The following is a 70,570-nucleotide window of genomic DNA, read 5'->3' as shown; positions in this document are numbered from 1 at the left end:
CAATTTTTAGGGATATAGGCTGCGTTTCGTTCAGATTAAAAAGTCCTGTTTTTGTTTTTAGAAAAAACTAAACTGCTTATCTGGTGTTTGGCAAAACTGTTTTTACAAAAAACATCAAAAACGATTTTAGATTTTGTACATGAGATGAAAAAACTAGGATTCTTAGCTTTTAAAAAAGAGATTTGTAAGTATCTAGCCCAAATCATATACCTCTTATAAAATTATAGCCAAACTATTTGTTTATTTAGGAAAATAGCCCAAACCTGAAACTAACATTACAACATTCCAGTTATACCCTTTTATAAAAATATCCTATAACTGATCAGAACCCATTTTTAAAGTTAGAAACGACCACCACCACGGCCAGAGGTACGAGTCGTCGCGGGTCAGCAGCTTGCGGAGGAGAATCGCCGACATCGCACGCGCCTCTGGGTGCGGCGACGCTTGGAGGATGAGGGCCAACTTCAGCGACAGCGAGTCCGAATCGGTCTGCTTGCAAAGAATGAACAGCGACTCGGCCTGAGACCTCTGCTCGTTCGACGACGAGTTCAGGTGAGAAATTAGGGTTTCGAACGCCGTTTGGTCCGGTCCCAACACGGCAACGAGATTCTTCTTGGGCGATTCTCTCGGCGTCAAATAGATCGGAGGCTCTGTTGCTCTCCTCCTTGAACGACCCTAGGGCCTACGGGGCTTTCTTGTTGCCTTTCTCCGTCATAAGCTCTTTCAGCTTCTCGCCCGGTGCCGAATCTTCCTCTGCGTCGGCTTTCTCGACGACTTCCTCCGGAGAAGGTGGAGCCGGAGTTGACTCGGGCTCTGCCGTGGGAGCCTCGGCCAGGGCGGCTGGTTCCGGTGCCGACGGTGGGGGATTGGCTGTAGGAGGAGGAACGGGAATCGGCATAGGCGAGGGTTGATCTTGGTCGGCCATGGCTTCTGAGAGTGTTCGTGAGTGTCGGCTTGTTGTTTGTTTGGCGTATTTGAAGTTCAGTGGACAGAGGAGAAGAGAATAGCAGTTTTAGTAGTAAAAGAAAAGAAGAAGAATAGGAAGCTGAGAGAGATTGAGAGAAAAAAGTACTAGAAGAATCCTATGCTTTCTTCTTTCTTTTTATGTATTTTGTCTATTTCATTACTTACCCTCACATCGAAATGAGTACTAGTTCTAGTTAATAATGAATAATGTCTATTTAATTCGTATAGATTAATAGTCAAGTTCTAGTAAAAAAAAAATATTTACACCCATATAACATTATTCACTACCAAAGTAAATATTATTTACTACCAAAATTTCATTTATTTACTATCAATGTTGTCATAAATTTGTTGGTTAATACTATAAAATTTTTATTTATTACTTGATGGTTGGTTAATTTACTGTTTTTATTACTCACATACGCTTCAGATCTCCGGCGATCATGAGCGGCTCGACACGCTCGTCTCAGTGCTTCACTCGGAATCCGACGCCGAGGTCGAGGAAGAAGCCGACGATCATTCTTGTTATGGTTAATAACATTTACTGTTGTTACGGTAAATAATATTTACTTTTGTTCTTGTTACGATAAATAAGATTTACTTTTGTTTTTGTTATGGTAAATAAGATTTACTTTTGTTTTTGTTACGGTAAATAAGATTTACTTTTGTTCTTGTTACGGTAAATAATATTTACTTTTGTTCTTCTTACAGTAAATAAGATTTACTTTTGTTTTTGTTACGGTAAATAAGATTTACTTTTGTTTTTGTTACGGTAAATAAGATTTACTTTTGTTCTTGTTACGGTAAATACGATTTACTGTTGTTCTTGTTACGGTAAATAAGATTTACTATTTTCTTGTTACGGTAAATAAGTTTTACTATTGTTCTTGTTACGACAAATAAAATTTACTATAGTTTATGTTATTCTTAATTAGATTTACTAATTTTTTTTGTTATGGATGATATTATTTACCTAAGGGTATTATTGGAATATTGGAATGTTGTCATGATAAATTGGCTATTTTCCTAAATATGTTAATAGTTGGGCTATAATTTTAAAGTAGGGGTGTTATTTTGGCTAGTTCTTTAGCTAGCCCTTTAAAAAAAGTGTTTTTAAGTTTGGTATATAAATGACTTTAATATCCTCGTATAAAATATTATTCATATATATGTGTATAAATAAACATATTAATAATTATTATTTAATTATTAAGAACATGTCTATTTTAGTCTTTTTACTATAATATATTTATTTTACCAAACACTAAATCAGTTTTTGTTATCAACAACAATTGTTTTATAAACAGTTTACTAAACACCTTGTCAGTTTTTGAAAAAAACATTTTTTTTTCAGAAGCTGAATCTAAAAGCATTTTTATAAAAACAAAGCTATGTCAAACGGGGCATAATCGCTTATGTGGCAATAATTAAGGTATGATTTATCCTTATTTATTAACAAATTCGTCAATTTCTCTCTCCAATTTTTTTTTCAAATAATATTTTTTGCATCAAAACTTCAAAAATTCGTATATTTCTCATACGAACTCGAAATTGAGTGATTCCAAATCTTACGGATTCGTGACGTCGAGATCTTTAAAAATAAATCTATTGCGTTTGATGAAAAATCATGTTTAATACCATAGATATAGACAAATCACGTTACTATCTTAAATATGAAAATAACTGAAATTTATCAAAAAAATAAATGGAAACGTAAATATGATGCATTAAACATAATTTTTCCATCAAACACAATGTGTCTATTTTTGAAGATATCGACGTTACAAATTTGTAGGATCTGAAATCACTCAATTTCGAGTTCATATGAGAAATATACGAATTTTTAAAGTTTTGATGCAAAAAAAATTATTTGAAAAAAATAAGAGAGAGAAAGTGACGAATTTGTTAATAAATAAAAGCAAATCAGATTTTAATTATTGCCATAAAGAACATTTGACTATATCCCTGTTAGGAATTCTTGCCCACGAGAAGATACTTATGTAAATTCTCGTTGAAATTATTAATAAAATAAAGTTTGACATTTATTATCTATTTGAATTGAAAGCGTTTTTTCTTATTTAATGAGATTTATTAAACATTCATTATTCCATAGCCTCCGTATCTAACTGAGTCACGTGCTGGGCACCTGAGTTCGGGCGGTGTGCTAAAACATGGTCGATGACTGATATACGCCTGGAAAACTATATCTAAAGTCATATATGTGGAACACATAGGTGGAGGCTGATCACTATGTGGGAGCATTCTACACTTGTGGTAAGTGTACGACCTGGACATGTCTTGGTGTAGATGTGTCGTTTAAGGACCGTTACGACACACTAACCGAGGCCACTATGATGGTCACAGTGAGACTTGATCTAAATCCTGAAGTGATCATGGACACTGGGTTATGTTACTGAGCTCTTTGACTCATTCGCTAAAAGGCTATTCATGCTGATCACAGCTTATGTCTTGGGAGTTTTCTCAGAGCATAATTCGAGTGGGAAATGATTTACAGATACGGAATCCAGCCTTCCTGAAAGAAGGTTAATGTTCTCTCACCTAAGGGTTGATTCCAGAACCGATAGATTGCGCGCACTTTCGAAGTAAGTAACGTTCGAAAGAATCTTTCGCTGGGGAAGCAACAATGCTTAGGGCTGATATGTATCAAGAGAAGTATAACGGAAAATTGACTTCTCTTGACACGGGTTGAACCTGTAGGATCTTGATCACGAACTGACTATATCAGTGGACACTCGTCACGATGAGTAAATATAATTATAGTATAAAGGAGAGTTCAGTCTTGGCTTACAAGGTGGAGTATTTGACCAAGATTAGACGAATCGATGGACAAAAGAGAAATGACTATTTCGTCTTTTTCATCGGATTTGTTAAGCTCCTATTACTAGGTCCATAGTCCCCGATTCGGCTCTGATAAAGACGGATAAGAACTTTCGTATAATAATGTTTATCATTATTAATCTCACTTTCTGTAATTGTGATTGACATCATTAATTCTGAAAAACGGGTATTCGCAGAATTAAATAAATATTTATGGTAGAATTGTTTATTTATTGTTTGATCAAGTAAATAAAAAATTATTAATTATTTGTTTATTGTTGGACCAAGTAAATAAATGATTAATTGGGTTTTAAGCAATTGGGCCTTGCACACATGGAAAAATCGAATTGGGAATTTCGGCATAATGACTTGCGCAAATCCCCTTGGTCGTGTGCCTCCAAATCCGATTTTTTCAATATTGGTATTTACCAATATTTTCTCTTTAGTTGTTTAAATAAAGGAGAGAGAGAAATATAAGATATTGTCCTATATTTTCTCCTTATTTAAAGGAAAGTATTTAGGAGAATATTTAGCAGAATAATATATTCTCCTTTATTATCTCACTAAATAAATTATTCTCTATTTAAATAAAAGAATAATATCCCATAAATATTGATCTGATGGATGAGAGAAAAAGTAGGATCCACTAGATGAGATCCAATGGCCTAGATTTATTCCACTAGTGTGAACACAATAAAAGGAAATAAAATATTCTGGAAGATTCTATGAATATCTCATTTTTACTACTATAAATAGGGGTTCATGAGAAGACAAAAATAAGTAATTATTTTAAGCAAATTTTGAGAGAAATTTCGTGCAACCTAGCCTCCTCTTGGCCGTGCACTTCTGCCTCCCCTCCCCTCGGAAATTCGTTTCCATTCTTAGTAAAATAAGAGAGAGATCTCGAAACACCTAGTTTCGTGATCTAGTGAGATAAAGACTGTGCCCACTCATCTTTCGTATTCGTCTCAGAGATTACGTTTCGGAAGACTAATAAGGTGTCATCACATCGAGTCCTTGAAGAAGGAGTTCTTTGTTGGATCGTGTGGAAGCTTGTACGTTCAAGACGAAGACGGATTGTGAAAGCTTTCAGTTCGTGAACCGAAAATCAATGTAAGTACTTGTTTACTCTTATTTCGGTTGCTTGACTTATATGCTCTCTTATATTTTTTTAATTAACGTAAATCTAGATCTTGTCATATAATCATTGAATTAATTAGCTTATGATTAGCGTAATTAATTATTTTTTCCGCATTTATATGGTTATATGGGGAATCATCCCCGACAAGTGGTATCAGAGCTAGTCGATTTACTTAATTAATTGATTCGTTGATGTGATTAAATTTAATATGGTTTGAATGAATTTATATTTTGATATGAAGTTCATGCAATTCAATATATGATTATGTGAATTGTGATTTGTGGTTGATCGTAGATTTTTTGATTATCGCTTTTCTAGATTTTTTTGTACACCCGAAATTCAAAGGGTATATGTTTTTTGTAAATCTTTTGTTATTATTATTATTGTTGTGATCCGACGAGCGACGTTCATGATCACGACGATCGGTGAGAGATGAGACGGACATACAACGAAGAAGCATGACGGACGAAGAAAGCCTTAACGACTACGCCAAAAGAAAACTTGTCACAAAATTTTTGTGACAAGTTTCAGCCATCCTCTTCTTGCAAGGCCGCGTCCTCGTGGCGGCGGCGGTCCGGTGCAGTCTCAAGTCTAAACTTGACCTAGGTCAAGATTAGAGGATTCGTCTGGGCCTCAGCCCGGAAATCCTAGTGGGCCCACGGACCCACTCATAAAAAAAAAACTTAAAAAATTAAATAATTTGATATTGATTTATTTTTCTATATGACATAAGAATGGGCCTAATTGAATCCATGGGTCAATATGATTGGGCTCATCTTGATTTTTTTTAAAGAGTCAATTAGGATACGATCAACACAAATCAAACCATGCTTGCTATGCTTATTTATTTAATTGCTTTGCCATGCTTGTATGCTATAACTTAGATCGTGTATCGTATGTTTATGGTTGTCATGGGCTTTCATTCATTAAAATTGTCTAATTGGATTAGGATAGTTAAATAATGAATGAGTTGAACGGATCGGAGAGCTTTGTCTCCAAGCCGATAAGAGGCTAAGCTGAGAGGTATTTAAGAAGACCTAGTGTCTCACCTTCTCTACTGGGAGCTTTTCCGTGAAGGAATACTATTAGGATAATCAAGACTAGAATGTCACAATTTTCTAATGACTAAGCTATATCGAAACTTATTGTTTTTAAGGGTAGCTTAGAATCAATCGAGCTTTTAATATGATTTAGTAAACACGAGTGTATCACCTAGATTAAAGTTAATGCTAGGAAATTAAAATACTAAAAGTATATTGAGTCTTAGGCCTCCAACATTGACACAACACCATGAGGATGAAAGATCCCCTCATGACCGACGGTTTTCTAAACATATTGGTCAGTTCCATTCGGAAGGGCTTTTCTGATTCCAATACCAAGGTTGTGTCTCTGACGATAGGTGGGAGGGTCGATCCCTGCGTGTACTAGTTACGCTAGTGCGTATGGGCTAGATTTCTTTCACTGAAATGTTGGGTCGACTCATGCATGAACCAACCGGTGGTTGCTCATGTGGCCAACGATTCCTATTAAAATGGTAGTTAGTGAGCATAGTTATGAAGGTACATGTACTGTGATTGTTCACTAATCTGAGATGGTTCTCATTTTCACTAGGTGCACTCCGTTACGTCACCAGAGTGAAACGGACTGTGACTATTAGTCGAATTACCTTGGAATATAAAAAACTGGGTCTTTTAATATCTTTAGTATTTTTCCCCGTGCTTATGCATTATGTTTTTTATTTCCTAAATTTATATGATGAATGTTTTTTCTTTTCATTAGTAATTTATGTACTTGTATTTTATTAATTTCAGCATGACTTCGAATTATGATCTCTTGAAGTATATTATGGATAACAAAATGAAGTCTGGTGAATGCGCATTTCTCTATATGAGAAACATGTCGGATTGGATGAACCTAGCTGCCTTTCGGGGCACAAAGATTGATGAGGCAACTCGGGTTGAAATCATTCTGAATTCACTCGCCGAGGAATACGCCGATTTTGTCATTTACTTTCGTGGTTTTGGCCCGGATTACAAAATGACGAAGTTTCAAAGCGAACTTCTTTCTTGGCGTGATGCTTTGGTAGAGTATGCTTACCATTAGGTGCAACCGAGTTTGGCACCACAGCCTTGTCCACCTTTACCAGAAGATTTACCATTAGAGAATGTTCTCGTAATGGAAAGGCCATCACTTATAGTGATTCCTGATGATGATGACATCAGCCCTGAGTCGTGTGAAGGTAATGTACCGTTCACTCACTTACATGTATTAGAAGCATTATATGCTGGAGATTCTCTCTCGTCCTGGATAATTGATTCGGGGACAACTAATCATGTTTGTACAACCTTACAGCTGTTTGACTCGTGGGAGGAACTGATGGGAGACGAACTACAGCTTAGAGTGGGGAACGGAGAGTCCGTCACGGCTAAAGCTTTAGGAATAGTTCGACTCCGATTTGGAAATAAATATTTGATATTAGATTCAGTTTATTTTATTCCTGGGTTCTGTAGAAACCTAATTTCAGTTTCTGAATTACTTAAACAAAAACTTTCTTTATCTGTGAATGAGAAAACTATGAGTGTTTCTTTAGATGGAAGATTAATATGTGATGCCTTATTATATAATGGTTTATATGTATTAACTCATGAAAATAAATGTTCATTTAATGCTGAAATGTTTAAAGTAGCTAAACCCACATCTAATAAGAAAATTAAACTGTCTAGTGATGAACAAACCTATTTATGGCACTTAAGACTTGGTCATATAAATATAAAGAGGCTAGAGAGGCTTTCAAGGCTTGGGCCGTTGAAACACCTTCAAGTGGGAACTCTGCCTGTTTGTGAATCCTGTATTGAAGGAAAAATGACCAAGCGATCTTTTGCTGGAAAAGGATTAAGAGCCACCGAACCTCTGCAACTTGTTCACTCTGACGTCTGTGGACCAATGAGTGAGGCTGCGAGAGGCGGTTATGAATACTTCGTCACATTTACTGACGACAATTCTAGATATGGTTTCATTTACCTAATGCAACGAAAATCTGAAACTTTTAGTAAGTTCAAAGAATTTCGTGCTTGTGTTGAAAATCAATTGGGTAAGACTATTAAGACCTTTCGATCGGATCGGGGAGGCGAGTTCTTAGACAATGAGTTCACCGATTACTTGCTTGAGCATGGGATTGAGTCGCAATTATCGATTCCTGGTAACCCTCAACAAAATGGGGTTGCTGAAAGGAGAAATAGAACTTTATTAGACATGGTAAGATCCATGATTAGCTACTATTCACATTCAACATCTTTCTGGGGTTATGCATTAAAGACTGCCATGTATATCTTAAATCAAGTTCCTTCAAAATCTGTATCCGAAACACCCAAAGTACTATGGAATGGAGCACCTGAAGGTTTGCGTCACTTCCGTATTTGGGGTTGTCCCGCTCATGTATTGAAAAAGAAATCGAGCAAGCTGGAACCAAGAACAAACGTTTGTTTCTTTGTTGGTTATCCAGAAGAGACAAAATGAGGTATATTTTATGATCCTATTGATAGGAAAACATTCGTTTCAACTCATGCTACTTTTCTTGAAGATGATTATGTTAAAAATCATAAGCCTCGAAGTACAATTATACTCGAGGAAACTCTTAGACCAACCCCGAAGACTAACGTCCAAGGGGATCCATCTCCACCTACAATTGTTGTGAAAGTGGGAGATGAAGAAGAAAACTCAAACGTTGGTCCAAGTGCTACACTGCCTCGTCGTAGTGGGAGGGTCTCTAGAGAGCCCGACCGATATCTTGGTTTTGAAGCAAACGTCGTTGCCTTGGGTGCGAACGACGACGACCCCGTGTCATTTAAAGACACCATGGTCGACTTGGACAAAGAAAAATGGCTAGAAGCCATGAATCTAGAGATAGAGTGTATGCACTCGAACTCAGTCTGGACTCTTGTAGATGCACCCGAACAAATTAGACCGATTGGGTGCAAGTGGATCTATAAGAGGAAGAAATGAGCTGATGGACAAGTTGAAACCTTTAAGGCTAGACTTGTGGCTAAGGGTTTTACCCAAAGAGAAGGAATCGACTACGACGAAACTGTTGGAATTGATCTAGGGTTTAAGAAAAAGATTAAACGCTTCGGGAAGCGGCGGAATTTTAAAAAATTTCTTTTCAAGTAAAAACAGTTTTTACTAACCTAGACAAAGAGCAAGTACATGTAATTAAAAACTATTATAAGCTAAGATGTTTACTAACCTTTCTTGAAGCTTGAACTTTGAAGAAGCTTTTGGAAAGTTTGCAACGCTCGTCTCCCCTCGCATCACGTCTCTCTTTCTTTCCTCGGCACCTCGAGCAACCACGAAAGTTTCTATCACTAAATCACTCGAAATAAAGGAATTAGTGAGTGGGCACTTTTAAACACTACGACTTAAGAACAAGTCTTGAAGTCGCAGAGCTAAACACTAGGTTGAGTGAGGACCTAGGTGCCAAGACAAGAAAAATCGAAAATAAACTAGAGAGAGAGAGAAGAGGGGCGGCAACCACAAGTTCTAGAGAGAGAAGCTCTCAATCTCTAACTTATGTGGAATATGAATAGAATGAGAGGAATGAGGGTCCTATTTATAGGAGAAGGGTTGGCCTTGGAAAAAAGTAGTTTCCTCTTATTTTCCAAGCCTTTATGAGCAATCTTTATTGCCCATTCCTATCCAAGATAGACGCCCACCTCATCCACATCCACAAGGTATTAGTTTCCTCTTTTGTTTCTCTCTTGGTTGCCTTGGCCGAAATTCCCTATACAAGTATGGGAAATTTGTTTCCTCTTTTTCTTTTAGCAAGTATCTTCATACATTAATGCACAAAAGGAACTCTCTTTCTCTTGGGTATTTGGGCGCCCATTTCTTATCTAGAAGGAGCTTCTAGAAGCTTCTTCATTTGTTCATGACAACATAAGAAAAGCCCATTAAGAATTTTCAATAAAATTCTTATGAAATGAAATTAATTCACAAGGCCCAATGATCAAGTCATGGCCGAGTGACATTAGGTCATCAAATGAACTTGTCAAAAAATTTATTGACATCCATTTCATCCTATGTCTCAAAAGACAAAAATACCTTTTTGACAATTTTCGTTCTTGTTTTGACTTAGCTTCCAGTTTAACTATTCCTATCGATGTGATTCGTGACAGTGACCTCATGGACCCAAATGAACAAAGCTTGAGCTAAACACTTGGACTCAAAAGTTCACAAACCTTTTCCAAGTTTAGCTTAATGCCAACTGACTCCACTAAAGAGTTGACACTGAAAATCTCTCGGTTCAAATGAATTTATTTTCTACTCAAGAATTCGACCTAATTATGATGAGCGGATCCACTGAATATTATCTATGTTTACCCTTCATGAATGTCATCAGCTAGTCGGGATTTACTAAATTACCATTTTACCCTTCTAGCTGTTATTTCCTCAACTCCTTTTTCGCTTGTGATGAGGAGCTAACAAGTCACATTGTTTCATCCAAAAGAGTCAGGACTCAATTTGGACACTGGCCAGTTCATTTATTCACACTCCAAGGAACAAAGCATGAGGTGACATACATTGCATTTCAGCAATCTTGTACATGAATTCCATATCTATGAGAACTTCACAAAGTTACTCATGACATACTCACAACTTAGTACTTCACCAATAGGCCCTGTTCGGAATCACATAGTGAGTCCGAACTCTGACTTTATCAAATGAGAATACTAAGGTGTGAAATAGCATGTCTCATTTCAGGATTAAGGTAAGCATGATGCAATTCATACATAGTGACTTCGAGACATAAGAGGTTAAATGGTTTGTTCTTATCTTGTCTCTAGAAGTGCACTGGTCAATTCAGTACCTTCGGAAGATACCTAGAAGAACTATAGAGTCTCCAACTCTCAATGCCTCATAACCAGACATCATAGATTCTTCTAACAATCGTACTGAGGTCAATAGTCCTTTGACCCTAAGATTGCGAATATATCGTTTTAAGCAAACTACGAAGAGTTTGTTCATGCAAATCTACATTTGTCTCTTCGTAAGTTGTTAAGTTTGTTTATGGACTAAAAGACTAAGGTTTTATCATAAAGCTTCAAACAAAGAAAGAATGAATGAACGTTTCAACTTTATATTAATGAATAAGCAATTACAAGCAAGAGTCTTCGTAAGACTATATGACATTAAATGTACATAAATAGACACTACTACTCTTCTTGTGGGCACCATTGACAACAGAAACATTCTCTCCTGTAGCCATGTTTAAATCCATCAGAATTCTTCTGGCCATTGTCGCTCATTACGATTATGAGATTTGGCAAATGGACGTAAAGACGGTATTCTTGAATGGCTATCTGGAAGAAGAAATCTATATGGCTCAACCAGACGGATTCATAGAAAAGGGTCAAGAGCACAAGGTTTGCAAATTATTGAAGTCCATTTATGGACTTAAGTAAGCGTCTAGATCCTTGAACCAAAGGTTTGATGAGGTGATCAAGACCTATGGTTTTGAACAAAACCTTTCTGAGCCTTGTGTTTACAAGTACTCGAAGAAAGTAGTTGTTTTCTTAATCCTTTATGTAGACGATATCCTCCTTATAGGAAGCGATATTAAAGTAATGTTTGATATAAAGGAGTGGCTGCAAAGCAATTCCAAATGAAGGATTTGGGGAGTGCTGCTTTTGTTCTAGGAATCCAAATCATTCATGATAGGAAGAACAAACTACTAGCTCTGTCTCAAGGTACTTATATAGATAAGGTACTTTCTCGCTTCTCGATGCAAAATGCCCATGGGGTGTTGTTGCCAATTCATTCAGGAAAGTTCTTGTCGAAAGAGCAGTGTCCTAAGACACCGCAAGAAGTGGAGGATATGAGTCGAGTTCCATATGCCTCAGCAGTTGGGAGTCTGATGTATGCCATGTTGTGTACTAGACCCGACATATGCTATGCAGTGAGAGTTGTTAGTAGATACCAGTCAAACCCTGGTCAAGAACATTGGATAGCTGTTAAGCATATCCTAAAATATCTTAAGAGAACTAGAGACATGATGCTTGTATACACAAGTAATGACTTAGTGATACAAGGATACACTGACTCTGATTTTCAGGCAGACTGTGACATGTTGAAGTCAACGTCTGGATCAGTGTTCACTCTCAATGGAGGAGCGATTGTCTGGAGAAGCATTAAGCAATCTAGTATCGCATACACTACTATGGAAGCTGAATATATTGCAGCTTCCGAGGCAGCCAAAGAGGCTGTTTGGCTTAAGAATTTCTTAGCCGAACTGGAGGTAGTTCCTAAAATGAACGAGCCTGTGCAACTCCATTGTGATAACACTGGAGCCATCGCAAACTCGAAGGAACCTCGCAGCCATAAGAGAGGAAAGCATATAGAACGAAAATACCACCTTATAAGAGAAATAGTTCGAAGAGGAGACGTGGCAGTCATGAAGATCTCGACGTTGGACAACATTGCGGATCCAATGACAAATGGACTATCTGAACATGTGTTCATGAAACACGTGGAAGGAATGAGCCTTAGATACATGCCATATCTTCTCTAGGTCAAAGTGGGAGATTGTTAGGAATTCTTGCCCACGAGAAGATACTTATGTAAATTCTCGTTGAAATTATTAATAAAATAAAGTTTGACATTTATTATCTATTTGAATTGAAAGCGTTATTTCTTATTTAATGAGATTTATTAAACATTCATTATTCCATAGCCTCCGTATCTAATTGAGTCACGTGCTGGGCACCTGAGTTCGGGCGGTGTGCTAAAACATGGTCGATGACTGATATACGCCTGGAAAACTATATATAAAGTCATATATGTGGAACACATAGGTGAAGGCTGATCACTATGTGGGAGCATTCTACACTTGTGGTAAGTGTACGACCTGGACAGGTCTTGGTGTAGATGTGTCGTTTAAGGACCGTTACGACACACTAACCGAGGCCACTATGATGGTCACAGTGAGACTTGATCTAAATCCTGAAGTGATCATGGACACTGGGTTATGTTACTGAGCTCTTTGACTCATTCGCTAAAAGGCTATTCATGCTGATCACAGCTTATGTCTTGGGAGTTTTCTCAGAGCATAATTCGAGTGGGAAATGATTTACAGATACGGAATCCAGCCTTCCTGAAAGAAGGTTAATGTTCTCTCACCTAAGGGTTGATTCCAGAACCGATAGATTGCGCGCACTTTCGAAGTAAGTAACGTTCGAAAGAATCTTTCGCTGGGGAAGCAACAATGCTTAGGGCTGATATGTATCAAGAGAAGTATAACGGAAAAATTGACTTCTCTTGACACGGGTTGAACCTGTAGGATCTTGATCACGAACTGACTATATCAGTGGACACTCGTCACGATGAGTAAATATAATTATAGTATAAAGGAGAGTTCAGTCTTGGCTTACAAGGTGGAGTATTTGACCAAGATTAGACGAATCGATGGACAAAAGAGAAATGACTATTTCGTCTTTTTCATCGGATTTGTTAAGCTCCTATTACTAGGTCCATAGTCCCCGATTCGGCTCTGATAAAGGCGGATAAGAACTTTCGTATAATAATGTTTATCATTATTAATATCACTTGCTGTAATTGTGATTGACAGCATTAATTCTGAAAAACGGGTATTCGCAGAATTAAATAAATATTTATGGTAGAATTGTTTATTTATTGTTTGATCAAGTAAATAAAAAATTATTAATTATTTGTTTATTGTTGGACCAAGTTAATAAATGATTAATAAATGGGTTTTAAGCAATTGGGCCTTGCACACATGGAAAAATCGAATTGAGAATTTCGGCATAAGGACTTGCGCAAATCCCCTTGGCCGTGTGCCTCCAAATCCGATTTTTTCAATATTGGTATTTACCAATATTTTCTCTTTAGTTGTTTAAATAAAGGAGAGAGAGAAATATAAGATATTGTCATATATTTTCTCCTTATTTAAAGGAAAGTATTTATGAGAATATTTAGGAGAATAATATATTCTCCTTTATTATCTCACTAAATAAATTATTCTCTATTTAAATAAAAGAATAATATCCCATAGATATTGATCTGATGGATGAGAGAAAAAGTAGGATTCACTAGATGAGATCCAATGGCCTAGATTTAATCCACTAGTGTGAACACAATAAAATGAAATAAAATATTCTGGAAGATTCCATGAATATCTCATTTTTACTATTATAAATAGGGGTTCATGAGAAGACAAAAATAATCAATTATTTTAAGCAAATTTTGAGAGAAATTTCGTGCAACCTAGCCTCCTCTTGGCCGTGCACTTCTGCCTCCCCTCCCATCGGAAATTCATTTCCATTCTTAGTAAAATAAGAGAGAGATCTCGAAACACCTAGTTTCGTGATATAGTGAGATAAAGAATGTGCCCACTCATCTTTCTTATTCGTCTCGGAGATTACGTTTTGGAAGACTAAAGTGTCATCACATCGAGTCCTTGAAGAATGAGTTTTTTGTTGGATCGTGTGGAAGCTTGTACGTTCAAGACGAAGACGGATTGTGAAAGCTTTTAGTTCGTGAACCGAAAATCAATGTAAGTACTTGTTTACTATTATTTCGGTTGCTTGACTTATATGCTCTCTTATATTTTTTTAATTAACGTAAATCTAGATCTTGTCATATAATCATTGAATTAATTAGCTTATGATTAGCGTAATTAATTATTTTTTCCGCATTTATATGGTTATATGGGGAATCATCACCGACAATCCCTACAAATTATCAAAAGTAAGATAGATCCAAAATCAGATGTTTAAAGTGACCTAGATACTTATAATTTTTTTTTTCTTCTTAATTCGTTCTTGTTATTATGTATTTGTTCTTGAATTGTAAATATTTTTTCTAATCTTCATTTGATTTGGTCGTAACTGTGATTCTAACGAGCATACTCGTATTTATCGTGCCGTATCCTTGCAAATTATAATCGTGATTCGTTGTAATAATAATTTAAAAATCGTATTAATTGGAGTTTATTCGTAGATAGTATGTAGTATTATTATCGACCAATTATTTAACTTTTATGGCGTTTGACCCAATCAAGTACTAGCCTATTTTTTCTCATATAGCTACCTCTAGGCTCTGGTCAGAGACTTTTGAGTAATAATAAATTTATACAATTATACGTTAAAAAGGGTATAAAATGATAATCTGTTTTAAAAATGAGCGTTAATATTAAAGAAGAAACAAATTGCGTCGTGGCATGATATAATTTGAAGGTGTTCTTCGTTACCGTAGGCGTGCAATGCAGCTGAACTTGTCCTTTTGCCTGCGCAATAATACGTCAACATGCCCACAATTGTAAAGTAGAGAGATGATTCACTACATCCGCTTTCACAGTATCTTAATCTGTACTCAAAACACCATTCGTGTGCTCAGCCACAAGTCAACCAAACAGCCAGTCATATAACGACACATACCAACTCTGCTCGTTCGTCATTTGCACGCAATCATGGCACTTCCGTAAATTCAACCCAACAATCAGGTCAAACCGCTTTCCAGAAATGAGCTAAAAAGCAATGAATGGATTAATGTGTTTATGGTACGTGGGTTCCAACTATCGTCTTATAATTGGGTTTCATGTCTAATCTTATACAAAATTGTGTGACTAATAATTTGGTAACACTTACTTCGCCATAAAGCCTTTTTTCTGGTAATATCAGAATTTATTTTAACAATAGATGATTACTAGAACTGTGATTATCGAAAATAAAACGATTAAATATATATATTGGATAATATTTTTTTCTTCCATTTATAACAAAAACTGTTTATAGAAGAGAGCATTGTGTGCATAACGTACTTTCTTAGTGTCAACGGACTTTAAAAGATATTCCAATACAGTCCAATTTCTGATTTTAGATAGAGAACATATAATGTTTTTTTTTTTTTGTGTATTTTTAATTTATAGTTATTTTGGGTTGAAGAGCTTGCTTATTGTTAAGTTTGAGAGAGAGTTCATTGAAAGTGTCTTCTTGTAAAACATAAACATTATAAAATATTATTCTTCTTGTGTTAAGTTTAGTTGTTCCATTGAAGTACTCCTTTCTCTCACCTCCAATCATTTTCCTCTGATTTTTTTCATTCTCTCTCGCTCACTGAAAATATTTTAATTTAAAATAAAATAGATTCTTAAGTTTCTCTCTCTTTCCAGTCTGGTTTACCGGCGAGAGAGGAGGAAGTAGAAGAGTGGAAGAAAGAAATTCCTCTGCTTCTACGAAACTCTTTCTTCCTTCCATAATAATACTAATAATAAATAAATTAATTATAAAAACTGCTTGATCAATAGCATAACGCTGTTTGATTGCCAGCTCTTATAAAGAAAACCCATTTGGGCTAATGAACTCTCTTTAATTCCTCTCTCATCTAAACTCCACAAGGTACTCTCTTTTCTCTTTTCTCCTTTTAAATTAGTTGAGGTCAATTCAAACAAAGTTATTTATTAGTTTATTGGTGATTATTGTTTCTTCTTCTTGTTGTATTTCTGTTCTGTTTTGTATGCATGTATATGATGGTTCTGCATGTGGGCTTTTTCGTATCTTTTGGGTTTATGTTTATCTTATTTTATTTAATTTCTTGGTTACTGTTCCTGGGTATGATCAAAGTCTTTTCCTTTGCTTTTGGTAGCAATTTGGTTGTGCTTTGACAGTAAAGGTCTGGTCTTTTCTTTCCATGTTGCATTTGGGTTCATATGGATGACTTTTAGTCAAACTATAATCAGCTCATCAATGGAATTTTGAAGCCCCTTTTGTTCACACCTGTAATTACATGATGCTTTTATTTTTAATGAGGTTCAATGGTGGTGGTCACAGATTGATTTCACCGACATAAATACAATTATCTTGTGCATTAAAAGAGATAAATTGCAATGCATTTCTCTCATTCATTATTATGATAACACAGTCATGAAGCAATTTTTGTTGTTGTTTCTCTTTGGCAGCAAAGTAGGGTCAAGATGGAGAAGCTTCCCATAGATTCTATGCCTACTCGCCTTGCAGGTGAAATTTTCTTTTCTTTTTTTTATCTTATGATTATAATATTCTTAGTCATCGAACCGGGCTTTTTTCGCGTAGGTCCTTTCGACATCCCGTCGGTCAACAATTTCCCCAGAAGACCCTCGTGCGATTCATGGGGGATTCTCCGTGAAAACGACGCGAGCTTGTTCTCGAGCTCGTTGCCGGTCCTTCCACACGAGAAATGTACACTCGCTTTTTTTTCTTTTTCTTTTTCTTCATAGGATTCCGTATTCGTGATCGTGTCGTGTTGCAGTGAATTTCAACGATTCTTCGAGCAAAGACCCCCTCGACGAGGACGACAGCGAAGCGCTCGGGAACAATCTTCCCGGGGACGAGGACGACCTTCTGGCGGGGTTGACCGACGACTTTGACCTGAGCGGGTTGCCGAGCCAGCTCGAGGAAATGGAGGACTATGACCTGTTTGGGATGGAAATGGAGTCGGAGAGCCAAGAGAGCCTCCTCGGAATGAGCATGTCGAACATGAGCCTCGGCGGAGACTCGGCTCCGTATCCGCTCCCGAACGGAACCGCGGCGGCCACGGTGGTCGGAGAACACCCTTTCGGAGAGCATCCCTCGAGAACGCTTTTCGTCCGCAACATCAATAGCAACGTCGAAGATTCCGAGCTGAAATTGCTCTTTGAGGTATCGCTTGAAAAGAAAAAGAAAAAAAAAAAAAACAGAAATAAACTAATCCATTTTATTTATAGGCTGACTTTAACTTCTATGTATGCTATTATAACTAACCCCTTGCTTATCTGCTTATTACGATGATTCTCTTGTATCCGAAGTCCTAACATTTTCCTAAATATTTCTTCAGTTTTAATTGGAAAAAATTCAAGTCCTGTTGATAAGCCAAAATCCTATATCAAAAAGTCATTTAAGGCCAGTTTCTCTGATTAAAAGTAGTTTCTCTTGGAATTACAAAACACCAATGTGGATATTCCGAGTATATGACATGTTCGAATGTTTCTGTTAAATTGAATGACTCGGCCAAACAAGGACATAAATTAAGTATTGCTTACTGATTATGAAAAATCCCGATCCTTTCTTGATAGCAATACGGAGATATCAGGACTCTATATACTGCGTGCAAGCATAGAGGCTTTGTGATGATATCTTACTACGATATCCGAGCTGCTCGTTCTGCTATGCGCTCCTTACAGAATAAGCCATTGCGAAGAAGAAAACTCGATATCCACTTTTCGATTCCCAAGGTTCACACACACACATCACTTATTTGGTCTTTTAGGAATAACATTGTTTGATAATGTCGTAAATCAACTCAAGCTTCATTGATTACAGGACAACCCGTCAGAGAAAGACGTTAATCAAGGAACTCTTGTCGTGTTCAATTTGGATGCCTCCGTATCTAACGACGACCTCCGTCAAATATTCGGAGCTTATGGGGAGGTGAAAGAGGTAATGAATTCTAAAAACTCCAGAATCACATACGAATTAATTCTAGTAAATTACTAAATCCTCTTCTATACTTTGGTGGTAATGCAGATTAGAGAAACGCCACACAAGAGACACCATAAGTTCATAGAATATTATGACGTTCGAGCTGCGGAGGCGGCTCTCAGAGCACTGAATAGAAGTGACATAGCCGGGAAACGCATCAAGCTCGAACCCAGCCGCCCCGGTGGAGCGCGGCGAAAGTATGCTCATTCTCGTTTATATCTATGTATATAGAATGAAAAGGCCTATATATTAAGTTGGTCAACCATACTAAAGAAGTGGAATGGTTTTTGTCTAGCTTAATGCATCAAATGAGTCAAGAGCTTGAACAAGACGAAGCCAGAAGTTTCCGGGCTCAAGTTGGTTCGCCGATAGCCAGCTCTCCTCCCGGTAAGATAACTTTTCTTCTCTACTTCCGAACTTGTTGGCTTTCTTTCTTAAAGGCATGAAAACAAAAATAGCTTCCTTTGTTATAGGTAACTGGCATTTCGGGAGTCCGGTGGAACATCATCCAATGGGCGCTTTTAGTATATCTCCCGGTATGGGAAGTCTGAGCCCTGGAAATAGCAGCCACATGACCGGACTGGCTTCGATTCTTCCGCCGCACCTATCGAGCTCTCCGAAGATTGCGCCGATCGGGAAAGACATAGCGAGGTTCAACCCTGCAAACTATCAGCACACTCGATCATTCGCCGATCAGAATCTGAGCACTAGTCCCGGAACGCTCTCCGGTCCCCAGTTTCTGTGGGGAAGCCCGACTCTGTGCCCCGAGCCGGTAAACTCATCCTTGGGACGGCCTTTCTCGTCCGGTGGACAGGGACAGGGCTTTCCGTACTCATCGCGACACGGATCTCTCGCGGGGTCGTCTCATTCCCATCATCGCGTGGGGTCCGCTCCGTCCGGGGTTCCGCTCGAGAGGCATTTCGGGTTCTTTCCGGAGTCTCCGGAAACATCTTACGCGAACCAAGTTCTCGGGGTTGGAGGTTTTGGTCGAGGCAATAACGGGAATTATCTGATGAACATCGCCGGTCGTTCGGCTTTGAATTCCAGTGCCGGTCTTCCCGGGAGTATCACGGAAAATGGGTCGCCGAGCTTCAGAATGCTTTCGCTGCCAAAACCCGGTTCGGGTTTTCTTGGGAACGGCTCTTTTTCTGGGTCTGCAATGATCGGGGTCGAGGGATTGGTTGAACGTAGTCGAAGTCGGCGAATTGAAAGTTTGGATAGCAAGAAGCAGTACCAGCTTGATTTGGACAGAATTGCCAGCGGCGAGGATTATAGGACTACTTTGATGATAAAAAACATACCTAATAAGTAAGAGAGCTTTATTCTAGACTATATACTTGGCAATTCCTTTGCTAGTCATTGTTTCGAATGTCTCTTGGTGAATTGACCGTCTTTTTCTTTTCTGATCGTCTTATTAGGTATTCGTCAACGATGTTGCTGGCAGCTATTGATGAAAATCACCAAGGCACTTATGACTTCTTATACTTGCCAATAGATTTCAAGGTAATTCTTTTTTTCTTCTAAAAAAAAAATAATGCCATTTATCTTCAGTTGTCTTGAGTTCTAGTCATCAAGGCTTTCACGGAGCTTGATGGTTTTTTTTGGTGTTATTTGCAGAACAAGTGCAATGTCGGCTACGCGTTCATCAATATGGTCTCTCCTTCTCACATTATACCCTTCTACAAGGTCTGTTTTTTTCACCATACTTTCATCTACTCAACTGAAGATTTTTCCCTGAGACTCGTTCACATTTTGTGCAGGCGTTTAATGGGAAGAAATGGGAAAAGTTTAACAGCGAAAAAGTAGCTTCGTTGGCATATGCGAGAATCCAGGGCAAAACCGCCCTCGTGACACACTTCCAGAACTCAAGCCTTATGAACGAAGACAAACGCTGCCGACCCATTCTCTTTCACTCCGAGGGTCAAGAGACCATCGATCAGGTCTACAACTTCGTACCGTGCAAAGCTTTACTATAATAGAAAGATTTGAAACCCTTTAATTGTTATTAATTTTTTTTTTGGGTTTTTTAACTATATAGCCATTTGACTTTTAACGTTGTGTATAATAGTCAACCTTTTGTAAATAGCCACTTCAATTTATTTACAGCACTCAAAAAGACAAAAAAAACACAAAATAGGCGGGAATGTTTTTGGGTATTTTTCTCTTTTTGAGGTGCCGTAAATAAGTTGAGGTGGCTATTTACAAAAAATTTACAAAAAGTGGACTATCTAGCAATTCTTAGACTTTCGGTTGCTTATTTGGCTAATTTTTTGTTTTTTTTTTCTTCTTCCATATTTGCTTTCTATTCTTCAGGAACCTTTCATCTCAAGCAATCTGAACATATGCATTCGCCAGCCAGACGGGTCGTACTCAGGGGATCTCGACAGTCCAAAGGGACTTTCGGATGAACATCTGGAATATTAACAAACGCTAAGGAAATGACGGTGGGACCGTAGTTCTAACTGTTTCGAAGGTAAACACAAGTGTATATTGTAGAGAAGAAGAATCGGCGCTTTATTGCCAACGTCATGGTTCTATTTTTTCTTTTTCTTTTTCTTCTCTCTTTGTGACCGTCTGTGTAAAGTTTGCGTAGAGAGCGAGGCAACGGGAGAGCGTTTTGTTGTTTTTACATAAAGAGTAAGTGACACATTTGATATTGAACCACCGGAGGAGAATAAGGCGAAAAAGACGAGCCGTGTATATGCGTTTCTCTGGCTGGTTTGTGCGGAGTTTCTCTATCCCATCTGGAGTTCTTCCATTTTCAAATACCTGTTAATATTGCTATCATGTTTTTCGAGGCTTTTGTTGGGACTGTCTAGAAAAAATGTTGTATAGAAGGGAAAAGAAAAGAATGTGAACTGTTTCTGTTATGTATGTGAACAAGGTACATATGACTCTCATGATGTTAATTAATATAACTTGTACAGGCGTCTTATTAAGTTTTTGTTTTTATTTTTACTATCCTCGCTCTTCTTTCGTCACCAGCGTAATGATAAATAGTAGAATTAAACCACAAGTTCATAGAACATTATGACTCAGATGATGTGAAACGTAACTTGTACATATGACGGGGTTTTTATTTTATATTTTATATTGGAGGATTCGCCTAATCACGAACACCCGTTTATTGTAAAACATCGATTCGATTGAGGCCATGGGGAGGAATGCTTTCGTATTTTTCTTTGAGTAGATAATAATCGAAATCGGTTTGCCGTAATCCAATAATTCAAGAAAGATTGTTATCTTCAAGGAAATAATGGTCGATTTCGGTTTACTATATTCCGGATCGATTGGCGAAAGTAGAACAATTAACTCGGAGCTGATCCACAATGATCGGAGCCGGATATGCAGAATCCTTGCTTGAGGCTTGGTTATGGAGGTCAACCTGATTGACATGAGTTCATTGCTCGATATAAGCATCCCGATCAACCGGGATCCATGAAGAAGATGATGCATCAATGACCGAGCACCGAAGTCGGAAACACCAAGGTTGGAATGTCGAGGTCAGAAGTACTTATAATAGTTGATTAAGGTGATTTTAGAATAATTAGTTATATGCTAAGCCTGTCTACAGACGTTATAAGTAATTATTTGAGAGAAGAAAAAAACATTGACTGGGTTTATCAACTGATAAATCAGCTGTCATGAAAGAAAAGCAACTGGTAATGAGTCGAAACAAGATTAAAATCATAACACAAGTTTGCTTCAAATGAGAGCGCAAGAAAAAACACTTGATACGATTTGGAATCTTCAGTAAATTTTTTATTCTTACTCTACTTGCTTGGCCATCTTCCAGACCTAATATTTCAAGTCTGCAGCGCTTCGGCAATTGATCCTGCGAGGCTCAGAATTTCAAAAGGCGCTTTGTTTGCCAATTCTTTGACCGTAACCGGGCACGAATCAGTGGTCCAAAAGTGTGTAAATGCCTTCTCCGAGGCTCCTGAAAAAGCAAAACGAGACGGCAAAATGTAACCTCAACAAAAAAAAAAAGAAAAAAAAATCGTCCATCCCCGCAGACAGGAAAAATAGAAATTTTCACGAAAAATTACCCTCGTTGTGGACGAATCGCTCCCACGTACGCTTGGGAAAAACAGCGTGAGTCACATAGGCACTAACCTTGGCTGCGCCGTGAGCCGCCAAAACTTTCTGGTACAGATCGCAATTAATATAAATAAATAAGAAGAAATTAAAATTTACAACGAGCTTGTGGGCTCGAAAAGGGTATCGTTGAAGCACCTGACACTCGATCAAGGTGCCACCTGATTGGACCAAATCATCTACAATGACAACGTGACAACCATCGGGATTTCCCTCCCTGATCCGAACTATCCTCTTATCGCCTTCGCGTACTTTATTACACACCACCTTTCGTTCAGCGGAAATGTAAAAAAAAAAAAAAAAAAAAGAAGCTTAATGAGCACATTTGATTATTTATCAGCATAGCTCTAAAAAATAATTGCATGACCAAACCGTGGGAAAGTGGTCCAGCTGCTTGTGAAATCGTTTCCAAGCACCATCGTCAGGAAATGCAACAACTATCTGAGAGGGATAATCAGAATGTAGATAAAATAATAATTAAAAAAAAAACACGTGAAATACGTTCAATTTCTTGCAAGTTTTTTTTTTTGGTTTCTTTTTTTTTTCTTGGGGGTGTATGTGTACCTTGTCAGCGTCGGGAAGCTGAAGCAGGCGTTGCTTCAAGAGCGGAATTCCGGTCTCAAACAAAGGTAAGACATGGTCTCCAAAGTAAAACCTTTCCTGCGTTATATACACAACATGTTATGGTTTACCAAAATAAATGAAGTACTAGACTCGTTACATCTGAATTCTTATCAGTGAATACACACTACAAAACGAATACATCTATCGGCAGATAATCAGCTAGTCACTTTTTCATTTGTTTCAATATGAACGTACTTTGAGGGGAAAAAGAACCTGTGAAACAAGAGCGATAAATTTCAGTCGTGATCTCACTGTGGAGCTGTGATTTGGAATTTTGGATGGTAATTTTTTTCTACTTCTTCATGAAATAGGAAATGGAACAAGAAGATTTTGGACTCAGTAGACCAATCACTACCAATTTTAGGAACGTGGGTATAATTGGCAAATTTGACATATATACGATAAGATTTTTAATCACAAAAGGTACTTCCTACGACAAATCAAGAACAGTACTCAAGGACTTTTGCACCAGAAGGTGATAGTCAAGGACTTTTGCAACTTGAATTTCTCACCCTGTTAAAGTAAATGATAGAAAGAACCCATTAATTAATGGGAAACCCCCAAAAAGTAAGAAAAATAAAAATAAAAATAAAAATGAGCCAAACCCAACAAACCTGCAAAGCGTGTATATCATAAATGAGTAAACTAGTCGGGCCTCCTCTGGAAATGGGGATATCTGAGACCATCCTAGCGAGTGTGAACGCAGTTGCCACATCACCTTCCTCTTCCATTCGCTCGAAAGAGCCCGTCGGAAAGAAAGGCAGCACCAAAGTGAACGACGCGACAAAAAGGCGAGGCAGAGCGTATATCACCGATAGCTGTTCGAATATGACTCCCGGGGAGCTGAACGAAGCCAGAAACGCAACATCTTGGCCTCTCAGATCCTGTGCGTTGTTTATGAAAATGTTCGGAAAACCGTCGTTGAAACTCCTGCGCGTAAACAGAAATTGGAGTTCATGGGCGTTACATAAGACAGAGAAATGTACTTGCAATTTCGTGTCTTGTTTCATCGTCCGCAAAACTGCGCAGTAATGATCTTTCAACATCTTTTTATTTATTTATTTATAAAGATCAAAGAGCTTGAATCTTATACAAATTCCGAGTACAGAATCTCGCAACGAGTTGAAAGTAAATCAAACGGTGTTTGAGGGTAAATTGACAAAGCTGGTTAAGACATATAAACTGATACATCAAGCCAACCGAACCGATTTCTTTTTCGTGGACTCAATAATGGCAATTAATTGCTTGAGCAAGAGAAGAGACTATTTGGTACTGAATGAGAGCTATGTTTTTTTTTTTTTTTTTTTTTTTTTTTTTCCCTGGGAAATATCAAGACCACCTTATATGACTTGATAGAAACACCACAAAATTGCTTTCCCATCATAATCACTCGATGAACTCAGTACAAGCTATAACTATTTGTTGTTAAATGACTCGGTCCAGTCCACAAACGCGCTAATTATTACCAAAATGCACACAATCACAAAGCCATATTAGAATAGATTTTCCCTCTTTGGCTTTCGTTTTCATTGTCAACCAAACCCATCACTGACCCAAGCTATTGAATATTAAAGCCCTATGAATAGAAATAAGTCTTCTCATTTACTTCTACCGTCATATATACATATTTTTCTACAATATAACAAATAAATTGCTTTTGTTTTTCTCATCTTTAAACAGTTTCTGAATCTACTAACAAAAAAAAAACAGAAGGCCCTCCTTTAACATTTGGTTGAAAATGAAAAACAAAAGCACAAACCCAAAAGGAGAAACAGAGCATGATGAGTAAAAGTAATGATCGGAATATAGAGTTTAGGACTAACGAATAAATATATATACATCTATCAATATATCTAAGTTTATATACAGAGAGAGAGAGAGACCTCCACTTGATGGACTGAAGAGTGATGAAGTGAGAGTGAGAAGCGACTTTGCGAGCAAGTTCTTCGCATTCGTCGCAGTAAAAGAGGAACACTTGTTTCTTATTCCCACAATTTTCCATTTCCCTCGCTTGCCGACCAAGAACCTAAAACCTCAGCCACCAAAGAGAATTTGTAGTCGTTTTCATGAAAGAGAGGGAGAAATATATATATATATTCTGGGTTGTTTTTGGAAACTAGGACTAGGTTTTAACGGCCTCGTTCAGGAACAGCCCTTCCTCAATTAATTACAAGGATTTTTTTTTTTTTTTTTTTTATTATAATAATTAATTACAAGATTGAAATCTCGTTTCTTGCGGTCGGCTATACCTCACTTCTAATTTTTTGAAGATATCTCGTATTGACGAATGTTCATAGTATTTCGTAACGTGTCGTGAATTGCACTTCACGAGGTATATCTACGCAGATTTTTTTATTTTTTTATTTTTTTTTTATTTTTTTATTTTTTTTTATATTTAAGTATAGAGAAATGGACATCAATGATGTCAAATCAATCAAAACCAAAATATTGATACATTTAGGCTTTGTTTGGTAGAGTAGATATTAGGAAGGATGGATAAACATAGATGGATTTTAGCGGATGAATAATTGATTTCTCTTGTTTGGTAGGCAAGAAGAAAATGATGGAAAGTGTCGTAGGAATGATTTGAATCCGTGGGACCCACAGAAAAACCATTCCCTCATATTTGGAAGGATTGTGGGAAGATATAATTTTTTTTTATTAATTTAATAATTTCATAAATTAATTGCAATTTCTTAATATATATTCTTTTTATCTCTCTCTTTAATAAATTTCTATTTGGTGAATGAAAACTATTGTAAAATTTTGGTTTAGTTTTTAATTATTAGCCTTTTGAAAATATAATTATTTTTGTTTGGGTAATTTATAATTATAATTTCTTGTGCATTATTTGATATGTTTTTGGTAGATAATATATTTACTTTGCATGTTTTATATCACATATATATTTGCATACGTGAGTGATATGTTTTTTTTTATTTTTTATTTATCAGAGTGAGTGATATGTTTATGTATAGATGTATTAACTCAAATATTTTTTTGGGTGAAAATAGGCAGTTATTTGGTATTTTATAAGAGTAAAAAATGGAATTTAATATATAAATGTTATTTATTCTTTTTTATATTTTTTTTATACCAAACAACAAATAGATGGATAATAATCTTTCATCTCATCATACCAATCAACTTTTGAAAAAACCACAATCCATCACTTTCCTTTCTTTTCTCTTCCACCCTAAATAATCCATCCACCTTACTTTCTCTCCTTCTTACCAAACAAAGCCTTAGTATCAAATCGTTCGTTAATTTCGTGACATATTGAGTCACAAATTGATTGCAGTTCGTGACCAATTGGATACTAAATGTGTCAATATTTATGTTTTGAATTTTTGGTAAGTGACAAATAAATGATATTATTGCTGTCAATTTCTCCGGAATATTTGAACAAATAAATCTAAAAAAATACCTTCCATACATATACTATGATGTACTAAATTTCTTCAAAATTGATTACAAATTGATATATATATATATATATATATATTATATAATATGATATATATATATATATATATATATATATATATATGCATAACACATGAATTAAATTTGTTATTATATAATACAAACGTGACAATAACATACATATGTATCATTGTATAATATGCTAATTATTAATCGTGTCACTGTTAAATGATTCAAATTTTGAAAAGTCCAAAACTCCAAATACGTTAAAGCATTTATTAAAAAAAAAAAACTTTAAAGCAAGTGTTTGAACTTCACATGCCATAATTTTAAGAAGTCCTACCCCGCCTAAAGATTGAGCAAAACAAATTTAAATGTATTATAAATAGGGATGAGTTTCAAGGTTCGAAATTTCGTTTTTGACACCGTTTCGGATCTATTGATTTACGAAAAATCGATGCGCCAACGGAAAATCGAACGGAAAAATGTGGAAAAAAGAAAATGAAATGCCGTTTTCAAATATTATTTTCGATGGAAAATCGATATGCCAATGGAAAATCGAACGGAAATATGGTATAAAATATATTAAAAATATATACATATAGACATTACATACATATATTTTATTTATTTAATATATCTTATTTATTCTTTTGTTAATAAAGAAATTTTCTTTAATGGGCTTATATATATTTATTGTTTATTTATCTATTTATTGTTTATTTATCTATTTATAAAATACGTTTATTTATATGTATATATACAGTTTGTTATATTATATAATGGGCTTATACACTTATATATACATACGTTTACTTATATGCAAGTTGTTATATTATATTATCTCAACTAACATTTGATATCAATACGTGCATGTTTTTAGTGGGCTTATACCATATTTTTCTTTCATTCAGCCCACTTGGGCAATTTTTTATTTTGACCAACTAGGACACTTTAAATTTCATCTTCTTCTCCAAAATACAAACACCACACACATAGACAAAAAGAAAATTTTAAACTGAAAAAAAAACTTGCCAGGAGTCGGCCAGTCTCTCCGGCGCGGCTCCGCCTGAAGCTACGGCGTCGAACACCGCCGACTAGATCGCCGGAATCGCCGCCGTAGTGGTTCGATTCCTGCTCCGCCACGATGACCACCGTCGGATTCGCGCTCCAAACCAACGTCAAGAAATCACGAATCGCCAATCCGGACGAGTCGTAGAGCGTGCGGTGGAGCTCGAGAGCGAGGTTGACTCAGAGCCTCGCGATCCTTGTTGCTAACGTGGAGCATCCAGAGTCGTACGTCATCAAGATTGTCGACGACGGCGTGGAACTCGAAGGCCACGTACGTGCTCAAACAACGCAACACCAAACGAAAGGAAGCTCAGTCTTGTCGCCGAAACTTGCCAGGAGTCGTCCGTTTCGCTCGACTTTCGCCAAATCTCCTTGAAATGAGATGAATTTTGTTCATTTGAATGAACGAAAAAATACGGTTGTTTTTTTTGCTGGAACGACATGTCGTTTCGTCGGCAATCGAACGACAAAATGTGGAAAAATGACATATTAGGTCTCGCCGGCCGTTTTTGGTCCGACAGCTCACCGCCACCGAATTCCGGCCAATTTCGTTGGCATTTTAAACATTGTTTCATGTAATAAATCATGTTGAACTGTCTTTCTTTAACGGTTGGTCCGCGATTTTAGGCCTAATATACATAATTCAATTTTTTTATTCTTTTTAAGCAATTGGGCCTTGCTGAAGGACCCAAATAAAGACACTAAATTTTTGTTGTAATTTGAGTGCTAATCACCTATCTCGCAAGAAATAGACCAATTTGCGAGTTATTTGCAACTCGCTCTCGCACCTCAACGAGTGAACAAGAACTCCGCGAGATTTCAATCCTTTCTATATACACCACACTACCACACCAACCAAACACACTATAGTTTACATCATTGCATGTACCTTAGTTTCTTTGAAATATTGTGATAATGGTTAAAATCTCGCCGATACCCTTAGATACATTGGCGAGATATAGATGTTTAGAGAACTCGGTACATATATCTTGAATAAATCAGGTAAGTTTATGACTTTTGCGGTATTAATTTGAGAAACGAGTTATACAAGTTCTCGGCATTTTACCAAGAACTCTCGCCTGTTTTTCCATTTTCGATTTGCTCTACTCTTTGTTTTTGTTTTTATTTAGCTAATGGTACTTCAGTGTAATCGAAGAAATCTCAAAACAAATGTATTGTTGTACGCTCATTTTCGACACCATAAAATACAACTATCCATCATAAAATTGATCCCGAAGAGAAACAAGCCCAAGGCCATCCAGGGCAAAACCAGGCTTCAACGCGCAAAGCCTCAATCTGTGAGACCCTGACGCCAGAGGCCTCAGCGTGATGTCCCTCTTGTGAGGGCCCCAGCATGCAAGATCTCGGCCACTCCAGGCCTCAGCGCGCGAAGCCCCGACCTATGAGACCCTGACGCGCGAGGCTTCCGCGCACGAGGCCTTGTCCAAACTTAATGTTCAAGGTCTCGACTTGTGACTTGTGAGGCCCCAACTCACGAGGACTTGGCCAAGCTATAGCGTGCAAGGTCCCAAGATGCAAGGCCTCTGCCCACGGGATCCTTGTCAGTCTGCCATCCACGCTTTGGCCACCCGGTCTCAAATGAGCATGGCCAACTCTCTTAGTACGCTCTCTCAATTATTTTCTTCTTCTTTTGTTTCAGGTGACGAGAGTCGGAAAGACTACAATTTTTAACTCACGTGAGGCCACATAGTCTGCTCTTGAATTTGACGGCATGCCGCTTTTTGTGTTGATCCGATTCAGCATTAGCATGTATATTTCAGTTTACAGTTGTAATGAAATGAGAGGAATGCACGGATGTGAGAAAAAAAAATATATAATGATTAGAACAAAATTGTAAAAATACGAGAAACTCATTTTTTTAATTACCTTTTGGAATTGTCGTTGATAATCTCCGAATTCCACTTATTTTTATTGAACGAGCTCTCTTACAAAAAGTAGATAAATCGTGGAGATAAAATATTTATTACAAAGTGCTGGAAGATAAAAAATGGTAATTGTCCCAATTTCGAAGAGGTGAAGAAAGAAGGCTAGACATGTGAACTTCAAAGTGATCGATGATTTTAATCACCAATTTTATTTTTATTTTATTTTTTAAATGCAGGTACACTTGTATTTATTTACGCAGAAATGCTTTCTTGTTATATTTGTAGTTTTTAAATTAAATGGCTATTGTTCTCTTTAAACATAATAATGAATTGTTTTCTTGTAAAAAAACGATTTTCTTCAATCTGATTATTATTGTCTATACATATTACATACACCGTTATATATATTATATTATTTTCTAAGATATACGTCAGTAGTCAATATTTCCATAAATGTTTTTATTGAGATACGTTGGTAGTAATATTTTAAATATCTATAAAATTTATATCGATATCTGCGTCGGTAACAATATATCAGTAAGACCTGGCTATCAATTTTGATCGATAATATTATCTGGCTTCTTACTGAAAGCGTTCTGACTATAATATCTTTTTAAGATTCTAACTATACAGTTTATGGTTGTATATAGATAATAAAGTGAAACAAATTACACCATTCTCTCTATTCAAATTTCAAGCTAAAAAAAGTAAATTCAGTAGAAAATCAATTGTTGCGTATGAGAAAATCCATTAAGAAGTTTCCGGGAAGAGAATGGGAAGGGTCAGCTACAATTGATCTCCTAAAAACACTAGTACAAAAAACAGCATTGGGTGCAACTTTTTTCGCACCTAAAAGTCAAAAGTCGCACCCATTGATACCCAATAGTTTGGCCGCGGATAAATTTTAGATCATTTAGGTGCGACTTAGTCGCACCCAAAAGTATTAACACACTTTTGGGTGCGACTAGTCGCACCCAAATTCAAAAAAATTCGCGAAAATTTTTCAGCGCTTAATTGATTTTTGGGTCCGACTATTCGCACCTGAAAGTCTTTTTGGTGCGACTTTTAGGTGCGAATAGTCGCACCCAAAAGTCATCCGCACCGGAAAACTGTATTTGTAATAGTGAAATACATTTATGAATGCATAATACGATATATCATGTATTCATAAATATTTAACCTCTATATATATATATATATATATATATATATATATATATATATGTTGTTGAAAAGTTTTAAAGCTCCATGCACTTAAAAAAATAAATAAAACTCTCCTGGATCAGGAAAGCATTTAATCCACAGCAAAAAAAGGTTAGTATAAGTGTTGGAATCAGCTGCATCAACAACTAATATAACCAGTCTACAAGTCATATGACGGCGTAATCTCAGGAAGTGATTGAAGATCAACGGCGTAGGAAAGATTTGTATATTGGGTATATTAATTAGTTAGAAGTAAACGTGGTTTGGCGGTATATCCCGCCCCTCCCGCTCCCGTCAACAACGGACTCTCGTTATTTGGCCAAACGACGGGATTTGGACCCTGTTAGGCATTAAAAAAAGAAAAAAAAATGTTTAAAAAGATTATAAATAATTATATAGAATGATGTAATTGAAAGAATTTTAAACTAAGTGGGTAGAAAAAAAGAATAAAGAAGAATGTTAATTTAAAAATGGACCTCCTAAAAAACCTCACCGACCCCTAAAAAGGTGCGACGGCGAGGAAAAAGAGCACTCCTTTCCTCGTTAATTATTTGAAAATTTATCCCGGACAAGGGTCGGGATATCCCTTAGTTATACAAGTTAGTCTAACCATTTATGTTTACATTTGCGAAATCAACTTCAAAATCGTCAAGAATATCGAAGCACATGAATGTTTCTTGTGCTCGATTTCTATGCTGAATCCAATCCTTACCACATGTCAATGCTTCGACCATCTCCGGTTTCAAGCTACATCTTCTATCGTCGATGATGCGGCCCGCGCTACTAAAAGCCGCCTCAGATGACACGGTTGAAACATGGATGGTGAGGATGTCTTGTGCCATAGATGCAAGACCGGGAACCTCCTCGCATTCTGTCTCCACCAAACCAATAGGTCGATGGCTTCGTCATCCGGTTTGACCCACTCGTTCCGATCGTACTCTTGGATCTCCGGATGGGACCGTGCGTCGGCTGGGCTCGACCTCGTCTGACTTGTCCCATCTTCTTGTTGTTGAGGCGATGGGCTGTAAGCGGGCGCGTTGACGAAGACATTCGTGTATTGGTGTCTTCTTGGATACTGCGTCTGTGATTGAGATGCTTGTGCTCGATATTGCGGTAGGAGTTTCGCCTCGTATACCCTGAAAAGATCATAAAAAGCTTGCACGATCATCGCGAGATCAAGTGCAACGTAATCTTGGTCCTCGAAATGGTTTCTAATGTACTTAAGAAATTTTTTTAAACCACCAATTTTACATCGGCAGTCTAGAATGGCTCCAAAACCGTATAATAATGGAACCTTTCCAGTCCCCCAATATTTTAAAAACTTGGCTGCCATTGCTTGAATACAATCTTCAAAAATTGTTTGGTTTTTATATTTATCAAGATGCACAGCAATTGCCGTCATAGTATGAAGACCGAGAAAAGAAGTAGGAGTGTAAACAGCAGAGAAATAACAAGTTTCTTTGTAAAAAATGTCGAGAAAAGAAACAAATGATTCAACCATCTTAATATCATACTCTTGGATAGCGTCATCGCCATGTTTGCTGTTAATGTAAGAAACAATAACATCGACATAATGCTCGGATAAAAAGTTGGTCAACATGAGAAATGTAGAATTCCAAATAATTTTGTTATCTAGGTGAAATGTGCGCTCTTGGAGACCGTTTAGTCTAAGGCGTCTCTTAGCTCATCTACTCTAGAGGTTGAACTATTTATCAAACTAATGTAATTCCTAATCTTGTTGATCGAAGGGTCATAACTAGCGGCTCCAGCTTGAACTATGAGGTTTATGATATGGGTAGCACATCGTTGATGCAAAAGTGTATCGTCACAATGAAGTTTCTCCTTTAACTCTCTAATCATGGCGTTGTTGCTTGTGGCATTATCTAAGGTAACAGATATAATCCTATCGGTCAAACCCAACTCAGCTATAACACTAACTATGATGTCTAAGATGTTTTCACCAGTGTGAGAACCTTCTATCCTCCTAAAGGCTATGATACGTTTGTTGAGGTTCCAATCGTCGTCTATATTATGCACTACAACACTCATGAAATCCATCTTTGATTGACCTGTCCAGATATCCGAGGTTAAGGCTACGCTATACCTACCAGATGATATTGTGTGTTTCATTTGTTCCTTTTCTCCTAAAAACCATTTTAGGATATCGGATCTCAAGGCTTTCCTAGACATTATTTGAACAAAAAATTGGTTGCGTAAGCCACGTAATGTCTAGCAATTTAAAATTGGCCAACGTTTTGTTAATAATCCGTAAATAGCCTAGATGATTACGTGGCAGCTCATTTAAGAAGGTTTTTTTTACTTATTTGCCCTTGTTTGACCGATTTTGTAACTTCTATTTTAGGCACTTTTTTTGTTTGAATTTTGAAAAAAATTTCGCCAAGTTTTAATTATTCAATATTCAAAATGGCGAAATTATTGAAAACGTGGATGCAGTTATTTTGATCGTGGATGCAGTTATTGAAAGCGTGGAAGCAGTTATTATGAACGCATAATTTTGATAACGTGGATGCAGTTATTATGAACGCATCATTTTAGGTAATTAGTTTCTAATTTTGTAACAAAAAATATTCTGGATATCTGTTAATAGTAATTATATTTATTGAAAATATATTCAGTTGTTATTTGTGAACGCTTATTCAAATAAATTTGGCCGCCAATAGTCGTTCAACTTTTTATTTTCCAGGTTTCAACGTTTGAAAAAAATTTTGTCCCTGAAAATAAATTGTCCCAAAACATGGATGAATGGTAGTCTTTTTCTCTAATTGATTCAGGTATGTGTTTTTGATATTTTTATGCAGTTTTGGTAATTGATTTCTCATGCAAGTTTACCCTTTTTTCAGTGAATTTATTTGAGCAACAATGCCATGAATCGTCGAAAGCTTTATTGCCTCTTTCTAGTCATGAAGAACCTCCGGCAGAAATTATTTTGTATGATGAACCGGATTTGAGGAATTTTCCTATGGATTTTGAAATTAATGTTAATAACGTATTTAGACGCAAAGATGTACTTCAAATGGCTATTGGCATGACTGCAGTTCGCAACAATTTTGAATTCAAGGTGTTGAGATCCAGTAAAACGCGTTATAGTATTGGTTGTTCGGATATGCAGTGTGCCTGAAAGTTAAATGCGTCGGTTTGCAAGAATTCTGGATTATGGGTCATAAGGTCATATGTTAAAGATCATACCTGTTATGGTAAATCTATTGTGCACAAGAATAAACATGCATCGTCTCTTCTTATTAGCAAATGCGTCAAAGATGATTTTCGCGGGTCATTGGAAAATCAAATTACGCCTTCTGGTGTGGCTGAAATTATGAGGACTCGATTTAATGTGGAGGTAACATATTTTCGTGCATGGAAAGGTCGTAAAGAAGCTTTGAGGGATCTTCGTGGTGATTTTGAAGAGTCATATAGTCATTTACCACTAGTTGGTGAAATGATCAAAGAGAAAAATCCAGGTTTTTTTTTTTTTTTTTTGAAAGGCAAAAATCCAGGTTTTTATTTATAGCTTATTTACTATAAATGTTGTCTGTAAATACTATATACATTTACAATATGGATTCGACTTTTTCTGGTTATTTAATGAACTTGTTGTAAATCAATGACTTATTTACAGACTTTGAAATGTTATGTATTGCAGGATCTTATACTGTGACCGAGATTGAACCTGATGGGACATTTAGGTATTTCTTTTTGGCATTTGGTGCTTCTGTTCAAGGATTTCAATTTTGTCGCCCAGTAATATCTGTTGATGGTACTTTCTTGAAAGGCAAATCCTATAGTACATTACTTTTGGCCACTGCTCTAGATGGTGATAATCATTTGTTTCCATTAGCCTTTAGTATTGTGGATTCTGAAAATGACAAATCTTGGTCTTGGTTTATGAATCATCTTCGAATTGTGTATGGTGTTCGAAAAGACTTGGTTTTTGTTTCGGATAGGCACAAGTCAATTTACAAGGCAGTTGGCAATGTTTTCCCGGAGGCGAAATTTGCTATATGCATGCAACATCTTTGGTGTAATGTGAAGACAAAATTTGGTAAAACATACATTCAGCCACTTTTCTATAGATGTGCTAAAGCCTACTCTGTAAGAGAGTTTGAATATTGGCTTAATATACTCTCCAACAACAACGTAAAAATAAAAAAGTATCTTCTCAAAGCCGATCCAGAGCTGTGGGCTAGGAGCAAGTTTCAGGGGAAGAGGTTCGATGTTATGACCACAAACATCTCTGAGTGTTTGAATGCTGTTTTGCGAGAAGCAAGAGGCTGGCCGGTTGCATGTCTTGTTTTGAGTTATAGAAGTTTAATTCAAAATTGGATCCACAAGAAGAGGGATCTAATTCCAAAGATGCAATCAGGACTTACAGGAACTGGGTTCAAGATACTTTTTGATTCGCAGGAGGCGGCTCGATCTATGAATGTGAGTTACATCTTTTCTAGTTTATGTTAATTGTATTATTATTTACAACCTATTAACAGCATATTATTATTTACAAGCTATTAACCCATTTATAGTTTTGAACCTACAATCATTGACAATATTTATTTACACGCAACTGCAGGTTAATGCCATTAACGACAATGAATTTGAAGTTGTTGATGGGGCAATTCGCCGAGTTGTTGATGTTTCTCTTAGAACTTGCACATGTTGTTATTGGCAGCTTGAAGACTTTCCATGTTCTCATGCGTGTGCGGCTTTATATAGGAAAAATTTACGTCCTATTGATTTTGTGCCAGCATATTATAGTCAAGAATACTTCGCTGCCACGTATGAGAAAGATGTTTTCCCTATTTCTCATGAAGGCGACTGGGAGCTGCCTAATGACGCTCAAGTTATTAAGCCTCCCATTCATAAACGTCAAGCTGGGCGACCAAAAGAGAAGAGGTATCGGTCGAAGCATGAAAAATTCCACCCGTACAATCAAAGATGTGGCAAATGTGGCCAGAATGGTCATAACAAAAGGGGTTGCCTAAGATAGTTTGTTAATTAGATGAAGTTTGTGTTGAAGTTTGTGTTGTTTACATTTTTCGAGATATTTGAATAATTGCTTGTTTATTTGTTGAACATTTGATGTTTTATGCATATTGTTAATCTTGAGAACATGAGAATTATTTTCTATCCATGTAATAAAGCCGCACACGCACATGTATGTTTTGAATATGTTGTTATGACATTAGTTTATTCATTAAATAACTTATTTCTGTACTTCTTTTACTCAAATAGACTTAACTAAACTGGTTTTTAAAATGTAAATTTATGGTAAATAAGAAGTACATTAACAGAACTCGACACGATATACAAATGTAAATAGCTTGTAAATAAGACTTCAATTAACATATTTGAAAAGCTAAAATATGGCCACATAGTAGCCAATACTCAAAATATTCCAATCTAATTCGTAAAAGAGGTTCTATCAACGACCTTAACACCCAAAATTAACATTCATGCAGTAGCCAAAGGTGACATAGTAGCTATGTTCTTCAAAAGAAAACTTAGGAGCAATTATACTACAGTTTAGTAAATAAAAGATTTTCAAATTTCAATATCAAAAGATGGTTGGCTGCTTTCTTCATCTGCCATGTCATCCTTGTTCTCGCCATCTGGTTCTTTGTTAGGACCTCCTTCTTCAATCCTCTTACTTCTAGTTTCGGTGACGTATGGTGAGGTAGTGAACACTGATTTCCTACATGTCCGCTTTGGACGTTGTGTGACAGGCTGTGGATTTGGCAACGTCCTTCCTATCTTTTTTTGCTTTCCATCATCGGTGACCTTGTTAACAACCTGTTAATTTACAAATAATCACAATATGATAAATTAACAACTATTAATTCACCAATTTTTAACATTATTTTAGAACATGATAATATTACCTGCGGGTTGTGTACGTCAACACTTTGGGTTTGGATATTTTTGGTCACTATTGGAGGTGGCTGATTTGTGGTTGGCATCGTTCGCTTTGGAATTGGTTGGCCATTCTTTCTCAAGCGTTTGTAAACTTGCTTGTTCAGAACTTCTTGCTGGGCCACACTCTCTTGAACAACCTGTGGAAGTTGTTCAAATTCGTACTTGTTAGGAATGCTATTCAACACATCATTTACGGTAAAAACTCAATCATCTTGTAGCTTCTGCAAATCATCCTGTTAGAAGTCATTGTTAGTCTTAATGTAACTGCACCATATTACAACGTAATATTTATTTGACGTACCGGACTATAACGTGCTACCTTTTCCATTCCAAGTAGTGGTGAAATATCCTACCATAAAAAATTTGTTAACGACCTGCTTGTAAATTATACGACATTTTTGTAACTTCAATTAAATTATATTTTGTACCATAGACACAGTATCAGGAATTGTTGGCTCCACTTTTGAAGCTCTTTTTCGTAGCATCTGTAAATAAGATGTAAATAAGTATACCATTAACAGATTATTACAGTAAAACTTTAATGTATATACCATGTGAATAACATGCATGCTAACAAATGTTTATGTCAATAGTATGCTCAACGTAATACCATGTTCGTTAGTGTCACTTGAGTTGGCTTTGGTTTTGCTACATTCCTAACTTCTGGTACCTGTAAATTGATAACCACATTACGATATTATACTATATGTTAACCAATGTAATTAGTATAGTGTACCTCTTTTGTTGTTGGGATTTGCACAGGTGTGGTTACTTCGGGTTGATTGGTAGGTGGTGTATCCTGTTAGACATAAGGGTAGAGATGGTTAAACACATATTTCAGTGTTATGTTGTTACTTATTTACACGGAATGGCTATATCGTACCTGAACATCAATTGGAGTTTGATTTGGAATTTCAGATGTCTTAGTATGCATTGTACCACTTGAGACCTGTAATATAATTGTTATTTATTTGTTAATTGGAAAAATAACTACAAAATTACTACCTGTTCTTTTTTGGGATGTTGTGGTGTTGTTTCATTGTAATCTTTACGGATGTACACTTGAAATACATCCAATAAGGTGTCGTACTTTTCATGCGCCGCTTCGACACGTTTCTTCAGCATTTCTATTGTTTGGAGAGCGTATTCCAACTTCATATGAACATCATCTGAGGAGTTGATTGTTGTATCACTTTCCAAACTCTTAGAACTGCTAGCCACTCCTTTTCCTTTTTCAACAGATTTTGGGGCAGGCTCGGGACTAACAGCGTCTAATCGCTCTATGTACCCAGCATCTTGTTCTTCTTCAGTAGCATTTACTGGATTAATGCGCAGCTACAACAAAGCAACAATTATTTACAAGCAACTATTAACATTACATAGAATAACTTAGAGATTACTAATATGATTTCAAGTACCGTGTCATTGTCGAAGATATATTGTTGCAGTTCGTCGTACTCTGGGCTGTAATTGAAATTCCACTTGAGGAGTCGAGGTATGGACATTTCTTTTGTACGAGTTGCATATCCTTGGGCTTCAAACTCTGGAATGACTTCATATGCCCAAGCAATTAACGGATGTAGGAAGCCTTCTATATTGAATCATGTTTTCTCAGCAGCATAGTTTTTGGATTTCTTTAGGGAATGACATAGAGCGTTGAAGCTAACCGTGCCCCACGGATAACTTGTGAATAATTCTGTGTCAATGGCCATTTTTAAGTGGTCATCGGGAATTTTAGCTTGCCGTTCCCTAGGCAGAATCATCGTCTCTAGTATGGCCAGGTTAATAAGTGCCACTCGTTCTTCGTCCGTACCTCCAAATTTGCCGCTGAGAATGCCAAGTAAGAATTGTGCACGTTGTGTTCCTGTCACCTTGAAGTACTCATCCTTCAAAGGATTATCGGAGCGTAGCTTGTCGTGTATACGTGGCACTCGTTCGCAATTCAGCCCTGTAAATAACATTCCTTAAACTGTAAATAACTTCACAATTTACAAATACTTTTTGATATTCTCAGCAACTAGGGAAGTAAAACATTTACCTGATATTAACTCAAAGTCATAAATATTGAAAACCAATATGTTTTCACATACATTGAAATGGAGTTCATCAACATTCCCGGACTCTACTTGACTGAGCACGAGTAAATGAGCGAGTTTTTTGGGATATACATGGCCTTTAAGGTGTTGAAGATGAGCAAATGGCCCACGACCGAACAGCTCCTGTTGGTATTCTGTTTCTAGGAGTGGCATGAGGGTTTCAATGATGTTGAATGATGAATGAACAATGATTCGTTGTTTTAAATCCCAGTTCTTCCTTTCTACAATCATTTCCCCTATCTACACACAAACAGAATAATCAAATCATCTAAAAATTTAAACCCGATCTCATTTCATATATTAGAGATTAACATTATTTACACAACGCTATTATTTACAACCTTATCTACACAACGCTATTATTTACAACCTGAACTCATTATATGTATTTCGAACAACCACAAATTCCTAACCATTTACATTCAGCCCAATATCATATGGTTGTATTTCTCAAATTATAATCAAGCGGTCAGTACCCTAAATACATTTATTATGATTTAAAACATAAGTTTGAATTCTTCAAGTTTATTAACATTATCGACAATGAAAATAAAAGATCGGCACAAAAAACTTACCCTTCTTGCATTTGTTTTTCCCCGACTTGATTTATTCCCCTTTTCTTGGCTCTTTTCAGGTTGTTTTTTTTGCCTTTGAGGGGGATTTCTTCGCCATTGTTCTATACCACAGCGATTTTGTAAATATTGTCGATTTCATAGACATGCAAAGCCACTTATAAAAAAATGAACGAAACAAAATCGTATTTTTGATTTATTTACTAACCTCTGTTCTTTCTTCTTCGTCAGCGCTTCCTCCTCTGGATTTCGGTTTCGATTGTAAATAAAGGAGTTGACTCTTATTTTTCCGGTTCAAATTTGAGCAGTTCCTCTTCGCGATTTTTTGGGGCTCCTTTTTTTTTGAAAAAATATATTTGAGCAGTTGCGTGTGGTAATGTGAACGCATCTGCCTCTTTTAATTACTCCTCGATTTTCGCGTGCATTAATATCTAAATATTAGAGCTGATCTTGATTAATGACCCGGAAGATAGTGGGCGGGAAAATGTGAGGGTATACTCGGCCAATATTTGTTGTAAATAAATCATCCTGGCTATTTACCACTTATTTACAGAACGTTGGCTAAAAATAAATTGGCCATTTTCAGGAGGCTATTTAGCTTAATTACCCTTATTTGAATGTTTGGAATTATAGAACTCATGAATCTAACGAAGCCTTGAGATTCGATGACTAAAAGATTAATCGGTGGAAACAAAATATTCTACTAAATCACGTCTAAAGCTTACAGGATCGATGTGACTTACCTGGCTTGACGAGACTCCAGACTGATTCCCCTGGCAGTGCCTGTGATGATTCCACAGTAGCGACGTCCCGACTCTTGTGTTGTGAGCGCTGAAGATTTTGCCACAACTGTGACATTTTCCGGCTTTTTCGTCGTTCGCAATCACCTTTTCAAAGAACGTCCACACAACGGACCTAGCACGACGTCGTGGTGGTTGTTGTTTTTGAGGTGGTTGTTGTTGTTGTTGAGCACCTTCATGTTGTTGTTGTTGTTGTTGTCGTGCTTGTCGTTGTCGTCGTTATTGTGTCTCCTCTTGTTGTTCACGTTGTCGAGATCGTGGAACTTGACTTCGACGTTGAGGTGGTGGTGGTGGTAGGTCTTCTTCTTCCTCCTCCTCCTCTTCTTCATTTGGATTTTGGGTTTCATCGTCATCTTCTTCTTCATTTGGATTTTGGGATTCACGATAATGTTGCTCGAATTCTTGAAATGCTTCAAAAGCCACTTCGGATGGCGGAATTTGAGCTTGATAGGCTTGCTCGGGATCCATTTGAGGGTAGTATGGCACTTGGGTGTTTGAAATTACGGTAAATTCCGAATGGCCGAAAGTAAGAGCAACATAATTTGGATCGAAAGAGTATTGGGTGTTTAGGTCGGGGGCGTTTTGAGACAAGTGCAACCAATTAACGGGACTCCCGTCCCGTCCCAATACAACGGTAACAATTTTCAACGGCTATTTTTTTTGGGCCGTTGGATCTTTGATCCAACGGCCGAAATTAATTTTTTTTTTTTAACGTCTGGGACTAACGGGATCACCGTATCCCGTTACTCCCATTAACGGGACTCCCGTCCCGTCCCAATAGCAGGGGACTCCCGTTACTGTTCCTAACGGTAGCGGGGATTCCGTCCCGTCCCGCTACCGTTAGGCCACGTTTAGTTAGAAGGCTTTGTAATTCACTTTACGTTTTCATTCTATTTTTTTTTTCTTCAAAAAATTAGCGATATAAGCCACATAAATATAAGCGTTTGCATTTTAACCAATGTTTTGTAAATTTTTCGTAAATAGCTAAAAACTATTATAAATATTTCGTAAATAGTCATATTTACTAATCATTTCCTCTTGCGTTTTTTATTATTTTGATAACGTAAATAGATTTACGTGATTATTTATAAAAAATTAACGAAACGTTGGTTATTTCAAAATTTCTAACGTTTCATATGATTAGATAGCCACCGAACCCATTTTTTTTTGTAAACTTAAAAAGTGAGAAAAAAAACTCAAAAATTGTTTGTGAGAGAGAGAAGAGATTGAGCGAGTGTGAGAGGTATATTCTCAGATCTAGAGGAGTTCTTAGAGATTAAGCTCATTAACGCCTAACCTTATTAACAATTCTTGGTGTTCTTCGTTTCTTTATAATTTTTTGTTTTTTTTTATTGTTTGAATTTGAATTGTGTGCTTAACCATTTGCGATTGATAAACTGTTTTATTGGATGCAAGTTCCTACAATAATAAGACATTTGCATGTTTACATGATGTAAGTATGTAACATTAAAATACCTTATCACAAATGCACATGGACACAATTGCCCGTTGCGGACCCATATGATTGAATGGAATTAAAAACCCACAACAGACGACCGAAAACAATTCATAATTTTTTTTCTTCTTTCTATTTTAAAAAGAGATTTTTACTCGCTCACTCAGCAATAATTTAGACTCCCAGTTGCCCAGTCAACGTCTAGAAAGCCATTGGACTCATCTACAAAGGAAAGTTCGACGATCATTCATTCAATCCAACACACTAATGCAAATACCTGGTTTTCCAGAGTCTGAAATCCAGAGCAAAACTCACATACGTAATGGAAGAGCTAGGTAAAACCAGAATCAAAGCCTCTCCATTCTTTTCTCTCTTCCTTTTCCTCGTCCACTTCATCTCTTCTTCTTCCTCTTACGATGTACCAAACAAGTACTTCATCAACTGTGGCTCGGACCGAACCGTGAACCAAACTGGCCGGAGCTTCACCGGCGACGAGGAACGAGGCTCTTCCGTCGTCTTCACGAAGCAGAACACCTCTGTCGCAAGCTCCGGTCAGCCTGCGGCAGATATCTACGGCACGGCGAGAATCTTCACACAACAGTCTTCGTACGCTTTCGACACCAGAGATCCTAATCCCTCGTCGTCTTACCTAGTACGCCTTCATTTCCTTGCTTTTAAGTCTTCTTCCTATGATCTCTCCTCGGCGATTTTCGACGTTTCGACTTCGCCGGGGCTGTTATTGCTGGCCGGCTTCTCCGGGAAAGAAAGCGCTAAACCTTTGGTTAAAGAGTTCTTCGTCACTGTGAAATCGGCAAATTCTACGAGGTTTCGGCTTTACCTCACGCCGAGAGGATCGTCGATCGCTTTTCTAAACGCCGTGGAGTTTTTCCCCGCTCCTCCGGTGGAATTCGGCGTCGACAAGGTTAACAATACTATAACTTTCGATTCCCCTCCTGTATTGCAAACGATTTACAGAATCAATGTCGGTGGTGATATAATCGAACCCGAAAACGACGATTTATGGAGAAATTGGAACTCCGACGATGCGTATCTTCAGAATAAAGACTCATCCACGAACATATCGGTCTCAGGCCCTTTGTCTTATTCTTCGGAAGAATCGAGATTCGCAGCTCCAGATTTAGTTTACGAAACTGCGAGGAAGATGGAGAGTCCCAGCCTGAACAACAGCTCCAAAATAAATTGGAGTTTCAGCGTCAACAAAAGCTCTCGTCACGTCGTGAGAGCTCACTTCTGCGACATCATCAGCCTCAACACCGCAATCTTGTATTTCAATTTCTACATAAATGACACCTTGAAGCTGAAGGACTACAATATACCAGAGCTCGGCCAACCCGAGTACGCCGATTTCATGGTGGACAAGGATTTTTCCGGCGCCTTGAAAATCAGCATCGGAGCTTCGACGGTGAACGAGGAACAAAATGCGCTTCTGAACGGGCTCGAGATACTCGAGGTCAAGGAAGGCTCGTCTTCGATTCCCTTCGAGAGAGATGACATAGCCGGAGCGGCGGGGAAAGTGAAGCCTGCCGTTGTGGCAGGGGCGGTGATAGGCGGTCTCGCGATTCTCGTCTCTCTGGCGGCGGTGTTTTTCGTGGCGGTGAAGCGGAGGAAGATGAAGAAGAATCGGGACGAGGGATCGGCGGAGCGGTCGAGCTGGGGACCGGTGGTGGCGGCGGTGTTCGGAGGAGGAGGCTCGAACAGCCGAGTCACGGAGCAAACAATCAGTGGCTCTCCGGTGTCGAATCTCCACCTGGGCCTGAGAATCTCCCTCTCGGAGATCAACGCCGCGACGAGGCGGTTCAGCTCGAAGCTGGTGATCGGAAAAGGCGGGTTCGGGAGCGTCTACAAAGGGACTCTCCAAAATGGGACGAGAGTGGCGGTGAAGCGGAGCTCCGGCCTGGAATCCGGCCAAGGCCTCGACGAGTTTCGGACGGAGATCACGGTCCTGTCGAGCATCCGGCACCGCCACCTCGTGTCCCTGATCGGGTACTGCGACGAGAAGGACGAGATGATCTTGGTCTACGAGTTCATGGAGAACGGGACGCTCCGAGAACACCTCTACGGAAACGCGTCGCCGAGCCTCCCGTGGAAGCAGCGGCTCGAGATCTGCATCGGCTCCGCGAGCGGGCTCAACTACCTCCACAAAGGGTCTTCCGGGCGGATAATCCACCGCGACGTGAAATCCACGAACATCCTTCTCGACGAGAACATGGTCGCCAAGGTGGCGGATTTCGGGCTCTCGAAAGCGGGCCCGCCCGAGGAGGCCGAGACCACCCACGTCAGCACGGTGGTGAAAGGCACGATGGGCTATCTCGACCCCGAGTATTGCCAGACGAACCAGCTCACCGAGAAATCCGACGTGTACTCGTTCGGGGTGGTCCTCTTAGAAGTCCTCTGCGCTCGGCCGCCGATCGACACGACGCTGCCGAGGGATCAGATCAATCTGGCGTGGTGGGCGATGAAGTGCAAGGGCGAGGGAGCGCTCATCGAGGCCGTGGACCCCGCGATCCGGGGCGAGATCAACGCCAACTCGCTGAGGAAGTTCGGGGAGATCGCCGAGAAGTGTTTGCACGCCGAGGGGCCCGAGAGGCCCGCGATGAGCGACGTGATTTGGGAGCTCGAGTACGCGCTGCAGCTACAGCGCACCCCCGCCCCCAGAGAGCCGCACGAGGACAGCACCGCCGCCACCGCCTCCGGATTCTCCGCCGCCCTCGTTCTCCCCGACGCCGCTCGAATTCCGGACTTCGACGACCAATCGGGGACCTACACCGCGGATTTCTCCGACATGTCCGCCAGCGAAATCTTCTCGCAGCTGAGACGCGACGCTGCCAGGTGAGGAAAACGGTCCCATTCTTGATTGTGATTTGCGTGTTCTCTGTAATGGTTTGATGTTTTAAGATGCAAATTGACGTATAAAGAGTGGACTGATAGGCACAGGTACTCCTTTTTCCTTGCCTTATATGTATATGATTGTTTATCGTAGCCAAGATTCTGTAAAGCACCTTGGATTGTTTAACTCGATGTGGTCGTGAGTTCGAGCTGAGTCCTGGTTTTCATATTTTTAAGACTGTCCAACAATCATTGGTGTAAAGTCATAGATAAATAAAATCATTGGGTAATTCTCCCAGCATTTGTAACTACACTAGTTTGTGTCACTTGCGAAGCACGTGTTTAATTAAAATGATTAATTAGTATATTTATTTAAATTTTAAGTGCTGCATTCAAATAATTTTTGGATAAACCTGATTAATAGGTAAACATAGCAAAACTATTTTCATCTGCAAGTGGTAGAAGCATATCTAAAAGGTAAACATAGCAAACTATTTTCATCTGTAAGTGGTAGAAGCATATCATTTAGAATGATGACCGAATCTTCATTGTTGTTTTCGTTGCTGATTTCAAGTAAATAAGCAAAAAAACTCTTGATCACGACCAGCTCTTATGTTGACACGAAACTTATATTTTCAAAGGAATTCCATAAATACGATGAACAACCACTTGCATCTGGATATCCCAGATTTTATTCTTACCAGCAATGTAGGAACATTTTGACCAACTTCGGATTTAGTATTTTGCTTATTCCAAACTTATAGTTAATTTCTCATTAGCATAGAAAGGTTGAAATCGTAACGCCACATAAATAACTTTTAGTTGGCAATTGCTATGCTTTACTCTTCTTCATAATGCGAGTCACCTTAAAGTGACCGATATGAAAATCACTCTGAACCAGAACAAACCACAAAACCAGAGAAGATAGGTTAAAGGTTAAACCACCTCGGAGAGAAGTATATAACTTGTCTGGGATACAAAACAAAATAGCCTGTAGATTACAATGGATGGACAAGGAAATACAATTGCAAACAGACAGGGAGATCCAACAAAAAGTAACACACAAACTACACTCTTCCATGCATAGATAAACCTTATTATTATAATTCTTACTATTCCGAACAGTCCCGGTATATTTTTCAGCCGTGATACTCGTCCATGAAACTCTTGTGGAAATCAGTACTCTCAGAATCTTCTCCTCTTGTGGCAGTATCGTGCACCTAAAATGCCATGTTCCCGGGACGTATATTTACAGTAAAAATAATTATTGAATAAAACCGGTAGTGACAAAAGAGTGAATTATTCGAGGCATAAAACAATAAAATAAAAAAATAAAAACAAACCTGCCTAAAACCAGAACCGGGAACGAATATGATTTCGGTGGTGTTGAGAATGCCGCGACAGTAATAGGCATCGAGGGCGGTTTTAGCAACCTTAGCAGCTTCGATGTCTTTTTGTGGAAGCTTAATTCATGGGAAGAGATGCATTGCTCCTTTTGCTTCCGTCCAGCTTGTTAAATGCATCTTCAAGCGTCTGAAAAAAAAAACATGTTCGAAGTTAATATAATTAGGGTAAAAAAAATTTACGGCAGGTGAATTTGGTTTTTCAATACTAACCTTGGCATGCCTCGCTAGCAATGATAAAATTCCGTCCCTCTCCGATGAGTACGAATCCTAAGACTCGTCTCGGACCTACATTTCGAGTGCGCGAAAAGAATTACTAATTTGCCTCTAATAAAATCGGCATTAAGAGGCTCTTCCGAACTTAGTAGCACTTGTTTTGAGCAGCAAATTTTGACAGAGATATTGGAGCAAAGATTGACAGAGGCCAATTTGTATATCTCTTCCCTTACTACAGGGCTTAACTCAGTAAGTTCCATGTAATAAACTCTTTTTCCACATTCCCCGTAGGTAATCTGAAGAAGAAAAAAAACCAAAAGGAAAAAAAAAACCTTATAATTCTTTAAAATTTGCGCAAGGTGTAAGCTATAATTCTTTAGACATTGACCTAAACGAGCCAACTCAAGCATTCCAATGTAGATTGTAATGCGTTCAGCTTATATAAGGTCATTTCCAAGTAAAGGCTAGCAAAAATTATGGAAAATTATAAATAAAATTACGGAAGAACAGAAATCACACACGAAATCATACAATCTAACACAAGAATATAGCTTCCTGCGCAAGCAATTTAAAGCGATTGCGCGCCAAAAGCAGAAACGAAGAAAAAACATGAGAAATATATCGTGGTTCGGATTCATTGCGAATCCTAATCCAGTCAGGGCACGAGAACCCTATTGCGTTTCACTATCTTCAAGTAATTACACACAACTCTACAACAATTGAGAATCCCCAAGGAGTACACTGAGTATGATCTTATTTCGATCAACACTTGTTTACAATTCACTCGAGTGTTTCCCAAGAACAATCTCACGATCTCTCAAAGACTCTGAATTCTTTTTTTTTTTCTCTCTCTCTCTCTCTCTCTCTCTCTCTCTCTCTCTCTTAACTCTTGTGATGGCTTGTGTTTTCCATTATGCTAAATGATTTGCTGCAACGTCATATTGTTGGGCCATATTTTCACAAAACTCAAAATATGGGCCCCACTTCAGCTTTCCAACTCTCCCACGTGCCCAAGACATTTCGCCCACACGCGCATTGTCTTCTAGCGCTTGATGCCTTATCGCCACGTGTCCCATTCAAGATTTCCTCTCGCTGACTTGGAAGGTTCTTCTCGCCCAAAATCAATTTCTACAAGCATCTTTGCTCGCCCAAGAACACCAAATCACCCATTTTGAAGCCAAAATCGGCCCACAAAACACCTCCAAAACCCACAACACAACTCCAAAATCTCTATTTCATCCCCCCTTTTTAATTCACTCCATTTTCTAAGAAAAAGAACAAAATCTATGCAAACTCATGCCAAATTTCTTTATGGCTCTTCTCTCTTGATTTCTTCTGACAAACACATTTGAGATCCAAAAAAATAAAAATAAATAATCACTCCACTCACACATCACATAATATCAAACAAAAAAAGATAAATAATCTACATCCATTCTCTCTAGAATGGGAGAATAAATATTTACTTTCTCAAAAACACTTTCTCTCACAAACTAAGGCTAACCAAGCCAAATTATTTTCACTCTCTAAATGTGTCCAAGAGCTTGAGAAATCAATTTTAATATTTTTCATTCAATAAGAGGAATATCTAATCACACACTTCACGTTTTTTTCTTTTCTTAGGAAGTGCGACAAACTCACTTCCGGCGCAAAGTCGAGTAAGGAGCTCACTACAAGATTCAAGGATCCTCAGAAGCTCTTGGGCGTGTTAGGCCTCATCATAACCTTCTTCGAGCCCTTTTGGAATCTTGAAGAGTGATTTTGGGACCATCCAAGACTAGACACGTACCAATCTAAGCACACCACTTGTGCACACGAGTTAATCCAAAAAATGACTTAACACATATAGTATTGGACGATGCTACAACAAAGTCTGCATTCTATTTTTCTAACAGATTCTAACCAACACTACTGGCTTGTGTACATCTTACTGACTTGTCACAATGACATGTGACGTGTGTGTGACGTGGTTGATCATACTTCACAGTTTTTATCGACGAATATCACAAGAGTATCATAGCAAGATTTGATAAAGATATTAAATTTTCAACTATTACAAATCACATCATAAAGAACCATACATCTTGAAATGCTAATAGGGTTTCAAGTTCTTCGTTCTCCGGTGTACGAATCATTGTCTCACTTCCTAAGTCGAGAATCGCAATGTTTTTTTTACACCGTTCATGAGAATCAAAACTATAATTCAAATGATTTTTTAATTTGCTCTCCACCTCCGAGTCTGGAATAAAGTTGTCCATACAGGATCAGCAGAACATTATTTCTCGTTTTTATTGTTACCATCCTAGAAAAAGGAAAAAAATCATATCATGAAAAGTGAGACCATGATTTTTGACCCGATACAATTCGGGATATGAGACGGAATCGGGATCTCCGTTTAGTCTCATTAAGTATCGTTTGAGTGTTTTTTGTTCTGAGTGTTTTTTTATTCAATCTAGTCCAATTTACACTAGAAATCAGGATCCACGTTTTAATGCTATTTAATTTCCATTTATAAAATAATCAGGATCCTCGTTTACTCTCATTTACACTAGATTCGATAAGGCTATAAGAAATTTTTCGTGCTCCAACTATTATTGTTAGGAACAGTTTTTGGATATAATAAGTTATACAACACTCATTATTATCAACTCAACTAAGCATTTTGGATAGGTTAAATGAATTATAAAAGTTCATGTGTACGTACGCAGTAGCAGTTCAGAGCCAAAATACTAAAATAGATACACTAAACGTAAGTGTAAAAATATTAATGACGAAATCTAGCCTTTTGTCTTGGATGATAGATGACTCATGAACAGTTTTCTTTTTATGAAGTACTGGCGAATGAATGCACATTCTACAATTGATCATTTCTTTATAGCATGTTTGACTAAAGATATACATTAGTATATTTGTATGGCAATGGTTGAGTCTTGTCAGACATATAAGGTATTTGTTACACGTGTAATTAATTTATGAAGAGTAAAAAAAAATTTATTAAGTCGTGTGCAGAAGAAGTAAATGCATATCCGAGCCAACATTAAGAGCAAAACGAGCTAGATTATGAGCCACGTTGTTACAAGATTAATCGCCAAGGACAGCCCCCTAAGGATAGCCGTGGCTTCCGCGAGGGAGGGAGCAAGGTGGATGTCCTGAGCCGAGATCTCCGAAGCAATGACGTACGTACCCTTTGTTATCGCGAAGCACACACCCGGTACCATACCGACCCAAACGATCATCGATGGCTGCGTCCACGCCAATGGAAGTTACCCCCATAGTTGGCGGAAACCATACCCGGTCGCAAGCACCGCTGTCCGCCGGGGGAGAGAACGTGTTTGCTTTCCTAAAGGTGTCTAGGAAGTCTCCGGTTCACTCCACAAGCTTTTTCGGAGACCACTTGGTCTTCCCCGACAAAACTTGGTTCCTATGATTCCAAATTTCCCACAGAAAGGCAACAAAAAACTCGAAGTCACGTACCTCGACGACGTTCTCAGCCGAGATGAAGATGGTAATGATGTCCACACCCGGAGATCCTTAACCAAATCCCCGAAGTTCGTAAGCTTCCACACCTTCCGAGTCCACTTACACCTCCAAATGGCGTGTGTCACAGTTTCCGGGTTTCTTCTGCGGTCTTCGCTGATTGGCACTTCGATTCCCCTGACCCCGAGGTGAATGACATCTGGGCCGAGAAATCTGCAGAATTCGAGGAGTCCCCCTCGCCCTTCGACCGTAGTGGGGAGAGATCTTGAGTCCGCTCTCCCAACCCTTCCGTTGCCCGATCCTTCCTCTCATCTTGGCCAGGCTTCCCATGAATGGGGTGGCGAGGAAAGGAGTCCTTGCGCCGAGAGGACTTTGACTCCGGACACTCCCCAACTTTTCGCTTGCTATCTTTCTTCACACTTGCGATTCGGAACACCGATGTTGCAAACCGGTTAGGCGCAACTCCAGTCATAAATGGGCCATAGCCAAATCCTTCTCTCGGCTTTTCAGTAGGCGTCGCCACCGTCGTACAATTCTCCCATTAATGTCCAATAATTTCGCAATTAAAGCAAAACATCGGAAGCCTCTCGTATTTGATAGCACACCAAGATTTCTCGGCCTTATGCCTGAGTTGGACCGCGATACCACGTCTAAGAGGCTTTATGATATTGAGTAAAATTCTGATCCGGATAAAGTTGTCGCGAACGCTCCCGTTCCGATCGGTATCAATCTTCAGGACCTTACCAATCCTACTGCCGAGTGTCTCTCCCATTCTAGCCGTCGTCGCAATCAACGGGATACCATGGATTTCAGTCCAAAGCCTCGCACTACATTAGAGGGATCGGTCAGACATAAGAGAGCTTTGTCAAATAGCAACCACTGCGTCTTCATCCTCTGTAACATTGAGATGGCTCCACTTGTGACATAGATTATCCATGACCTTACGAGAAGGTAGTACCCCAGGGTAAGCTCTGCAGTTCAGACGAAACTCAGAGAGAGAGTTATATGCACTGTTGTGTTGATAAATTCTTCCTGTTTTTTTTAAGGATGATCGATTACGTGTTAGTCAACATATATGGATTATTTCATACGGTAAATTATATCAAAAAAATTAAGTAAATAGTCAATTAAAACGTTTGAAATTGTTATATAGCCAACGTTTCGTAAATCTCAAGTAAATAGTCATAAAGATGACTTGGCCTAATAAATGGAAGTGAGTATTTACCTAAGATTTACGTCTGTAAATACATGAAAGTGATTATTTACATAAGATTTACGAAACGTTAGATATTTAGCAGTGTCAAACTGTAAATGTGGTTATTTACCTAATGGACCAAAATTATATTTGAATAAGGGGAAAATGTAATGTTGTTACAATGTACACCCATATATGTGTGTGTGTGTGTGTGTGCGTGCGTGCGTGCGTGCGTGCGTGCGTGCGTGCGTGCGTGCGTGCGTGCGTGCGTGCGTGTGTGTGAAAAATTACATGGACTAAGTCACTTGAAACGTTGATATTGCAAACTAGCCAACGTTTCATTTAAGTTTCAAATGTAGCCACCGTGGCTTTATTAGTCATTTTAACAAATTACTACATTTATCTTCATTAAAATCGGTTGAACATAAACATGTAACCAACGTTTTGATCGCAGCCAAATAATGCAGCTTTAATACACGTTAGCTTGATCCCCTTCATTCCATATTATTTTATTTCCTTTTTTCCAGTCCAATTAGTTACGATATCAAGTTTTCTTGGGTTAATTTTTGTTTATTTTACACGCGATAAGTTTTGCCTGGCTGAAACGTTGGCTAATAATTGGTTTCTATGATTTATGTTATATAAGGGTGTTTATGATATTTTCTAACCGTTTATTTCTATAAATGACTAGATTATAAAATTTACCAACGTTGGCTACATATTTAAATCATGTTTGAAATTGGATACGTTGCCAGATTACCATATATATATATTTGTATGTATTAATTTCTTCTTCTTCTGGATTACACCTAAAACGAAATTTGTATCACTGTAAATACAGAGACAGCACGTTTTTTTATTTTAAAATGGATCAATTAGGTAAATAGCCATATTTACAGTTTGACATTGCTAAATAACCAATGTTTCGTAAATCTTAGGTAAATAGCCACTTCCATATATTTACAGACGTATATCTTAGGTAAATAGCTACTTCTATATATTTACAAATGTATATCTTAGGTAAATAGTCACTTTTATTAATTAGATCACATCATCTTTATGGTTATTTACCTAGTTAAGATTTATGAAACGTTGATTATATAACAATTTCAAATGTTTTAATTGGTTATTTACCTAATTTTTTTTGTTTTGAAAAAGGACAGAGAGAGCTTGAAATTTATTATACATGTACCATATAGCTGTTGTGGCCTTTTAGTAAATCTTTCCAACCTTGTACAAAAAAATAGCCACAAAAAAGTTTCATGAGTTGCATTTCATAAGTAATTGACATTATAAATCATTGTTAGTCTTCATTCTTTTTCGACATGAGATTCTTGACGTGTTTCCTCAAGATAGTAGCTATTGTGTTCACTCATCTTTAACCAAATCTTCAATGATCGGATCGAATACCCATTTTGATATTTTGTTTGGTTTTGATATAGTAGAACACATGACCTGGCAACATGAGACTGATCTATTTATTTTTTTTCATTAATCCTATGAAGCTCAGTCTAGTTGACTTGGTTAATTAGTTGTAGCGAACTTTCCTGCTATTTGATAAGTATGTTTTATACACACTTTATCTTGTATTTTTAATCTTGAATCGAAGCAATTCCTTTGTTCTTATAGTTTTCAATGAGCTAAAAGTGTTTTGAGTGCAAAGGAGTAATTTTGGGATGATTTGAAGACTTTTACAAAGTTTAGAGCGAAACAAGAAACATGGTGCCTTCTTATACATGAATTGAGATTTTGAATTGAGTATTTTGGATGATCCAGTTCTGGAATCGGATAGAGCTTTTTCTTAGTTTTCCAAATCATATTTATTTGCGAAAATCGGACATCGGAGCAAAAAGTTACAACCGATTCAAAATCAATACACAATCATAGTCAACTTCCAAAGAGAGTCACCGCGTTTCAACATGATCATGACCATGGTGCGGTGCTCAAACGGAGCTAGATTAGTTTCTGCTAGACGAGAAATGAAGAATTGGCTCGTTACTAATTCACTCATCTTTGTAAATTAAGTTCATTTTTAAGTCTTTGTGTTGTTGGTTTAGAGGTTCTATTATCCAATGTATTTGAAATGCGGGTTGACAGTTTGAATGATTGAGACTATAACATCCTTACTAACTCAATCTTTCGTCCACGTATATTTACTACATAGAAATATTGGTGTTATTTATTGAATTATATTTTAAAAAGGGTGTATCAAATACCACACAAAACGGAATTCTAGAAAAAGTAATAAAGAAAAGGGTCAAATGCTCTCCGTACAGTTGCTCTCCGTACGGTTGACTCCTTGTAAAACTTATTCACAGTAAGCTTTTACCGGCGATCGGTGTGAGTCTTTGTCACTTGAGTCCCTGTGCTACTCCGGCGTCTGCTCTGGTGGTAGGTTGTTCCCAATGGCGGAAAGTAAGAATGGTGGTGGTAATGCGGCTGCTCACACCATGTCGTTCTGTGTCTCCGATTTGGGACTTGACGCGACCTCCCCGACTGCTCCGAGGAATGATGGTGGGAGTTTCGTCGTGCTTGGGAAAATGCTTTCTTGCAAGCCGCTAAGCCGGAATACGATTCTGGCTGTTCTGAATAAGGCATGGGATAGAGTCGAGCAGCGGACTTTGTCAGAGCTTAAACCCGGCATTTTCAAGATTTCTTTCAAATTCCAGAAAGATATGGATACAGTCCTCTTCCGACGACCCTGGAAGATCAGAGGAGCCCAATTCCTCGTTGAGAGATGGCCGGAAAACCTCTCTCTGGAGGAAGTGCAATTTAGCCGGTGCCCCTTCTGGATACGGCTGTTAGGTCTCCCCCCGGCGTTGATCTCGGAACATGTTCTGACGCGTTTCGCCGGTTTATTTGGTAAAGCCATTGACTGCAAACCGGGGAGGGACGCCAAATACGGGGCATTCGTGAGAATCCGAGTCCAGGTCCAGGTCTCGAATCCCCTCTGTGCGGGCTTCTTCCTCGACAAAGAAGATCGCTCATCTACCTGGATTCAAGCTAAGTACGAAAATGCAGGAGCCTTCTGCTTTCGTTGTGGTATTTTAGGCCACGGGGCAACAGATTATAGGAAAGAGGAAGACACTCTCATTTCGAAGGATGGCTTCGATCCGGTACCTATGTACGAGGACTGGATACACACGGCCGCAAAGTTGGAAAACTGCTTCTCCAATGGTGGCCGGGAGGTTCTCCAGACCTTGAGGGCCCCAGCGACGGGGGAAGTTCACGCGCCGGTGAATGGCGTTTCAAACAAGACGAATGGCGCGGTCAACGAGTCTGAGCCTCTGCAGACTGGACCGGATACCTCGACTGTAGCTGAACCTTTGGCGCCGAGCGAAGGTGTGGCAGCCAAGAAGAAACGAGGTAGAGCTTCTTCTGGCCAGGCCAAGAAAAGAAACATCAAAAGCTCTCCTGCGCCTTCCTCTTTGGGTGTGGAAGACAAAGGTGTGTATGTACCCTGCAGCGATGACGTGGCTCCAGGTATCTCTTCAAACCCTAATTTGGGTGTTGGGCCGAGTCTTGGTCTGAGGCCCACTACCTCCGGTCTGGGCCACTTGAATATGCTGAAGGCCAATGGGCCGCCAATCCATGTGTCATGTGAGGAGGCTCTTCTCCATGTTGGATCTGCTTCTTCTCTGCTTCGAGCGTTGGAAAGTAACTCTGCTCTCAGGACCCAGGAGCCGATCTCGCTGAGCGCCTCTGGAGACTCGAACCGAGGGCTCTCCGATGAGTCTCTGGCGACCGAGACATTGCAGCCAAGATATGAGTCGCCGGCTCCGCCGAACAGACCGAAGCGACGGCGACATGAAGGCCTTGATGGGGATTCGGTGCAACCTACCAAGGCCGGGATTGTTGTGCACGAACAAGACAGCCTCCCAAGCGGAGAGAGGACCTCAGGTGCTCACCAAGAGATATCGGCGACCAGCCAGGGGCGGGTCGTCCGGACGCCATGAAAACCCTGTGCTGGAACGTCCGAGGGTTGTGCAATCCTCGGGCGTTGGGCCGCTTGCGAAGGCTGATTCGTGAGCGGAAGCCGGATCTCCTTTTTCTTTCGGAAACGAAATTAAAAGGAGCTCGGGTTGACAGATTGAAATGGAAGCTGGGTTTTGTTAATGGTTTTGGTGTTCCCGCAGTGGGGCTGAGCGGAGGCCTGCATCTGCTATGGAACGAGGATATGGACGTGTCGATACGGAGCTATAGCAATGGTCATATTGATGTATCGGTTTGCGACGAACAAGGAGTTCGGACAAGGTTCACCGGTTTCTACGGCGAACCCAACGAGGCTGCTCGCCACCTCTCGTGGACCCTTCTCAAGAGGATTTATGGGGGTGATGATAGCCCCTGGTTGTGCGCTGGAGACTTCAACGAGGTACTCTTTGAGTTTGAGCATGTTAGCAGGTCGAGACGGAGGGCAGGCGACATGACTAGATTTGCTGAGGTCCTCGAGGAGTGCGGGCTGTTTGATCTGGGTTTCCAGGGCGAGTTGCTCACGTGGAACAACAAGCAGAGCGGCGATAAGAACGTCCATAGCTGGCTTGATCGGGCCTATGCGAATACGGCGTGGAGGCAGCTTTACCCGGTGGGGTTCACGGAAGTGTTGGACTTCTGGGGGTCCGACCACCGGGTGATTGTCATCGACTCTGAGGCGAGACCTCTGGCGAGCTTATGGAGGCACCAAAACAGCTCGTTCCAGCTCGCTCCAGCTCGTTCAGCTCGATCCAGCTCGCCCAAGCTCACTCGGCTCGATCCAGCTCGCTCCAGCTCGCTCGGCCCGTTCTAGCTCGCTCAGCTCGCTCAGCTCGATCCAGCTCGCTCTACTCCTTAGCTCGCTCCAGCTCGCTCACCCCCTCAGCTCGCTCAGCTCGATCCAGCTCGCTCTACTCCTTAGCTCGCTCCAGCTCGCTCAACTCCTCAGCTCGCTCCAGCTCGCTCAACTCCTCAGCTCGCTAGCTTGAAGCGCTGGGCTTTTGAGCCGAGATGGATCACCAACGAGGAGTGCGAGGGTGTGATCCAAAAGGCTTGGATGGGGCGAGCTGAGGGTCTAACTAGTGACAGCTGCACTGCGAGCCTTGATTCTTGTCGGGTAGACTTGCGGAAATGGGCCCGGACCTCCTTTGGGCACCGGGAAAAGCGCATCCGAGAGTTGTCCTTGAAGCTTGAACGGATCAACAGGGCTCCTTTCTCGGCGGCCATCTGCAGAGAAGCGAAGCGGGTCGGGTCCGAATTGGAATTGCTCATTCTTGTTGATGAGTACTATTGGAAACAACGAGCTCGGGTGGATTGGCTGAAAGGAGGGGATAAGAATTCGGCTTACTTCCACACGCGGGCCAAGCGAAGGAAATCCCAAAACTCTATCCATGGAGTTCTTGACGAGAATGAGGAGTGGAAGACTTCGGATACGGAGGTTCGGGGGGTCTTTGAACGTTACTTTGTCGATATCTTTGGGTCGAACGGTGCCACCGAAGATGAGTTCCGATCGATCACAAGTGAAGACGTGGTCTCTTTATCGGGACCGCAGCGAGATATGACGGAGGAAGAGTTTTCGGAGGAGGAGGTGGATAAAGCTCTCTTCTCTATGGGACCTCGAAAGGCTCCGGGCCCCGACGGTTTTCATGCCATTTTCTTCCAAAAATTTTGGAAGATCGTGGGGCCACGTGTCCGAGGAGAATGCTTGGAGATTTTGAACCGGGGGGCGAGCGCCAAAGATTGGAATGCGACAAATATTGTGCTCATTCCCAAAGTTAAAAACCCGACTAAGGTTAAGGACTTTCGACCCATTAGCCTTTGCAACGTCCTCCTCAAGATCGTTACGAAAGTAGTGGCCAATAGAATCAAAGGAGTCCTCCCTCTTATCATTTCCGAGTCCCAAAGCGCCTTTGTTCCGGGGAGGCTTATTACGGACAACGCAGCCATTGCATATGAGCTTCTTCACTCGATCAAGATGCGAACGAAAGGGAAAAGAGGGGTTTTGGCACTCAAACTCGACATGAGCAAGGCGTACGATCGGGTGGAGTGGGATTTTGTCATTGCCATGATGAAGAGGGTCGGGTTCGGGCCGAGAGTGGTGGGCATCGTCGCTGATTGTATTTCTTCTCCGACCTTCTCCGTCGTCATCAATGGGAAAACCGGATGGTCGATTGTTCCGAAACGGGGCCTTCGCCAAGGTTGTCCTCTCTCCCCGTATCTCTTCCTCTTATGTGCGGAGGGCCTATCCGCTCTCATTCGTGGTCAAGAACGGTTGGGTCTTCTACGGGGGTTTGCTTGTAGACCCGCAGCACCGTCGGTTTCTCACCTCATTTTTGCGGACGATAGTCTTCTTTTTTGTGAAGCTAGTGAAGAATGTTGTCAAGCGGTGTGTTCGATCTTGGAGGTTTACGAGAGGGGGTCGGGGCAAGTGGTCAACATGGATAAGTCGGTGATGTGTTGCTCCCGCAACATTGTGGGAGAGAGGGCTTCCTTTCTCTCCAACTTGCTCAATATCCCCGTGTGGAAGATCTTGAGAGCTACCTCGGGATGCCGGTTCATGTGGGGAGAAACAAAGTGGCGGTTTTTAGCAATCTTACTAGCCGGGCCCACAAACAATTCCGATCGTGGAGAGCGAAGATCTTCTCGCCAGGGGGCCGGGAGGTTCTCATCAAGGCGGTGGTTCAAGCAATCCCGTCCTACACTATGAGCCTCTTCAAAATCCCGTCTTCGTTTATTCATGAGTTCCATGGTCTCATTGCCCGGTTTTGGTGGGGAGGGTCGGAGGATAAGAGACCGATTTGTTGGAAGAGGTGGGAGCTTATCGCTAGGCCGAAGAGCGAGGACGGGCTAGGCTTCAAAGACCTCGGTGACTTCAATCGGGCTCTTGTGGGCCGACTCACATGGCGTATCATCCAACATCCGGAGTGCTTGATGGCGAGGGTCCTTAAGGCTAAATATTTTCCCCACTCCTCGGTGCTTGAGTTCGAATACGAGAACTGTTTCTCCTTTTTGTGCAAGAGCTTGTGTTGGGGGAGAGACTTGGTTCACCGAGGCATTCGATGGCAGGTAGGGGAAGGTAATATTCGAGCTTTCTCACAGCCTTGGATTCCGAGAGCAGGTGCCTTCTCAGTGTTAACAGCGGAACCGGAGGATGGGTTTCCGTGGCGCGTGGCTGACTTGTTAGAGGGGAGGCAGTGGAACCGGGACCTTATCACCACGGTCATGTCCCCTTATGACGCCGAAGCTATTCTAAAAATCCCGTTGGGTAAGGAGAGCTGCCGAGACAGATTGGTATGGCACTATGAAGATAACGGGGTTTACTCTGTTCGCTTCGGGTACCGCTTGGCGAGATCCGGGGTGGTTATGGGTCCGTCAAGCTCGAACAACGAGGAACCGAGATGGTGGAAGAAAGTGTGGAGTCTCCGAATCCCGCCAAAAATCAAAAATCTAGTGTGGCGCACTTGGTTTGATACTCTGCCTTCCCACGGTGCCCTGCGGCGTAGAGGGATCTCGTGCTTGCCTTTTTGCTCTTTCTGTGGGGCGTTCCCGGAAGACGCTCTTCACGCGGTCTGGAGCTGCGAACGAGCGTGGGCTATTTGGGAAAACTTTTCCTTGCAGCGCTGGGTGGAGAAGACTGGTACACTCCCCTTTCCGGAGATTTGTTTTCGTGCTTTGGAGAGTCTCCCGGAGGACAACCTCGCCCTCTTTTGCGGGCTGATCTGGGCGGCGTGGTCGGACAGAAATCTTCGTTTGTTTGAAAACTACGCCAAGGCTCCGGAGGCTTGGGTCAGCGAGGTTGCTTGTTGGCTCCAAAGTTTTAAGGCTGCCACCGGAAACATGGAAGTTCAGCGGGCTACCAGCCCCGTGAAACAGACACATTGGATTAGTCCTGAGCCGGGGGAGTTCAAGCTTAATGTTGACGCTGCGTGGGATGCGGGAACGGGTCGTGCGGCTGCGGGGGGCGTGGTGAGAAACCACCTAAGACAGGTGGTTGGGGTCACGGCCTCGGCTTTTGACGGTGTGGACTCCGCTCTAACGGCTGAGTGCAAAGCTATACGGTGTGGGCTTCTCTTTGTTCAGGAGCGGGGCTGGCGGATTTCGGCGGTTGAATCTGATTGTCTCCGGGCGACTCAACTGGTGCGGGGGGCTCATCTCAGCGGTCTCCAAGGTCCGATCATTGCTGATATTTTAGCTTTGGCTAGAGGGATGGCCTGTCCCGAAATATGCCGGTGGGTGCCACGGGTGTGTAATAGGGTAGCTAACTGTGTAGCTCGAACCCATCTGAACTCTTCAGAGTCAGAGTTTTGGTCTATTTTCTGCCCTGCGTGGCTTGAATATTGTATCAATCAGGACGTTCATTCCCTGATCTTGGTTTAATGAAATCGCCTTTGTCCCTCAAAAAAAAAAAAAAAAACCCACACAAAACGGAATACAAGTGGCATAGGTTACGTCGATTTAAAAACAACATGGAAAGCGTTTAAAAGTAAATTAAATAGTCGATTAAATTGAAAAAAAAACCAATTTTCTTTTTATAAAAAAAAAGGATGTTTTTAGACGTCGCTTAAACGAAATGAATTTACTGATTATGAGATAGTATTATACGTAAGTTACTCTCTCTCTCTCTCTCTCTCTCTATATATATATATATATATATATATATATATAGATGTATATATATGTGTGTGAGTATGCATTTGGTATATATTTACATATGTGCTGTGTGTTTGACTAATTCAAATTACAAGAGGAAACGGTCTGTACTGGCTGCGCGTCCCAGTAGATATATACATGACCATATGTGGATAATCCGTCACCAATATATAGCTTATTTTATTGTATCTTTATTTGTGTGAAAAGTGACTTGCATGTAATGTTACAACTCGAGAACCCCAGTAGCCCATAATAAATAATAATCATGCACATATGGTCCAGAGTATTGATCCCCACGATACCATACCATTGCATGACAATATACCATACTATACCAATTGGTCTTTAATTTCGTGAATGTGGTCACTCATTTATCCAAGAAATGAAAATGTATTTAGTCAAGTTTTTTTTGTGGCGTACAAATCACGATTTTCCGTCTTCGGTACTCGGTCCGGTCATTACAACTCATAAAGACCATAAAAGCGAGTAAATGTGCAATGAACCATGAGACGTCCCTTTATGTGTTAATTAACAATGTCTTAAGGTGTGCTCTCAAATGGGAATATGATTGAAAAATCATGCATTTGAACAATGATATAATTTACTTATGCAAGTTATTTTTTAGGGTGATTCGTAACTTTTAATTTGTTCCGTACATACAAAATAAACTGTGTCTTCACGTGGAAAGGGAATACATGAAACTGCACTGTCAAGAGTGATAAAGATTTTGTGATTTGAGCGGCTGAATATTTTTGTGATCTGATACTAAAGTTAGTATGTCAAGTAATTTCTTGTTCAATCATAGCCTGACGATATAAGCCACATAGAGAGAGTTGGAAAGTAACATCTGCACTTGAATGTTATCACTATATATAATCAGGGCGAACCCAAAATTAAGGGAGTTTAATTAATATGCAAAAAAAAAAAAAAGTTTAGGGATGGCATTTTTACCCGAAACCCGTTAGCCCGTCCGTTACCCGGTCTTAACGGGTCGGGTAATACCCGTTCAAAATGAGTTAACGGGCTAACGGCTATTACCCGTTAGTATTTTAGCGGGTACGGGTCGTCGGGTAGCGAAAATGTTAAACCCGCCCCGTTAACCCGCTAACCCGCCCGTTAATTATTTTTATGGAAAAAAACTAGATATTTTTTTTAAGAAAACATTAGATTACATCATAATGAGTAGGTTGTTGTTTTGATTCTTATTGAAAATTATTATTTTTTTATTTTTTTAAACGGGTTAACGGGTTAGCGGGTGCTCAATTTTGGCACCCGTCACCCGGCGGGTATACCCGTTACCCGCCCCGTTGGGAAAACCGGGTTAACGTGTACGGGTTAACGGGTATTTTAATAGGCGGGTACGGGTACCGATATTGGTGTACCCGCTAAAACTCGTACCCGTTGCCATAATTTATAATTTTTAGGGTAAACAATAAAAAAATAAAAAAAAAGTGACAAAAAGTGTAAATTTGTTTTTGTTGGGATACATAAACATATATAAAATGGAAATATCTTGAGATAGTCGTAATATATATGTATTTTAATTATATTTTTAGGCCTCTAATTGCATATATTTCTTGAATTAATAAGTAAGGGATAATATAGTTTCAAATACATCCAACATAACACTACTGCATCAGATATTACGGGACTTAACTGTGCCATATATTATTAGTGAAACATTTATAAAATTTGATGATAGAAATTAATTTCCGATATTGCTTTATCATCCCTCCTAGTCCCTCACAGTCTCACACCGACCCTTTTTCAACCTATAGCCGATCCCTCACAACCCCTAGCTCCCTCCTTCCCCAACCCTTAACAACCCCTCCTTGCCCTCGCCCTCGCGATCCTCTCCGCCCTCCGCGACTTGTCGCTTCTAATGGTTCCACCCCTATATGACGGGAACACTATATTTTGAAGCGACATGCCACTTCCAACTCAATTTTAGACGACCGATTAAAAACGATTGCAGCCGCGACACGTCGCTTCTACAACCTCTAAATGATTTGTCACTTTTAAGTCATTTAGAAGTAGACTTTTAGAAGTGATATGTTTAGCTTTTAAATGACTTTTAAAAGCAACATTGGAATTTTTTGCTTATAAAAATCCATTATGTCCTATTGGGTATAGCCATCCCCATCACTCGAAGATGTTGTGGGTGAAGTCATAGGCGTTGTCGCGGCCGTAGGACCTTTTGCAAAAGTCGGGGAAAGCATTGTGGAATCATGGCGGGGAGCCTTCTCACCGTGGTAGACGACTTGGGTTGGAGAGAGGGAAGAGGAAGTTAGGGTTAAAAAAATATGGTCGTTTGATAGAGAAAAAGAGGGTAAATTTTTTGAACATATTTCTAACTAACTAAGCTACTAAAAATTTGTGAATCGCTAAATAGCAAATTTTTCGTTAATTATAAGTAAATAGTCATTCAGATGATGTGTCATTATGTAAACAATTCGAGCATTTCATATATACTCCTATGTGTATTATGTGACTTTGGGTATTTATGTAAATTTGACTATATAAATAAAAAAAAATGACTACTTATTTAAAATTAAAGAAAGGTAAAGTATATAACAATTTTGTTATATTTATAAGGCTATATATCCAAGGAATCTTTTAAAAAAAGGATATTTCAGTAATTAACTAAAATCAATTATCATAAAAATGAAACAAAAAATACAATAAGCTTTTTCAATCATACCTCTCGTATCTTTCTTTGCGGGTCTTCGATATCTCCCGTTTCTTTCCTCGAGGATCTTTAATATAATGGGAAAAAAAATATAGAATGGTCATGGTTTAAAAAAAAAAATCCCATCTTACTACCAAATGTTTGTTAAAAACGAATCCTTTCATCTCCATATGAACTTGAATTGATAAATCAAAGAGCGATCGAATTGATTTTGTTGAAGTCATATTTTATGAGTGCATACAATGTTGATAAAGCGTGTGGTAAGCACTTTCACACGTTTTAGGTTCTCTACATGCTCACACACATGATCGATTTAGAGATAATTTTATAATCAGCTATTTTAATCTAAACAAATAAAAATGTCGTTTTAGGTTTACGACACATGGATGGAAATTATGTTCAAACGACTTCTAATAACATAGTCTGCCTGTTTAGAGACGATCATTTATGTGAGATATAAAAAGTTTTTCTATATGTTGAAGTTGAAGTAGTAAATTGTTCTTATATATATGTATTTGAAAATAACAAATATTAATAAAATATTATGTACAAAGTGCCAAGTCATATTACAAGCAACCCGATTCCCTATTTCTTACATCCCCTTCAAGCTCTAACTTGAAAAAAAATAAAAATAAAAATAAAAATTGTGGCAAAATAACGAAGATTACTCTAAGGTAGAGGAAGTGTGCCCATAAGGTACTCCAAATCTCTAATGCATGCATAACTAAAATAAGAGAATATAGTTTAACAGCATCACCGGTTTATATAAAGTTTATCAGATTATAATAATATAAATAATATATAGTATATTCTCTTACGAAACATCTGCTTTTATCGTCATGTGTGCAGAATATATCAATTAGGAAAATAATCAACGTTTATCATTGATATATAATGTGTTTTGTAAATTTTAGTTAAATAATCACTGAAGTAAATTTTAGATAAATAATCATTTTTATATACTAAATATTGGCTATTTATCTAATATTTACGTCTGAAAGTGACTATTTATCTAAGATTGATCAAACGTTGATTATTTAACAATGTCAAACATTTAAATTGATTAGTTTCTTAATTTTTCTAATATATAGCTATATAGTTCATATTATTTAATATGTAATTGAAGGAAAGATCACAGAAATTAATCAATATAAAAAGAAGCGTATAGACAGTTATCAAGAAGAGGAGCAAGTTAATTATTTTTTATTTTAACAAAATTTAATATAAACTTTGTCAATGTACAAAAATTTAGAAGTCATAACAAGAAATCGATATGTAGCCCAGTAACGTATAAAACAATACCATCAAGTTTTCCTCTCTGTTGGAGAATCTATTATGAATCTCCACAAATTTTTATGATTTAAAAATAAATTAGGTTGATATTTTTTTTTTCAAAACAACCCTTGGGCCTTATTTCACTTCTTCTTTTTCATAATTTTTTTTAATCTTTTTTCTTTCTGGGTTTATGGCACGAATAGTCCCTTGTATTTTTTTATTTTTTATTTTTTTTTTTTATGATTGTAGCATATTAGCCCTACTTTTATTTTTATTTTTTTCTTTTATTAATTATTTTCGTCCATAACCTATTGGGTTTGTCGCATGTTGTTTTAAATTTTAATGATACTTTATCAACTTAAAAGTTAAAACATGTTCATAAACTAGAATATATTTTAATTGTATACTCGAAACACAAGATATTTTAGTTTGTATATGTGTTTTAAGTTGTTTAGTTATTGAATTTCTAAAATTAATTCATTTTTTAGATAGTGATCAAATTGCCACAAAACTAATAAGTTAGTAATCAAATGATAAAGAAAAATAGATTACGTATTAAAACTCTACTTCATAGAAATGTCAAAGGCTATTTGCACTAACACTACAACAAATTAGGTCAAATTATAACAATTTTTAACCGTGACATGTCGCTGTTGTTTTCAATTTAAGGAAGTTTGTAATATATATTGTGAAATAAAAACTCTAGGGAAGTTCGTAATATATATCTTGTGAAATAAAGACAAGGTTTGTGTCATGTAAAGCTGATCATATGAGATTTCGCGGGACCCAATTTTCCGTATTATTGGTACCATATGAAAAATAAAAAGTCATATTATGAAATATGCATGGTACCAAGACTATTGTCCCGGAACTATCTGGAAAACGAGATGGGACCGAGATCCCCTTTTAGCACCATTTAGTATCATTTTTTTAAGTTGTATTTTTTTAATTGCAAATAGAAGATTTTTTTTTTCAATTGCATTCATGATTAAAGTAAAAGATATGACAAATATAGGAATTCCGAAATTGCAAAATATTGTATCGGAAATTTTCGGTACCGGCCGGGAAAAATGGTTCGGGGATTTCCCGATACCATTTTTGACGGTTTCAGGAGTCTTATTTCTCGCAAAATGAAGATCTCATTTCCGGGTTTCACATGGTCATGTGCTAAAATATATTATGTTGTCTTATATTTTCCCTAGAATGTAAAGGTCAGGTGTTCTAAATAACCTTCCTCAGTCTGTCCTCAATCTGATCTGTTTTAACTATGTGCGCTTGTTTACAATGGTCCACGCTCTCATGTCATTCTCTTTGATTCTAACATTATTACCGAAATGAACTCAATTAAAATATTCCCCTCAGTACGTATACATTATGCCTAAAGTATTTACAAATCTTACAACTATGATTGTTTATACAAGTAATAAAGTGGAATGAGTATATATAAACGAGCATATACCCGGCCTTTTTCTGAAACAGTATAAATGAATACCTTAAGTGAAAAGATCAATACAAAGAAAAACTGAAGACGGCATTGGTATGGGTAATGATTTATGGATATGGGAATCTTCTGAATATGTAATTAATTGCATGAAAAACCATATGGCATTGTAATATTGTTACATCTATATCAAACGATTTAAAAAAAAAACCCCCACCAAACCGCTAGCAAGAGTTTAATGACCTTACCTGTACAAAGATTAAAATTGAAAACAAAATTAAAAACAAAAGCCTTTCGAATAAATGAAATTCCAATGAACATAACGTCTCTCACAGACTCACAGATCTCAATTCCACAGCAGATTAGAAATCATGCAGATTGCAAAATCTGATATTATTTCACATTGTCTCACCTAACCAAGCGTAATGTAATTACTTTATATAGCTAGCTGTGAATATCTTGGAAAACTGCACTACTACTGTAATTTTTTTTTTTATTTCCAGTTGAGAAAGCAGTTGAGATCACAAAAGCAATAAATGGTTTATCCCATTCACTAATATACATATATTTATATGTCTTGTGTGTATGCTGTCAGCCCAGTAGCGTAATCTTATCAGAAACTTGTAACGTATTCAAATAATTAACTCATCAATAATAAAGCGTTAAATACACAATACTTATATGGCTGTATAGATGCTAAATTAATTCATTTTAATGCCACGGCATTGATGATAATAGTGATATAATGTAATTAGAAAAACCGCCGAGAGCAAATGATGGTTAAAGGATTAATATTTTTTTACAATTATTTTTTGGATGGGAAACATTTTTTTTCAATGGTTACATATCGTGTAAACATATGAAGTTGGCCTAACCCATCAAATGAGATCAGTATGGGAAGTATTTTTGAAAAGCCCAAAAGAAGGTGGTTGCGAAAATAGTGATGAGGATTTGACTTACAATGTTAAATATTCACTTTTTGAATAAAAGTCAATCGCCTCGGAGGATGGTATGGGTGATCTAACTGGGTATATTGGCACTTAATTCCTTCTTAATAAATAAACGTAAATTAATGGATATTCTAGTTTATGTGCAGAAATACTGGTCTGAAGCTAAAAAATGTGCACGTATTTCAATGACTTCTGGAAAATTATGGTGGAGAGAAACTTCTTAGTTTTTTCTTTTCTTTTCTTCAAAAAAAAAAAAAAAAAAAAAGGAGACAATTTGCTATATGTGGTCACCGTTCACCAATAATGTCACCTAACTAATTTTTGCTTCTATCCAAAATTTGAAGCAAAAGTTAAAAGAAAAATAAACAGTGAGAGCATGTTGAGTGCATGTGCAACATAAATAATGGAACCCAATTTAATTGCGTGACAAATGTATGTATGTACGGGTTACACATATTATCATGAGCCCTTGGAGGATGGGCGATAAAAATTTGATGGGATTGATCATATAAAGCTTGTAATAATTGATATATGGTGCATGGTTTCCGAATGTTGAAGTAAAAAAAATTGGTTTCCCAAAAGCATGTTTCAATACAAACAATTTTGCATGAGCGTGTAAAAACGTTCACGCATGACGCAAAAAATATGGATGGTAAAGTAATTTCAAGTTCAACCAAACCCTCAGATTATTAACGTGTTGTTAATTACTTCCATAACCGACCCTATTAGGGCTATAGCTTGTTAAGCCACGTACACAAACTTTGTGCAAATCCGCTTACCAATTTAGCAACACAAAAAAAAGGGTTAAAATGGAAACAAATAATAAAAACTAGTTAATTCAATCGGTGTGGTAAGATTAAGTTTTTACACACACATATAAACTCAAACACATACGCATTTAATGAGTCCTATAAATACACACTATGAACAACCTTGGAGTCCCATCTCATCTCTCACCACACCTCTCTCTCTCTCTCTCTCTCTCAAACACAGTCATGTTCTTTCCGATGGTGCTTCTGAAGATAGCCGATTGGCTCGTGTACCAGCTCTTAGCCAACTCGTTGTTCCGAGCCGCAAGAAAGATGACAAAGTACATCGGCTTGTTATTCTCCAACCCCAACAACAAGACCAATCACAACAAGCCACGTGGACTCGCCGGAAGAGGATCGCCGCCGTACGACACGGCGGTCTGTGACGTCCACGGCGGGCTTCTCCGGTCGCCGTCCTTCTTCCCTTACTTCATGCTCGTCGCGTTCGAAGGCGGCGGGGCATTCCGAGCCCTAGCGCTCCTTCTCTCGTGCACTTTCCTTTGGGCTCTCGATCGCGATACGAAGCTCCGAGTCATGATCTTCATTTCCTTCCGCGGCCTCGGCACGAAGGCCATGGACGGTGTGAGCCGGGCCGTGCTGCCGAAATTCTACCTCGAGAATCTCGACCAGTTCGCGTACGAGGTTTTCGCCTCGGCCAAGACCAAGGTGGTTCTGACGAGCCTGCCTAGGGTTTTGGTCGAGGGGTTCTTGAAGGAGTATTTGGACGTGGACGAGGTTTTCGGGACGGAGCTCGAGACTTCGGGGAAGTGCTTTACGGGGTTCGTTGCAGAGCCGGGTTTGCTCGTTAAGCACCGGGCTCTCAAGAAACGGTTCGGGGATGAGAAGCCGGATATTGGGCTCGGAACTTCTAGCTTCCATGACCAGTTTCTCATCTCTCTTTGCAAGGTATAAAAATATCTTCTTTTATTTATTTATTTATTTTTTACTTTTCGTCGTGACTCCAACTCATATCCTCATTTTGAGGTCAGGGTGTGCTTATACCGTGAGCTAGCCCTCCGGTATGATAAATCATTTATTAGTTTGTTATATGTATATAGTTCTTTCCATATATTGATGATTGAGTGGATATAGCATGAGAAGAGAACATTGCCAATATTATAATGTTTGCTTCTAATACTATTTTCTTCGGAAGCGTTTTTTAATAACTGAATTAGGTTTTCTTTCACGGTTTGGTGAAATCTGTTATGACCAAACCTTATTCACGTAATAAAGAAATAGAACCATATTTCTTAGCCTTTCTCTCTTTCTCTCTCTCACGGTTAAATTTGGAATAGGTGGAGTTTGTTTATCTTTCTTCACTAATAAAGCAAAAGGAAAGAGAGTAGTGATTAATAAATGATTATGGCTATTGGGAAACCGCCCATCTCTACCAATATTTCCCTTTTCCGTAGGACAAATTTTTCCTCCTTATTTTATTATATTTTTCAACATAATTTATGAGCATATTTAAGCCTCTTTTCACACACACACACACACCAAACTGAACCTAAACACCATTATTATATATATATATATATATATATATCTCTCTCTCACACACACACACACACACACCGTTTTGAATAGCGTGTGCGAGAGAAACATATGCGAGAAATAGAAATAAACCCAATCATGACATTCTTCTCTCTGACTGCTTCTTGGCGCTGCACATATACGCATAGTTTTGTCACGTACACGTAAGCAACAATACGGACACGGTATTAGACGAGAAAAGAAAACAAAAAAAGGTCTCAGTCGTAGTTAAAGATATATCTCTCACACAGCTCATACTAATCAATGCTGATCATGATTTATCAGGAGGGCTATACCGTGAACTCGAGGGACCAAGACAAGTTGTCCTCAACGCTGCCGAGAGAGAAGTACCCGAAGCCGCTCGTATTCCACGACGGGAGGCTCGCCTTCTTGCCGACCCCGGGCGCGACTCTAGCCATGTTCTTGTGGCTCCCATTCGGAATATTCCTCGCGGTTCTTCGGATTTCCATCGGATTCCTTCCATTCAACATAGGCCTTTTCTTGGGCACTTTAGTCGGACTCGATATCACCGTCGAGGGTCCCACCGATATCGTCCAAGATGCCTCGTCCCGCCAGAAAGGAATCCTCTACGTGTGCAACCACCGGACCCTCGTGGACCCCATCTTTGTCAGCGTGGCAACGGCTAGACCGGTCACGGCGGTTACTTACAGCCTAAGCAAGATGTCCGAGTTCATATCGACTATTAGGACGGTGAGGCTGACCCGGGACCGGGACCACGATGGCAGAACGATGAAGAAGATCTTAGAGCAAGGAGACCTAGTTGTTTGCCCCGAAGGGACGACTTGTCGCGAGCCTTATTTGCTTAGGTTTAGCTCGCTCTTCGCCGAGTTGACCGATGATATCGTTCCCGTGGCCATGGAGGCTAGAGTGACCATGTTTTACGGGACCACGGCGAGCGGGCTCAAGTGCCTCGACCCGTTCTTCTTTTTCATGAACCCTAGGCCGGCTTATTCGCTCAACTTTCTCGGGAAAATCCCGGACGAGATGACTTGTGGACGGGGCGGGAAATCGAGCTTCGAAGTGGCAAACTTCATCCAGAAGAAACTTGCCGATTCTTTAGGGTTTGAGTGCACTGAATTGACGAGGAAGGATAAGTATTTGATGTTGGCCGGGAATGATGGAATAGTTATCGATCATAGTAAAACCGGACAGAAATCATAATACGTGTCACTTTTTTTTTTTTTAATATAAAAGTTCAGAATCTTATATATGATGTGTTTATGTGTATGTTATATCATTGTAAAACTTTGTAATAGATTATTATACTATATTTTTCTTCCTTACAATTTTTATTGGGAAAAAGGCTTGAGAAATCAATTATCGTACTACAACATATAATTTATTACATTTTTTTTTGGTATAGTTTTTTGTTTTTTGTTTTTAATCAGTTATATTGATATTATGTATGGGCACGAGTCTCGATCCTTGAATGAGTCTTTAAGTTCCTCTCACTGTGGTGGTTGAGGGACCATTTGCTTACACTTGATGCTTTATTTATTACGGTTGGTGATATTTGTCATCTTGAATGGTGACAAAGTAGAGTAAGGACAACTTCACCCCCCAAAATTTAGTTTGGGTGATTCATCTATATAAGTATAGCAAAATATTTTCTGATGATCATAAGATTTATTTATAATTTGTGTTTAAATATTTGATATAATGAAAAATTATATAATAAAGAGCAAAGACAGCTTCAGGTTTTTTTTTATTTTTTTTTATGAATTATGTTTTTATCCTAATTGTTTATCTAATTATTTTATATATGGCTGATGGAGGTACTTACTATTCGAGCAATCTCACATGGTCCAACTCAAGGCTTTAGCAGCCGATTTTCATAGCATTTAAAGCACGACGAAGTAATAAACTCGTACGATTGTCATATACTTTTTTTTTTTTTAAAATTCTTATTTTATTTTTTACGTATGATTGATGCAATATCTATTGCTGCCAGAATTCAGTCAATTATACCTAATATCAACTTCAATAAGAACTTTTTTTACTTAACTTATTCATTGCATTGAGTGTCCGAAGAAAAATAGAATGATGGGTCATAGATCGTATGTAGTGTATAAAGTTCTCATGATGCATGGGACGTCGATTAGTTAAAGAACAAATTGTATGGAGGAGAAAAACACCAACTTGTTTCCATTTTTTTTGTTTTTTTTGTTTTTGTTGCAATTTGCATGATACACGAGAAAAAGTCCCACTTTGCGCAATTATATATGCTTGCTTGTTTCGAAAAGTCAAAAGAATTTTTATATTATTTTAAAGGACAATGTGACTATCTAACCCTTAATTAAAGTTTGAGTTTAGCAAAATAGCCAAATTTTTCAAAGTTCAGACAAAATAGCCAAAATTTGACAAAATCCCCAAAATACTCACACACAAAGAAACGCATACACTTCAATCAACAAAAAAAAAAAATGCTAACTGCTGATCGTGGACGTCGAAGATCTTGGAGAAGCTTGGATCAACCTCATGAATA

General features: G+C 38.7%; 7 protein-coding genes, 2 long non-coding RNA genes and 1 pseudogene across 12 annotated transcripts; 6 read left to right on the top strand and 4 right to left on the bottom strand.

The window, feature by feature from the left end:
- Positions 1–11,816: 11,816 nt before the first annotated feature.
- LOC149407105 (secreted RxLR effector protein 161 pseudogene) lies at positions 11,817–12,509 on the top strand (annotated as a pseudogene).
- Positions 12,510–15,972: 3,463 nt separating this feature from the next.
- On the top strand, positions 15,973–21,411 carry LOC149407104 (protein MEI2-like 2). Of its 3 annotated transcripts, none has more exons than XM_089611096.1 (14): positions 15,973–16,353; positions 16,914–16,971; positions 17,047–17,172; positions 17,243–17,631; positions 18,045–18,203; positions 18,292–18,408; positions 18,496–18,647; positions 18,746–18,837; positions 18,924–19,758; positions 19,869–19,953; positions 20,068–20,136; positions 20,211–20,390; positions 20,764–20,923; positions 21,044–21,411. In XM_089611096.1, the coding sequence occupies exons 2-13, from the start codon at positions 16,929–16,931 to the stop codon at positions 20,872–20,874; spliced, it is 2,358 nt and encodes a 785-aa protein (XP_089467222.1). In that variant the 5' UTR covers positions 15,973–16,353; positions 16,914–16,928; the 3' UTR covers positions 20,875–20,923; positions 21,044–21,411. The 3 variants fall into 3 exon arrangements, with proteins under 3 accessions (XP_089467222.1, XP_089467216.1, XP_089467207.1); XM_089611090.1 differs by having other exon boundaries at positions 15,974–16,353; positions 21,035–21,411; XM_089611081.1 differs by having other exon boundaries at positions 15,974–16,353; positions 20,764–21,411.
- A 590-nt stretch (positions 21,412–22,001) lies between these two features.
- On the bottom strand, positions 22,002–25,365 carry LOC149407103 (ribose-phosphate pyrophosphokinase 4-like). Its single transcript, XM_089611071.1, has 7 exons — positions 25,056–25,365; positions 23,787–24,102; positions 23,113–23,208; positions 22,921–22,989; positions 22,687–22,815; positions 22,500–22,596; positions 22,002–22,390 (listed from the first exon to the last, which is right to left on the bottom strand). The coding sequence occupies exons 1-7, from the start codon at positions 25,172–25,174 to the stop codon at positions 22,257–22,259; spliced, it is 960 nt and encodes a 319-aa protein (XP_089467197.1). The 5' UTR covers positions 25,175–25,365; the 3' UTR covers positions 22,002–22,256.
- Positions 25,366–34,215: 8,850 nt separating this feature from the next.
- On the top strand, positions 34,216–35,760 carry LOC149407102 (uncharacterized). Its single transcript, XM_089618712.1, has 4 exons — positions 34,216–34,237; positions 34,420–35,201; positions 35,344–35,428; positions 35,519–35,760. The coding sequence occupies exons 1-4, from the start codon at positions 34,216–34,218 to the stop codon at positions 35,758–35,760; spliced, it is 1,131 nt and encodes a 376-aa protein (XP_089474838.1).
- Positions 35,761–36,794: 1,034 nt separating this feature from the next.
- Positions 36,795–37,175, bottom strand: LOC149407101 (uncharacterized). The gene is made up of 3 exons (XR_016296388.1): positions 37,115–37,175; positions 36,988–37,035; positions 36,795–36,823 (listed from the first exon to the last, which is right to left on the bottom strand). It is a non-coding gene; the product is annotated as an uncharacterized LOC149407101 (long non-coding RNA).
- Positions 37,176–38,287: 1,112 nt separating this feature from the next.
- LOC149407100 (uncharacterized) lies at positions 38,288–38,647 on the bottom strand. Its single transcript, XM_089618703.1, has one exon. It carries the CDS (start codon positions 38,645–38,647, stop codon positions 38,288–38,290), a length of 360 nt encoding a protein of 119 aa, XP_089474829.1.
- A 3,013-nt stretch (positions 38,648–41,660) lies between these two features.
- Positions 41,661–44,671, top strand: LOC149407099 (putative receptor-like protein kinase At2g23200). The gene has a single exon (XM_089611054.1). The coding sequence runs from the start codon at positions 41,933–41,935 to the stop codon at positions 44,462–44,464; it is 2,532 nt and encodes an 843-aa protein (XP_089467180.1). The 5' UTR covers positions 41,661–41,932; the 3' UTR covers positions 44,465–44,671.
- A 715-nt stretch (positions 44,672–45,386) lies between these two features.
- LOC149407098 (uncharacterized) lies at positions 45,387–47,002 on the bottom strand. Of its 2 annotated transcripts, XR_016301339.1 has the most exons (4): positions 46,608–47,002; positions 46,074–46,372; positions 45,801–45,990; positions 45,387–45,677 (listed from the first exon to the last, which is right to left on the bottom strand). It is a non-coding gene; the product is annotated as an uncharacterized LOC149407098 (long non-coding RNA). The 2 variants fall into 2 exon arrangements; XR_016301338.1 differs by having other exon boundaries at positions 46,074–47,002.
- A 7,698-nt stretch (positions 47,003–54,700) lies between these two features.
- Positions 54,701–55,531, top strand: LOC149407097 (uncharacterized). The gene has a single exon (XM_089618691.1). The coding sequence runs from the start codon at positions 54,701–54,703 to the stop codon at positions 55,529–55,531; it is 831 nt and encodes a 276-aa protein (XP_089474817.1).
- Positions 55,532–66,678: 11,147 nt separating this feature from the next.
- GPAT1 (glycerol-3-phosphate acyltransferase 1) lies at positions 66,679–69,503 on the top strand. Its single transcript, XM_089611049.1, has 2 exons — positions 66,679–67,437; positions 68,350–69,503. Exons 1-2 carry the CDS (start codon positions 66,718–66,720, stop codon positions 69,244–69,246), a joined length of 1,617 nt encoding a protein of 538 aa, XP_089467175.1. The 5' UTR covers positions 66,679–66,717; the 3' UTR covers positions 69,247–69,503.
- Positions 69,504–70,570: the final 1,067 nt, after the last annotated feature.

This window comes from Urtica dioica, chromosome 1 (genome assembly GCF_054948205.1).
Source record: "Urtica dioica subsp. dioica isolate 48M chromosome 1, U.dioica_male_clone48M_v1_H2, whole genome shotgun sequence".
Lineage (NCBI taxonomy): Eukaryota > Viridiplantae > Streptophyta > Magnoliopsida > Rosales > Urticaceae > Urtica > Urtica dioica.
Note: the sequence above shows the minus strand (reverse complement) of the source record. Positions and strands in the feature narration are given on the sequence as shown.

Excerpts from the sequence above, each read along its gene's own strand:
- LOC149407102 (XM_089618712.1), top strand. The coding sequence starts at position 34,216 with ATGATCAAAGAGAAAAATCCAG. Across the intron at positions 35,202-35,343 it reads AGGCGGCTCGATCTATGAAT|GTTAATGCCATTAACGACAA; the intron begins GTGAGTTACATC and ends ACGCAACTGCAG. Across the intron at positions 35,429-35,518 it reads TTCTCTTAGAACTTGCACAT|CATATTATAGTCAAGAATAC; the intron begins GTTGTTATTGGC and ends ATTTTGTGCCAG.
- GPAT1 (XM_089611049.1), top strand. The coding sequence starts at position 66,718 with ATGTTCTTTCCGATGGTGCTTCTGAAGATAGCCGATTGGCTCGTGTAC. Across the intron at positions 67,438-68,349 it reads TTCTCATCTCTCTTTGCAAG|GAGGGCTATACCGTGAACTC; the intron begins GTATAAAAATAT and ends ATGATTTATCAG.
- LOC149407099 (XM_089611054.1), top strand. The coding sequence starts at position 41,933 with ATGGAAGAGCTAGGTAAAACCAGAATCAAAGCCTCTCCATTCTTTTCT.
- LOC149407104 (XM_089611096.1), top strand. The coding sequence starts at position 16,929 with ATGGAGAAGCTTCCCATAGATTCTATGCCTACTCGCCTTGCAG. Across the intron at positions 16,972-17,046 it reads TATGCCTACTCGCCTTGCAG|GTCCTTTCGACATCCCGTCG; the intron begins GTGAAATTTTCT and ends TTTTTCGCGTAG. Across the intron at positions 17,632-18,044 it reads AGCTGAAATTGCTCTTTGAG|CAATACGGAGATATCAGGAC; the intron begins GTATCGCTTGAA and ends CTTTCTTGATAG.
- LOC149407103 (XM_089611071.1), bottom strand. The coding sequence starts at position 25,174 with ATGGAAAATTGTGGGAATAAGAAACAAGTGTTCCTCTTTTACTGCGAC. Across the intron at positions 22,816-22,920 it reads AGCTGGACCACTTTCCCACG|GTGGTGTGTAATAAAGTACG; the intron begins GTTTGGTCATGC and ends GCTGAACGAAAG. Across the intron at positions 22,391-22,499 it reads GCGATTCGTCCACAACGAGG|GAGCCTCGGAGAAGGCATTT; the intron begins GTAATTTTTCGT and ends TTGCTTTTTCAG.
- LOC149407100 (XM_089618703.1), bottom strand. The coding sequence starts at position 38,647 with ATGTTATTTACAGGGCTGAATTGCGAACGAGTGCCACGTATACACGAC.
- LOC149407097 (XM_089618691.1), top strand. The coding sequence starts at position 54,701 with ATGAAAACCCTGTGCTGGAACGTCCGAGGGTTGTGCAATCCTCGGGCG.